Source organism: Amblyomma mixtum, chromosome 8 (genome assembly GCF_055824585.1).
Source record: "Amblyomma mixtum isolate Tamu chromosome 8, ASM5582458v1, whole genome shotgun sequence".
NCBI lineage: Eukaryota > Metazoa > Arthropoda > Arachnida > Ixodida > Ixodidae > Amblyomma > Amblyomma mixtum.
Window position 1 is genome coordinate 110,518,252 of NC_143019.1, and position 72,089 is coordinate 110,590,340.

Below are 72,089 nucleotides of genomic sequence, written 5' to 3' on the forward strand. Positions count from 1 at the left end.
CGCTGGCCAATGCACGAGACCACTATGCGACCGCAGCAGCCAATCACGCCTCGTGTTAAACTGGAACAGGCTATCGCGCTGCGCATTGCACATCGTCTTCTTCATGAAATAATAATCAAACTAATATTCGGCTTTTAGCTATCTGATTTCAGTGAGAGAGAAATATGCGCTGCATGCGTTAACGCGGACAACTTTGTGGCAGAAACATGGCACTAGAGCAATACTCGTTGGTGCTGACAACATTCTTGAAGAGACGCGGCACTGAAGCATTGTGCACCGGCAGATAGTGGGTAAATTGGCATTGACGGTGGAAAAATCGAAGCGCGTAACTGGCTCCATGAGTGAGTGGACAACTCATTTGCGCTTTCAGGTGCGTAGCGGTGGTGTCCAGCTCTAAAAAAGTATGATTTCGCACAATATTTCGTGCTTAGCAATGCTTAACCTCCAGCCAATCTTTTCTCTGCTTTTCTTAACTCCTTCATGTTTTGGAAATCGTTTTCCCGTTTTCTGTCTACTTACTGCGCAGCTAAGAGGGAATCGGTTGTGCGGATCTTAAAGCCAGCCTTTAAACTATAATTCTAGTTTAGTTGCTCAGGTGTTAGTTTCTCGCAGCACCTGCCTCTTTCTGTATTCTGCGCCAACTCCGGACTCATCCTTACATACCATATGTTCTCACCATGCCTTGGTTCAATGAATCAATCGCGAGCGCAGCGTTTTTTCGCGTCTGTAGGTGTTTCTTCCTTATATGATGGTGGTTTTCGAGCAGCAGTTATGTCCAAAAATAACGAAACGCGGTCTTTTGCTGCGATTCCAACATAAAATTTACCCCGCTCTTATCAACGCGCCAGTTTTCCGCTAAAAGCTTGGAATGCAAGCATGATGTGTTGCACCGGCCCTCTTTGAACCAGTTGCTGCAACTTCTTCCAAAATTGGAGGGCGCAGAGTGTAACGCATTGGCCGATATTACTGTCGTAGAAACTTTATTGACAAAAAGGGTTGAGAATTGGGCGAGTTAGTACAAATTCATACTGCTATGGCACCACAAGGACAAAGACGGGGACGGAGTGACAACACAAGCACTTGTGTGGCAACGTTCTTGAAGAGACGCGGCACTGCAGCATCACAAGCAACACAAGCACTTGTGACACTTGTGACGACAACACACTTTAGCGCTTGTGACGACCACACAAGCACTTGTGTTTTCGTCACTCTGTCTTCGTCCTTGTAGTTGTGGTGCCACAGCAGTATGGAAACTTTACTGAAACGTCCCGTCCGGCGCGCTCACCTTACACAACAAGGCCTTAGTATTCCTATAGATGCCCCAGAAGAGGCTTTTATTACTTCCATGCAAAGCTACCAACTAAGTGGTCTGCGTAGTGTAACTTCTGACGAAACGCGATATCTTTTGAAATCATTTTCTAGCGATTTTTCAAGCCTTTTACAAGCGCTGTTTTCTTTCGGTACGTATTATACAGAGAATTATCTAGCTACACCTTCCGCAAGCTATGCTGAACTACGTCAGAAATATTCAATTACTATTTATTTCTACCTACCGCGCCATAGTCTCAGCCAGTGCCACGAATATTTCAGCCTTAATGGACGGTTTTCGCTGCCGACTGAATTTGTAAAATTGTGGTTTCACTAGTCTACACATTGTAGTGACAAGTTAGCCTGATAAATGTTAAATACATTCATCTTAAAGAATAGTTTAGACGTATATAAAGTCACAGCCATCCCGAACGAAATAAATACTGAACGGAAACGTTGCACGAAATCTGTCATTCAAAGCAGACGTTTGTCTTGTACCTTAGAGAGCGAAGAGATTGAGAGACATATATTCAGGACCTATTTTTTTCACCTTACCTAAGTGGCTTAAAATACGGGGTTCCGGGCTGGCCTTGTGCACATCTTCAATTTTCTTTATTATTTTCTCGCCTTTAGAGAAAATCGCTGGAAATCTAGCGTTGGCTGTAAAGAACACCGAGGGGAGCATTAAGTTCGCATTCGAAATGTAATGCAGCTAGTTAAAGAGATGAAACAAAGTGCCGCAGAAAAGAACGAATTTTATGAGACAAGTTATTGATACATACACTTCTCTGAAATCAGTGCGACAAAGTGCATATGCTATCACAGAAAACATAAGCGATTGCGCCAGCAGATGCTTACAAAGACATTCCTTAATCTGTAAGTTTAATGCGCCGCAAGAAAAGCGAATTCTTGAATATCGGAAAGATCAAATGCAATGCGCTGGCTATGCGAGAAGAAGGCTCCTCCAAGTGGGAATGTAGACCGCGAGACATACAGCTGGTTTAAGCCCACCAGCTGAAAAACTTAATTTCCACGCTGTTCCTCAGTTCTGAGGAGCAGAAAAAATGTGTCCAACTTCGGATTACACGCGAACATTTAACATCTCTTCGACAGCGAACAGGAACAGTGCTCAATAAAGTAACTGAAATTTAATGTCTGATTTTTACCTCAGTCAAAAACATACATATTCTCTGAAATAATACAAACAAGCACAACTCACACTAGAAAATAAAAAGTATATGAGATAGAACGCGTTACGCCAATAAAGTACGGTGCTTTCTAATTTGTCCATTGTAATTAAAAAATAATTTTATAACATTTATTATTTTCTATTGATTAGCACATGCCTTTGAGCAATGCAGTCTTAATTTCTGTATGTTGAGAACACGGGCACTTACAACGTTCGATTTACTTGTCGTCACCTGTTCATTCCTTAGACACTCCCCAACTCATAGAAGATCACCCTCAGCTGCGCTCAATGTACAAAAAAACTAACGGTTTGAAGAACTTTCAGCTATATACCATCAGTACTCAATACACGCAATGGCGACAAGACAAGGTGCTGCCACAAACCTTGCTGCTTTTCGCTGCACTTTTGTTGCACAAAGGCCGTAAAGTTACCACGCTGTTGTCGCCCTGTCATTTCACTCCAGGCAAGGTAGCTATTCAATCCTGAGGCTTCCCGGCCGGTAATCTAGCCTGAGAGCAGTGACACTCTGCGTGCAGTATCGCCGCGAACTGCACTCCTTTGAAGAAAAATGCATAGCTGGATATTATCGACAAGGACAATTCTCAACTAGAAGCTAGAAGCAGTCTGAAATACTCGATGTGGGCAATGCACAAATTGCAAGTGGCAGATTTTGCAGCGCATCAGAAAAAAGGGGCCATTAACGTAAATATTTCCATAACAGCACCTTACAATACTGAGCAGTTAATTCAAAATCAAAACTGACGTGGAAAAATCCTGGTCTTCGGTTTGTTTGGAGGATTTACGAGCCCTATATAGTGTGTCCGCAAGAACACTAGCCTAGGCGACCGAGTTCGCAATGAAAACAGCACATGCATTCGATAGGACTGACGTTAAATGTAGCACAATGAGCAGCGAGAAGGCAATTTTCGGTCCTCTTCCCCAGTTACCAAACGCTGCGCGATCATCCTTGCACGATGCACAATCAAACGCTGCACGATCTCCTCACAAGTCTTACTCTGAAGTACGAATCATTGGATGTAGTGCGGGCGATGTTCAAGTTACAAATATACCCGAAATATTCACAGAATTTTGTTTCTGTCCACCCAAATGTGAATAAATGCCTTCTCTGGGGAAGGGTTGCCACTTGCAATAGTTTGGTTGAGTGCTACTTATTCTAGCAATATTATTTTATTATTCACGAGAAATAACGGCGAGCCGCGGTAAGAAAAAATATATTATACGGAATATGGGTGAAACATGTTCTTAACGTTGAAAACGAATCACTGATTAAGGTATCAGTTTAGCGATCCCGCTTTCCACCGACTAATGCAGTGCGAAATGGGTATGGAGCCATAAAATGCTCCGTTCTTAAAGTTGGGGAAGAAAAATCGAAGCGGCCGCTCGAAATGAAATCATCTTCATTCAGAGCGATATTAAAAAAAAGCACAATCTGCGAGAAAAGAAAGCTATAGTATACGGCCAAGTATCTTTCGAAAAATAGAGGCGCTAAACTTCCGACTGTGAATAACGGCTCGTAATCTAACGTACGAGCAGAATGGTACAAATAAAGCTTCTGTGAAAAACTGTGATGAACTGAGAAGTTACCTCTCCTTGTTCCCCTGACGGCCTTCTGTTACTTGACAAATTAAGCGCACCGAAGCGGAAGTATCCGAGTCCACAAACTACTTTTGCACAGTGATATTGACAGAGTAGCGCATTCAAATCTTCCCCGGGAACTATGCATCTTGTCTAAATATCGACCGCATTCAGGTCTTGAATTTGCCCGCAGACATGTAAGAACTACTTGTTTTGCCAATATACCAAAGAATAGCACTCTGTGATAAATAGCTTATCTATACATATGGTCCGCCACCTCATCGCACAAGTTTCTTGTCATTCTAACTGTGCATTATTGAGAGAATTGCTTCAAGCCAATTAAGTTAGGGCTGTGGTGGCCCTCCGCAAAGCTATTTACCAGGGCTGAAAACAATTCAGCAATATTTTTTCATTGCTGAAGGGTTTTCATCGCTGAAGGTCTTTTCAAACAACCTTATCCGCATGACCATTGAAACTATATGACGCTAGGTATTTCTTGCCTCGCGCCATTCTTGTCTTCCTTCGTAGACATCTCATCTGACCAGCTCCTCGCGAATACCGCCGAGTGGACGGATATTGGGACAGAGAGCATTCGTCCCAATGTGCACACCACCAAGCTTTGCCCTTCACAATAGCCTGCCTACACTTTCACCCTGATGTCATGACGAGCGGCCAGCGTGGTGGACTCGTTCCAAGTTGCTGTCGCTTTTGTGGTCTTAGGACGTGGAGCGCCCAATTAGTTGGCGGGCTTCATCCCAAGTACGTCATAGAGATTACGTAACTGTGCTCACTTTATTGGGGGCGATTTGAATGGCTAAAGTATCGGGACTAGAAGTTGCAAACTTGTCAGCAAAAAACCACCTTTCCCCCAACGAAAACGTCGGCAGTGTTCTCTTTGATTATTCTATTCGCCGTTTTTAGTATATTTCTTTTAATGCCCTTTAATGCTTATTTAAACGAGTTTGAACACTGGAAGTTTTAACTGTGGTTTAGAGTGCGGCGTTTGCTTTATATGTATAGACAGGAAACCGATTTTAGATATTATTTAACTGATAATTTATTTCTATGTTCTTTCTTGTTATTAGCGTCATATTTCAGACGGTATGAGGGCGATAAGTTGCTTGTTATATCTTTAGTCATTAATTTTTGTTGTTCTCTTTACGCTTAGGTGCAAGTGTGCTGTTCCATTAAAACTTATGGAGCTTCCTGAAATTGATGTGTCGTTCAATATATTCGCAAGTGTTAGTTTTTTGAGCATACGAGGTCTGTTAGAAAAGTATCCGACTTTATTTTTTTTTACGAACACCCGATGGATTTGAAACAAGCACGCTTGCACCAGCCTACCTTAAACCTTCGTGCGCATGCACACATTTTTTCTCGCCTGTCGATAGCGTCAGTCACTGGCACGCAGCGTTTGAGTGAGGCAGTGTGCAGTGCTCTCGTCGGTTTTTTATTTCAAGAAAAATGGCGGAGCGACAGGAGCAGCGCTACTGCATCAAATTTTGCCAGAAACTAGGCGACAGCCAAGTGGAAACCATTTTGAATATTCAGACGGCTTTCGGTGACAATGTTATGAGCAGCACACAAATTAAGCAGTGGTACAATTGGTTTAAAGACGGCCGCACATCGGTCCAGAGAGAGCCACGCTCCGTTCGGCCATCAAATTGCCGAAATGACCAGGTCATTGCCGAAGTGAACGCTGTGGCGACGCGGGACCATCCTGTGACTATCCTAGCAATTGTGGACGAGGTGGACATCACCAATTTTTCTGCACATTCCATTATCACCGAAAATTATGCCATGGAGAAAGATGCGGCGAAATTCGCGCCGAAGCTGCTCACGGTGGAGCAAAAGCAGCATCGTGTTGAAGACTCACAGGATATGCTGGATTCCATTAGCAGTGACCCCGACTTCATCAACACCATAATCGCTGGTGACCAGTCTTGGGTGTACAGGTACGACCCGGAAACCAAATCCCAGTCGTCACAATGGCAGCATTCCATGTCACCAAGACCAAAGAAGGCCCGCCAAGTGCGCAGCAATGTCAGAGTGATGCTGACTGCTTTCTTTGACTCTCTCTGTGTGGCACACCACGCGTACGCACCCCACAAAGTAAACATTGACCAAAAAATTACTACAGGGATGTCCTCCGTCGCCTGCGTGGTGCTGTGCGGCGCAAGAGGCCGAAGTTGAGGTCAACAGGAAATTGGCGCATCCATCATGACAATGCTCCTGCACATTCCTCGCACTAAATTCACACTTTTTTTGCGAAAAATCAGACTGCTGTAGTTCAACAGACTCCTTACTCTCCTGATATGGCCTCCTGTGACTTCTGGCTGTTTTCCAAAATCAAGAGGCCATTGAAAGGAGCGCGTTTTCAGACAAGAGAGGACATTATGGCTGCAGCGACAGCTGAGCTAAACTCCATTCCGAAAGGGGCCTTTTCTTAATACTTCCAACAATGGCAGCACCACTGGGAGAAGTGTGTGGAGTCCCAAGGAGACTACTTTGAAGGTGATTAGGTTTCCAACGCTCCAGCTATGCCAGTTTTTTTCTTCGGCAAAAGGTCGGATACGTTTCTAACAGACCTCGTATTTAAAGAACCTTCAAGACACCACGAACTTTTCATCGTGTTTCTGTGCCATTTCCAGCCCTTTTTCGCTGCGCTGGATCGCAGATTTCCTCATCCAGTTGTTCGTAAGCCCATTTATGGGTTTCATTTTTGTGAATCTTGGGATGCATTGCTTTGAAATGTAACTAATACTGCAACGCTCTCAAATGCTAGCAGGGAAGCATGGATCGAAAATCTTTCACATTTGCAGTAAAAAACACAGGACTGCAATGCTCACCAATTTTCAGTAATAAAAATTATCTGGAATAATGTTGCTAATATGAGAAAAGCTCTCACCTTCGTCATCTATCTGGAATGCAGCAATGTATGTCTTGTAGTCTGGAAGCTTAAAGACCTTCAACAGGAACGTCTCCGTTCTACAAAATGTATTATCATTGTTATGCATGCCTTTCAAATAATCTTACATGCTGCACAGAGAAAGAAAAAAGCACCCATATCTAGGCTATGTGCTAATAAAATCAAACGAATTTTTTTGCAGTTTAAAATACAGGTGGAGGTGTTATATAAAAAACGCTTCCCAGTAGCAGCTGGACCAGCCAGCAACTTAATGTTCAGCAGGGATGAAGAACAGAAATTAACACATTGACTTATTTATACCACATTAAAACAAAGACAAACACACCAAGTAATTACCAAAGAATATAGAAAACAGCAATCAGTAGAGATAAGTAAACCTGAGCGATATAATTTAAGTACACATGAACTTCTTGCCGCGAACCGGCAAACGAAGATATAAGTAAACTTAAGCCATGTTATTTAAGTACATAATGTGAACCTGGCGCGAACAGGAAAACCAAATCTAAATTAATCAGAGCATGCCTGTTAAAAAAGACGGACGAGTAGAATGGATGCGTAGTTTCCGGTATCTGGATGGAGGGAACGAGCAGGCGCAGACGGCAGCTCAGGATAGACTATTACCAGCAGTGACTGTGGGTTCCAAAGATTGAAGGGGTAATGAAGATATTACAGGCCGTAGAGAAAACGAAATTGAAACTCAGGCGGGATACAACGTCACCTCCCTCATCAAAAAAACCTGAAACGCGTAAAAGCACAGTACCCAAAAGAACCGACGCAGTAGTGTCAGCACTGGAGTCTGACGGGTGAGCAAACCTCTCCTATACTTAGCCGCAGCGCTTTTCCTGGGTCGTTGCTATGGATAGGAGTAGAACTGCTTCCCTCAACCTGTAACAAGCGAAGGCGGGCTAGTTGGTGGTCGACAATGGAGTGCATAATGCAAGCGCGCAAAACGACGAGGGACGAAGAGAGGAAAGCTTTTTAGATATGTAGACGATTATGCCATTTTCTTGAAAGGGGTATCTCCAGAACGGACCATTACAGTAGTAAAGCGAATCCTTAAAATATTGGGTGAGTATGCCCCTGGGTTGAACTTCACCTATGAGTTGCCATCGCAGGGATGCTTGCATTTTTTGTACATATGTATTGTTACTAGTAGCAGTGCAACCCAGGTGTGCTGGAGGTACCAGCCTCGCTCAAAAAAAGTATTTTAAACCTCCCGTCAGCTTATTCAAAGCTTATTAAAAGGTAAATAGTAAAAAAAAATGCCTGCGCGCTGATCTTGATAAGTCTTGCCCGCATGAAATGCAGGCTAGCGTGCGATTTCAGTTACAACGTCTGAGTAGTGCTGGTTTTCCTCGAGAGATGGTCACCTCGGTGATAGAAGCCCTTGCCAAGGAAGCTTGATGCCCACCGAGGCACTGCCCAAGTGGAGAACCGCAACGCCGGAGACCCGTACTTTAGCCATACTTTCGCCAGATTTCCCATCGCCCGAAAAAAGTGGCCATGAAATGTGATGTCCCGGTGGTCTTCACGGCGGCCAAAAAGCTTCCGGGCATGTGCCATATGATGCAGGGACATGGAAAAAAGAAATAGTGCCGCACTAAGCACGTAGACAGGTTCGTTCCCTGCAAAACTGGGGTGGTGTACAAAACCCCTCACATGTGGGAATTGCTACATAGGGCAACCTGGACGTTGCCTGAATGTTAGACTTCAGGAGCATCGCGCAGCCATTGGATCATTGGGGCGGGGCGGGGAACTGGCAAAACATTGTCGCCATTGTCGTAACTGCACGCCCAGGTTCCGCGACACAATTGTCTTCAAAAAATTAATGACCCAGCTTAGCAGGGAAATTTTTTAAGCCTACTGCATCAAAAAAAAGAAAATGACCGTTACATCACCTCAGCTTCAGTATCATTATCTAAAAAAGAAGTCAACTATCTAGATGCTAACTTGTGCAACGCGCGCCCACGTGCCTGCATAATGTGATGGTGTCGGCTGTTTACCAGGTGTGATTACGAATCTTGTATAAATGTGGTTTTTCTTGTAGTAAACATTAGTTCAAGTTCCGCGTCTTGTCCTGTGCTTTCCTCGCTTCGTCTCGCGTCGTTTTGCGCGGTTGCATTATGCACTCCATTCCCTCAACCACTGGAGGTGGAGAATATGGCATTGATGCAGTTGTCGTATCGGCTGGTGCTGGTTCTGTGCGGTGAGCAGGAGCAGTTAGATTTTTGTTTCTTGTCTGTGTCCACGGTGGTGCACAGTCAGACGTGTTTTCTTTTAGGCGAAGTAACTTCATTGCATTCCAGCAGCGGCCGTCAATTAGCAGATAGAAATTTCTGCCTCTCGTTTAATTATTTTTAATGGATCCACGTATGAAAGCGATTCCTTGCTTCCAGCGACTGGAATTTTCCCCCGAACGAAGTCAACCGCTAAAAATGCAGAGGACCTAGCAGCGGATCTCATAATAGTGTGCTGCTTGGAGTATGACTGCCTGGCATGGACCATATGGCGAGCATGTTTCAACGTCACATCCAAAGGGCATGCCAGCAAAACTAAGTAGTGTTCTGGGTTGGTGACACGAAGATTGTCTCATGCGGTGTGGACATACGTGTGCCGAGGCAGTCGACCAAGGAATGCTGAACGGGCTTTTTCCAACCTCGCCATTTGTATCCAACCTTTAGGTATCAGGTTGTATATTTCGAATTCGCCATTTTCCAGTGGGTAGAATACCGACGAGTAACGATGTATAATGCTCCTATCACCTAGAATCCTTCGAACGTTTGGGACTTGAACTAAGGTCCATTGTTCGTTACGATTTTATTCCGAAAACTCTGTAATACCCCTAAGAGTAAATCGACAATCGTGTGCGACGCGACTATTAGTGCAAATACAACTTCAGGCTACTTCGAGGAGTAGTCAGTCAGTGTTATTATGCACCTGCAGTTTGGCCTTCCGGCAAGGTCACGGGATGCCAGCGCGCATAATGGCTTAGAAAGCTTGTTAAGTGTTTCACAAATGTGACAATAACTTGCATCTTCTTCAACTTCTCGGTCCATCCGAGCCCACTAATACAGGTAACGTAGCCATTCCTTTGTACTTTTAAGACCAGGGTTTTTTTTTTTCATTCTCAAAGCTGAGAAACGTAGATTTAAGCGCATTGCGGATTTCAATCGTTTTCCCCTCGGAGCAACAAGCCATCTGCCTGAGAGAGTTCTTTGCTGAAGTTAAAGTGGGGAAGGACTTCTGGTGTCATTGTCTGTTTCGAAGACCACCCTGTTGTGACCTATTCCACATCCTTTTGCAATACTTCGTCTGAGACTGTAACAAGATGTAGCTGCTCTTATGTTACGCATGACGACACGACCTTGGCTAGTTCTTCTTCTAAGGTTTGGTTCAAAGGGCTCACAATAGGCAGGTGTGAAAGTGCTTGTGCAATGACATCATCAGACATTTTCCGATACTCGATGGAGAAATTATAGTAGAGCAGCTAAACAGGCCAACCACGTAATCAAAGGGGTTGACGTCTGGAGTCAGCTTACGAAAGCAAGGTTATCAATGCGAATCCAACTGGGCTCATTTCTCCGCCGTTACGTTCTTGAAACAGAGCACTCAAATCTTTGCCCGAAGCATGCGCAGTGATAGCGATATCCAGTTAAGGTATGAGCACTTGGATGACGGGACGAGCTGATAAGGCGCTTTTGAAGAGCTCTAAGCTGCGTTCAGCTTCTTGACTCCAAGCTAACTTTTTATCTGATCACTGAAGATTTCTCATTGGTTGCACCAAATCAGCAAATCGGGGTATAAAATGGGAGTAACACCCTACAGAAGAAGAGAAGATTGACAGGGTAGGGGCGGAAGCTGACGAGCTCACCGCCATTGTTGATGCGCGTGATGTTCAGAAGAAGGTTTCCAGCGAGATCTAAGTGGGTTTTGAGTAAGATCATGTTCTGGAGTGGCTTGGCCTGAAGGATGCGGTCAGTACAGGTGCGTTCCGAGAGGTTGGCAGCCTAGATGATGCTTTTACGCAGGTGGTAAGGTTGGAAGACAGAAATGAGAGTGCAAAGTGGGAGCTGAACGCCCGCCGAGATCATCTCCAGGTGGCAGCGAGCAGCGTAGGCGGCCTTGCGGGAAGCATCGACGGTTTCCTATCTCTCGACCGAGGAGGGAACGATGTCCACATGAGGGTGGAGGTCGGGTGTGGCCGGCTGAAGATGAGGGTTCACCTAGGAGTTTTTCAAGTCCTTACAGGTAGGTGCCGATTATTGTAGGAAGCGGCGACGTGACAGGCGGCAACATGGGTAGTTTAGGCGAGACCGCCCGAGCAAGCGGCGGCGGAAACGCAGCGGATCCATTTGATACAGACCCAGCTGGCGCAGGCAGGGCTTGTTCAGGCATTCGGATGAACTGAGCTAGCGTCTGTAGGCTTACTGCGGCGTGGTGCCGCTTCGATTTCTCAGACGGTCCTAGTGGACTGGTCGTTGACATGGCGTCGAGCCCGGCCTCTTCACCGCCGGTCTCCATGAAGGATCTCGAGGCGTACACTGGCGACATAATCACCGAGCGCATGCTGGTGTCTATAGAAACCGAACCGATTATCTTGGACGGCACTGTCTTCCAGATAGTGTTCATTTTCGTCGCCCCGCGTTTCGCTACCGCCACTATAAACCACGCGTACCTGCATGTACCCGCTGTCTTGCGATAGGCCATCGCATACATGAATGCTCAAGTACCACCGCTAATTTCCCTAAGTGCACGTTTTTTATCCCCCCACCTTCTGCTGTCCACTAGTGCACGCAGCCCTGGAGCAGGCATTGTCAGACTGACAAATACGCTACCTGCGCCCTTACCATAAGGAAGGAGGGCAGAAAGTTGGGCAAGTTGCCAAACATTCATGATGGGTTTCAAAGCGCGACAAGACGGAGACGAAAGGAGAAGAACACACACGACAAGCGCTTGTCGTGTGAGTTCTTTTCCTTCCGTCTCCGTCTTGTGGCGCTTTGAAACCCATCATGAATGTTTACCATAAGGAGTGTGCAAAGAACGCTTACCAACAACGCGTCACCCTCCGCCACGCCGCTCAGCCGCCTCCTCCACAGCACCCTCTGCTGTGCGTTAATCGTCCTCTTACTGAGGGCACCGTATACTCCCTTCCCGGCTCGTACGAGGCAGTAGCCCGGCTTCAGCACAAAGTTTAATTTTCACCACCTGGTCAGCCTCCCCACCCGTCGGATTCAAACGTGGCGCCACTCTCTCTAATCGCCTCCACGGACTCTCATCTCCTCCTTTTCCCTCCTATGTCCTCTATTGAAGAGCGCTTCCGCAACTCCGATCTCCGTGCAGTTAGTCTGGAGCCGGCCATTCGCCCCATAAAACAAGACCTTAACTCCATCGATCGCTGCCTTCATGCTCACGAGGCTCAATGGATTACCTTCTCAGCACTGTTGATTCTAAATTTTCTTACAGAGACACCGTCGGAGCAGATTCTCTCGCCAACCAATCTGAGGTTAATCGACGCCTCCAAGAGCATGACGTGGCTATCACCCTGCTCGACGCGAAATTCAATATCCTTGACGTTCACGTCAAGGTGATGAAGTGCTGGCCGCCACGGTGGATGGGTATAGGCGGAAGAGTCCCGATCCACGAAGCATCTGGGCCGTAGGGTGCCAGGAGCTGACGACCGAGGTCCTTGGACCCACGAATGGCAGGGGTAGGGGGCGGTGTCCTCATCCGTGGGCAGGGTCTTGGGTCGGTCGGGTCATTATGGTCGCGGCAACGTCATTTAGTTCGTCGTGTCTTCTGGTCCGGGCGGGGGACGGTGCTGGGGTGAGAGGCGAGGTCGGTTCAGGTTGGGCAAGCTGGGGCACGGCCGTGCGGGGCAGACCAGGTACTCACGGCCGACGTCCACGACAGGCGCCGGATGCCGAAGCTCCGTGACCAGGATGGCGATGAAGGGACCCCAGCACTTCACACCAAATGTTACGTGGCGGCCAGCCGGAGAATGAGGCGTGATGAACGATAGATAAGAGATGATTTAATAGCCGCTCGCCTAGCGCGAGCGCTCCGTCCCACGCCACTGCCAACGTCGTCTTCTTCGTAACAATATTATACGAATACCTTCTTACTCTCCTATTTTAATTTAAGTCCATAGCCGTCCTCGTCTGCAGTGAAATTGTTCTCCCCTGCCTTACACATGCAAGCAATATGCGGCGTCCCAGTAGAGTTAGAGCATTTTGCCTTTATTTTTTTTTCCAGCAGTCCTGCTTACGATCGTGCTCCACATGTCATAAGTATGATAATAACATGTCCTTAAAGCTGGTAACTTTCCTTGTCATTGCCGTCACCAGCCCTAGCTTCGCAACTGTTGCGTGGTTGCTGGTTTCTCGCAGTGCTGCCACTTTATTTCCAATTTAGATTCTAATGCCATTTTTAGTCGTGGTAGCATCTCCCTGGCGTCGGTTACCGCGCCTTTCATGAACACGGTGCTAACGCGCGCTTATTCCACATTAGGCCTATAGCGTGCCCAATGGCAAAACGATTCCAGCGCATTGCCTCACTGCACGCACCCACCACGAGCTAGTCTGTTTCAAAAGAGCAGTTAGTCGCCATTAGCTTGCCTTCTGCAATGAGGTCATCACATCGGCTCCCAGGATTCCGGTGTGAGCTTGGGGAAAATACAGGGTTCCCAATCTAACGACCGCGTATTCACTGAGGAGCACCTCTTGTTGCTTTTGTTCCTCAAGTTAAGGAGCGTGGTTCAAGCGTCGTCACCCGGTAATGCGGTTACCGCATAATCCTTTCGCTTGTCACAAGTCTTATTTACTCGCGCAAAGGCCTCGAAATGCTCAAGTGATTGAGCTACTTGATGTTTTGCGGTGCAGATTTTAGGCGCTCGATGAACGACTCGTTGACATGGGTTGGCGGCACGGCGTCACTTAGGTGTTCTCCATGAAGCTTCCTTCAGTCGGAGCTCTTGATTCAGGGCCAGTTTTTTTTTTTGTGGCTTCCTCATAGCCAAAAATAAATGGAGGAATACAGGGGCTAATTGGTGATATTGCCGACTGCTTGTCGAACGAAATTCGACGAAATAATATATCACCATTCCTTGGGTTACTGTTTTCACCAAGAGTTGCGCTCAAGTAGCGAGCAACGTGCCTCCCTTTTAGGAACTGGGAAACTTCCTTCGCACCTTGGAGACAACTCACTTTTAAGATTCATTTTCAACAAGAGAGAAACCAGGGAGCACATGGCTTGCCTTCGAGCGGTGGTCGGCTGGAGCCACTGCCGGCGGGGTACCCTAGGTTTCTTTAAATGGATGCAAGCCTACGCCTCGGCCTTCAGATCGGATTTTGGGTTGGACGCCTTGATAAAAGAGCCGACACATTCAAATACTATGGCTCTTACCATGGACAGGAAGTTATTATGAAAAAAGCCCACAAAAATATGCCTTATGATACAAGGCAGTTTAGGTTTTTAGGAGACAGATTTTTCTTCAAGGGAGGTCTGAGCTTGATAAAAATCTAGTTGCCGAAATTTCATATCGCAAGAGGCGAGGCTAGGCCGAATAATGTATTGTACCCATTACAAAACCGATTGGACTGGGCATTCTATGCAGCAGCTTCCGCAACCAGGCAGATGCTCAGTACGAGGCTATCGTTTTGTGAAAGTTTGTGAAAGTTAACCTTAGTCAAAAGCAGTCAACGATTAAACTGGCTTTTTTATTGCAAACATTAGCCCGTTCAGTGCGTGCTGTAAGGGTGCGTGCGTTCAGTGCTGTAAGGGTGGCCTTGGCATGTGCTGTATCAGAGGTACCTCCATTCAGACTATTATCGATTTTAGCAGATGTCTAATATCTTGTGTTTACCAGCGGAAAATACTATTAGAGGTACCTCCATTCAGACTATTATCGATTTTAGCAGATTTCTATCTGTAATAAGATTTGGATACCGTACCTTCCACCGAATTTCTTGGAAAGCATATCAACTAAAAAAAACATAGATTACATCGATGATATCTGAGAGGAAAAAGCTGGAAGTTTTTAAAAGACCAAGCTTGAATCCATATTCACAGGATAATAAGCTCCACGTTTCTGCGCATGAAAATAGTTCAGCACGCTACATAGTTTTGTTGTGCGTGCCAGTCATCTAGGAAAACGAAATAAATTATGGGGACAACTTCATAACAAATATACGGATATTATAAATTATATTGTAAGCAAAAAATGTTTATCCCTCTAAAAGCTGCAGAAGCCGTATCTATAAAAAGCTACCTAAACCTCTGGTTTCAGAAACAGAGTCTGAGACTGCATTGAAAAAGCAAGCAAAATATGCACATAAGACAGCTTTTTATATTAAGAAATGCAGAATATACTTACACTTTCTTCTGCCTGTGTTGGAGAAAAAACAAAAAATCTTGCTTAGTACAAACTGATTCGATTTTCAAGGTACAGTCTTTGTTCAAAGGCGATTAAGTGCTTCACGCAGCGAAATTATAAACATCAGAATTACCAAGGTGCATGTTTTGAAAGCTAAATTGTGTGATCATCCTTGATGAGGGACGAAAATATTTTTCATGAATTCAATTATTGAGAACACGGACATAGCAATCCTTGGTTTGAATTGGACAGGAAACTTGCGTTTATAGAACATATACAGAGGCATGTATAAATGTAGTATCACTGGTGAATTATTTATCTGTACTAAAATATGCATAATGACACTCTCCAAGGCAGAAAAGACACGAAATAATACAGGAGAGCAAGGGGAATTTCTTCTGTCACTGAAGACAAGTACACCGTGTTCAAGCAAGTTGCTAAGAGTAAAGGTAGAACTTTCTAAGCAACGAAAAACTGCGTTGCAACGCAATCTACAGGCAGCATCCGATATCGAGGCCGTCAATGCGTGGCCTTTATTATCAGCAGGCATGTCACTTGGCTCGTTTCAATGTTTCTTGCTTTAGTTCGCCAAAATGCCGCAGTTTTCTGTTGCTCCGGCTCCCGCCGAGTGGAGCCACTTTTATCCCCGATAGTACATGTGTTCAGCCGCATACCTGTAAATATAATGCGAAGGCAAGGTGACAGCTGGTACTTAAGTGTAACGGAGTGGATTCCAAAAAAAAAAGACAAGCGTAACAGGGGGCGGAAGAAAGTGCAGAGGGCTATTAGATTAAGAAGTTTGTGGCGATAATGGTGCTGCAGCATGCAAAGGACAGGATTAACTGGAGAGACGTCGGAGACCATTTTACCTGCAGTGGGATTAGTCAGGCTGATGATGATCTGTTCAGCTCGTCATGAATCATACTGAGCTACTTGATTTTTTGGACATCGTTTTTATCCGTGTAAATCACCTAAACTTGTAAAGTCGATTTCTGGAGACCGCAGCTCTGCTGACTTTATGGGTCAGGCTTCATGCGCTGATCTCCCTCATCCTGGCTGAAAGGCGTTCAATTTCCTCTCTATTTGCAGCCTCCCAGGATAAAACTTTGCTGTGACAGAGGCCAGGTTTTTTTCTGTCCTGCCTCAATACACCCTCTCTATTTCACTCGGCTACCATCCAGTCATATCCGCAGTGAAGTCCTCCTTCTCACCGATCGAGAAATTTTTTTCTGAAACGCAATCAAAAACCTCGGCTTTTTCAAGGTCCTTGGAAGGCAGAGAAGCGGAAAATGACACAGGCTGAGGGGTAACGATAGACCAAAGACTTAAACTCATATCATCGCCACCTAGCATTTCATCTGATTTGGCGGCCAGGCCACCGCGGTGGCTAATTGGTAATGGCGCTGGGCTGCTTACCCGAAAGACGAGGGATCGACACCGACCGCGGCGGTCGAATTTCGATGAAGGCAATATTCTAAAGGCACGTGTATTGTGCGATGTCAGTGCAGGTGGAACAAACGCAATTGGTCGAAATTTCCGGAGCCCTCCACTACGGCGTCTCTCATAGCCTTAGTCGCTTTGGGACGTTAAACCCCATAAACTAAACCAACCAACCATTATAGAAACAAAAGCTTCTGCGGGCGCGTGAAAATCAGTTTAAAGATGAGGGCAAAAGGGTTTTGCTTGTGCGTGATGAACTTCGGATCGACAACCGTACGTACATCTGGGATCATGTGTCAGAATCTTGTAAGGAACTACGAAGAGACCGTAGTACTTCGCCACCCAGCTAGCAGTCACAGAAACAGCTGCGTCTGCTCTGTATCACAGCACGAAACATCGTAAATAAAACCAAAAATCTGGAAAACCTTTTTTCTTGCATGACCCTCACGTGTGTGCAGTAACAGATTTCGGTTGCACGAAGCAATTCGTGATGATGAAATTGTTCCGCCAGGCTATACCGATGTGTCTGTACTTCTCGAGGTGGTGATGTCACTGTTATTACGAAGCTTGCTACTGACGTGTCTATTGTAGAAGATTTCAAGCCACTACAAGCATTGCTATTGAAACTACAAATGTGTAAGGAAACTTTATATATTTGTTCATTTTGCCGTTTACCTTATACAAGTGATGATTTTCTGAGTAAGTTGTACGACCAGCTTTTCCAGTTGCGTGGTAAAAATGTGATAATAACAGGGAACTTCCTCTTGCAAGCATTTGATTGGAACAGCCCCAATTACGAATGCTGGGCTTCTTGTGGCCTGCTACTTGACATAATGTTCTCCTTCTGTGTGCTGTGCGATGTCAGTGCACGTTAGAGAACCCCAGGTGGTCGACAATTCCGGAGCCCTTCACTACGGCGTCTCTCGTAGCCTCAGTGGCTTTGGGACGTTAAACCCCAATAAACCAAACCAAACGTAATGTTCTCCCTCTCTCTTGATCGAATCGTCAAACAGCCTACTCGTTGAAAATCAGTATTAGTTATTGGTAACCGATAAACTTATCGAGGGTAACGTTTCAGTAGAAGCCGGTACCTCTGACCACTAACTGATATCCTTCATCTGCGAAGTTGAGGCTTTGAAGCGCAAAAAAGAGACACCACAGATTACGATTAGGGAATACAGCATAGCTGATGATGTCGCAAAGGCTGATTATTTGGACGAACTGTTTTCTGGACTTCGCGTGACGTAGCGACTCGTGGGAGCTTTTTGTCGTTCAGTTCCGTTTTGTATTACAAACTTTGTCCCTCTGAAGATGAACAAGCGTCGTCATAACCCCTGGCATAACTGGGATATTATACAAACAAAACGTAAAATAATGGGGCTAGGAAAGCACGAATAATCTGGCACGCATTAATTTTCGGAGCTAAAACAAAAGCACTTCCCAAGCATTAATCAATCTCGGCGCAAGTTTTTTTAATGAAAACCTTACTGACTTCAAAAAATCGGATCTAGGCAAGTTTTGGCGTTATCTCGGTCAGGGTAAAGAAGTTGTGAAAATATAAGTCTGAGATGAAGAATAAGGAATGCAAATGAGATAGCTAACCATTTTAATAGATATTTTCAAAGGAGTTTCTTAAGCCTAATGCGTGTCAGATTCAAGTATTAGCTCGTGGTGCCCCGTGCGAGCTAGTCATTCACGGGAAGGTGTTTTAGCGATATTATTAAAATTGAATCCTAAAAAGGCTTCTCGACCAGACGACATAGCGAATGTGTTCTTAAAACGCTATGCGGAACATATTTCAGGCTTTCTAACGCATATTTTTCATTTGTCTATTCAAAAGGGTGAGATACCGCAAGGTTGGAGGAAGGCACGCGTAGTTACGATCTTTAAGAAAGGTGATCGACCTTAAGTAACTAATTACCACCCAGTGTCAATAACTAGCACCTGCTGCAAGTTCTTATAGTAGGCTGCAGCCAATTCGGTGTATGAATTTTAGATCGAATGAATATCTTGGCGAAACATCTACACTGATTTAGGAGGAATATGTCGACTGTCATGCAGATCGTGTATGCGGTTTTCCAATTGTCGCCAGCTTGCCAGCTTCCAAGCCCTGCAAACTGACCAGCCTATTCTACTTCCAAAGTTGTAATTTGTTCCTGTTTATATTTCTGCTACACTCTCATGACGTGATTATTTGAATTTACTTCTGTCTTTTTTTTTCGTCTTGTTCTACTTTTTTTTTCTATTCTATATTTTATATTTTATATATTTTTCTGTATTTCCATTTTCCTTCTATATTTATATATTCATGTATGACTGTTGAACACCCCTGTACCACCTCCCCCCCTTATGTAATGTCCCTAACGGGACCCTTAAGGGTTAATAAATGATGATGATGATGATGATGATGAGTACTTTATGTATCCAATCAAACTGATTGTTGTTTTTGGACTTCCGAAAGGCCTTGATAACGTTCCACATCGACAATTTCTGTTTAAGTTAGAATAAGTTGGACTACCATACAATATAATTGAATGGATATTGGCATATCTTAGTGGTAGGATACAGCTTGTTTACATTAGGGGCTGTTCGTCTTATGTATAACGTTACTTCTGGTGTCCCACAGGGCAGCGTCTTAGGCCCGCTTTTGTTTTTAATTTATATTAATGATTTGGTTGACGTACTGCATTGTGACGTGCCTGTCAAACTATTCGCGGATGATTGTGCTGTTTTTAAAGAAATTTAGCTACTGACGATCATGCCCTATTACAAAATGCACTTCTTGCGACTGACAATTGGTGCAAGATATGGGGCATGGAACTTTACGTGGAGAAAATTGTGCTATTATGGATAACAAGAAAAAGACGCCCAGCATTTTTCCATATTGCCTTCAGGATAGTTTAAAGAGGCTGAGTCTTATAAGTATCTTGGCGCCACACTAACGAACACACTTTTGTTGTCTAGACCTATACCTGATGTCTGCAGTTCTTCATTAGGGAAATTGCCGTTTATAAAGTAGGAACTTCACACGGCTCCGAGGGAAACAAGGTTGCTAGCCTATAATGCTTTTATTAGATACAAACCAGAGTCCACCATTCAATTGGAGTGCGTGCAAAGGAAAGCTATTCCGTTTACATTCAGCAAATATAGGCGCCTAGATTCCCCCTCACTTCTGATGGAGCAACACGGTATCAGCCCATTAGGGGTTCGTAGAAAACTTAACAGGTTAACATTGGTGCACAAATTAATTACAGGTAAGCTAAACATAGACTCATGTAATTGTATAAAGGAATATACATCTCGAACAACCAGACACACTCACAATAACGTGTAGTTCCAGACTTTTGACGCGAATGGAAGCATTTAAACAGTTTTTTTCCAAGACCTATTGGAGACTGTACTGTTTACCGGCTACAATAACTGATTCGAATGATTTTACAAAGCAGGTTGAAGATTATCTAACGTAAGTTTTTGTTGTGCACTGATGGGAAGTATCTGGCATGGTTTTCTCCAAGTTTTTTATTGATTTGTATTTTTGGTTTTCGGCACAATGTTTGATGTATCAAGCTGGGAGCTTGCTCTTGTGTATCGTCCCAGTGGTCAATACTCGACAATACTCGATGGATACTCGACAATAGACCATATTCACACTATCAATCAGGTGATAGAGAAATGCGCAGACTATGCCAACCCCTATATATAGCCTTCATTGATAACGAGAAAGCATTTCACTCAGTGGAAACCTCAGGTGCAATGCAGGCATTGCGGAATCAGGGTGTGGAAGAGCGTTATCTGATAATATTGGAAGATATTTGTAACGATTGCACAGCTACTATAGTTCTCCATAAAGTCAGCAATAAAATTCCAATACGGAAAGGTGTCAGGCAGAGAGGGACGATCTCGACAATGCTCTCCACTGCCTGCTTACACAAGGTATTCCGGGGCCTGAAATGGGAAGAGTTGGGGATAAGGGTTAATGGAGAATACCTGTGTAATTTGCGATTCGCTCATGACATTGCCTTGCTAAGCCACTCAGGACAAAAATTGCAAAGCATGATCAATAAGTTCGACAGGCAGAGCAGAACGTCGGGGCTAAAAATTAACATGCAGAAAAAGAAAGTAATGTTCAACAGCCTAGAAAGAGAACAGCAGTTCGCAATTGGTAGCGAGGAGCTGGAAGTAGTAAGAGTATATGTATACTTAGGGCAGATAGTGACCGCAGATCCGGATCATGAGATTGAAATAACTAGAAAAATAATAATGGCGTGGAGCGCATATCTATGTTCTCGTATATCATGAACGGTAGTTTACCAATATCCCTCAAGAGAAAAGTACGTGGTCTGTTAGAAAAGTATCCGACCTTTGGCCGTTGAAAAAAAAACTTGCATAACTGGAGCGTTGCAAACCTAGTCATCTTTAATGTAGTCTACTTGGGACTCCACACACTTCTCCCAGCGGTGCTGCCATTGTGGGAAGTATTCCGAAAAGGCCCTTTTCGGAATGGAGTTTAGCTCAGCTGTCGTTGCAGCCATAATGTTCTTCCTTGTCTGAAATGGCGCTCCTTTCAATAGCCTTTTGATTTTGGGAACCAGCAAGAAATCGCAGGGGCCATATCAGGACAGTAAGGAGTCTGTTGAAACACAGGAGTCTGGTTTTTCACCAAAAAATCTGATTCGAGTGCGAGGAATATGCAGGAGCATTGGCGCGATGGGTGCGCCAATTTCCTGTTGACCTCAGCTCAGGGTTCTTGCGCCGCACAGCATCACGTAGGCAACGGAGGACATCCCTGTAGTACTCTTTGGTCATTGTTTGACCCTGTAGAGTGCGTACTCGTGGTCTGCCACACAGAGGGTGTCAAAGAAAGCAGTCAGCATCACTTTCACATTGCTGCGCAATTGGCGGGCCTTCTTAAGTCTTGGTGACGTGGAATGCTTCCACTCTGACGACTGGGATCTGGTTTCCGGGTCGTACATGTACACCCAAGACTCGTCACTAGTGATTATGATGTTGATGAAGTCGGGGTCACTGTTTGCGGAATCCAGCATGTCCTGTGAGACTTCAACACGAAGCTGCTTTTGCTCCACCGTGAGCAGCTTCGGCACGAATTTTGCAGCAACTCTCTCCATGGCCAAATCTTTGGTGATAATGGAATGTTCGGAGAAATTGCTCATGACCACCTCTTCCTCAATTTCTGGGATAGTCACGCGACAGTCCCGCATCACCATGGCGTTCAGTTCGGCAATGACCTGGTCATTTTGGCATGTTGACGGCCGATTATAGCGTGGCTCGTTCTCCACGGATGTGCGCCCATCTTTAAAACAATTGTAACACTGCTTAAACTGTGTGCTGCTCATAACATCTTCACCGAAAGCCGTCTGAATATTTCGAATGGTTTCCACTCAGCTGTCGCCAAGTTTATGGCAAAATTTGTTGCAGTAGCACTGCTTTCACTCCGCCATTTTCCTTGCAATAAAAAACCGACGACAGCACTGCACACTGCCTCACTCAACCGCTGCTTCCCAGCGACTGACGCTATCGGCAGGCGGGAAAAAATTCATGGCTGCGCGTGAGGCTAGCAAAGAGGGTACAGCTTAAGTTAAGAACAACGCAGCGAGCTACGGAAAGGAACACGATAGGTGTAACGTTAAGAGAACGTAACAGGGCGGAGTAGGTTAGAGAACAAACGCGGGTTAATGACATCCTAGTTGAAATTAAGAGGAAGAAATGGGCTTGGGCAGGGCATGTAATGCGAAGGCAAGATAACCGCTGGTCCTTAAGGGTAACGGAGTGGGTTCCAAGAGAAGGCAAACGTTGCAGGGAACGGCATAAAGTTAGGTGGGCGGATGAGGTTAAGAAGTTTGCGAGGATAGAGTGGCCGCAACAGGCAAAGGACAGGGTTAATTGGAGAGAAGTGGAAGAGGCCTTTGACCTGCAGTGGTTGTAGTCAGGCTGATGATGGTGATTATGATCGTCCCAGTCCTGCTTGGACAGAGAATGCTTGCAGTATTTGTAAATAAATAAATAAAAACTGGCTTCAGCAATGCACACAAAGGCGCAACGCTGGGGGTAGCCACTATAATTGCTAGTGCACCACAAATTGGTGGGGACACTTAAGCTCCGCCTTTATGGTATGATGCAAAAGCGTAGTGGGTTAATTCCCATATATGCCGAAGGTAATTCTCTAGATTACATTCGTAGATCGCTGGGTGTCCTCATACTTCTCCTGGCGCAGTGGTGCAGCGGTTAACTGCTGCGCCACTTCCCTGCGATGGCAGGTTCTCCCAGCGGTCGGCCTTGTGCGGCGCAGGTTGTTCTTCCCGAACGACCTCTCATTAATTTAGCTTCCACCTGGAACAATAGGCAGCTTCCTCACTATACTGTGGGAAGGTTGTTGTGACGCTTCAAGGTCATGGGACCTAGGTGATCCACCTGCGTCCTAGGTTGGTACATGGGGACCACCTGCCAGAACCATGCCTATGGTAGTTAGCTCACACCGGCGAAGCCCCCGACACCGCATTTTATGGTGAATGGCGCCTTTAGCGCTCTCTCGTTAAAACAGCCGGCCTTATAACGCCTCTAATATTCTTTTCAATCTTTTATTGAGATGATTTGTCCTTTCGCGAAAGGTAGCGGATTCGACACAACGTCAGTAAAATCGCTCCTAGCACAAATAGTAGTAGCCGTGGAGGACGGCAGAAGTCCGGCTAGATGCAGTCGGTCCAGTTCATCTGCCCGCGGAACACTGTACCTTTACCAAGGAGAAATATCTGGTCACCGAGAACTTCGCAACGTCAAAGACATTGCCATTATCTTCAAATACAATGGATGCTCAAGGGTGGTGTTCAACCCATAGTGTTACGAGGTGGCAAGCCTAGGAAAAGGACGACATAATGACAGATGATAATATGATTTAATGGCTGTGGGCCTAGAGCGAGCGCTCCGTCCCGCGCCACTGCCCTGTTCTTCTTCGTAACATGACCCGGGTCCTCCGAGCGATCGTCCCGATCGATTGCTTGAATTTTCAATGATGAGGTGGCGATGACTATGATCACAAAGGAGAGAAGAAGATGAAAGGCTTGCCACCAAGATGAACGAGATGATCTGGTAAACTGTTGTCCCCGGAGCATGAGGTCCAGCAATCGGTCGCCACAGTCGAAGGTCAGGGATTAAGGACTCGCCAGACAGCTTGGGCGGGGGTGCCGTCTTGATTCGGGTCGTCGTCGGGTCATGCTGCGTCTGGTCCTGGTCGTCGTGTCTTGTGGTCGGGACTGGGGACGGGGCGGGGGAAAGCGGCTGGTCGGTTCTGGTCTGGTCGGGTCGGGCTCGGGTTGAGCCGGCGGCGGAGTCCAGGTCCTCTCGGCCAACGACGAAGGCGAGCAGTAGGTGGCGATGCTCCAGGGACCAGGATGACGATGTACCCCGCACCTCACACCAAATGTTACGTGACGGCAAGCGATGAAGAAAGGACTGCATGACCGATGGCGATGATATGATTTAATGTCTGCGAGCCTAGCACGAGCGCTCCTGCCCATGCCACTGCCCGCTTCGTCGTCTTCTAGTCCGTCACATGACTCGGGGACACGAAGCGATCGTCCCGATCGCGCGAACTAGAAGAATGCCACAGACGATGACAAGCAGGACGTGACGATGGGCGTGGCAGAACGTATGAACAGAGAAGAGATGATCAAGGGCTTGCCGTCACGATGAAAGAGATGATGAGCGGGTGAAGCCAGGTCCACGAACACTGAGGAGCCACCGGTTTCTGGAAGTCAACGTCGAGGCCCGTGGGCACACCCAACGGCAGGGGCTGGGGTACTTGTTTCTCGTGTGAGTGTGGGTGGTAAATGGGTTCTCTGGTCAGTGGTGGCGGTCTCGGTTCAGTGGGGTCGTAGGTCGTTGGGTCTTCTAGGTTCTCATGTGGGTTCTCATGTGGGCGTTGAGTGGGGTCACAGGGCAGTTGCGGCGGTCGTAGTGTCGGCAATAGGATTAGAAGATATAAATTAGTAAGTTGTCGACGGCGAATCCTAAGAAACATTAAGTGGTTGCAATTTCTCAACCTGAAGACAGCATCAACAAACTTTTGACAGCCTAATTGAAGCGTTACCCTGGATCGAAAACTGCTGGTTCCACCTGCTCTGCTGGAATGGCTCAGCACTAGCCTTTTACAGAGAGAAACCTGTTGCACCCAGCTCCCCATTATAAACCTCACCAGCTTCATCGAGTCCTCTCTCCTCTAGCAGGTAACGCGTAACGCTCGTGCGCAGCTCTGGAATCTTTTTCGAACGCCTTTTTACAGGACCAAGTGGAAGCGAACCAGTCCATTGAGTCATTCGAAGTGGTCTCGGTATTATTGTGGCTCTACAACCCCCCCCCCCTCTCCCTTGTTGTTCCCGCCACAGGAGTCTTCACTTAAGCCGCCACTCCCAAAGCCAGTGCAGGGTCCTGCTATGGTGGTGCTTGTCCGAGTACACGCTCCCATGCGGCAACCTGAAAAGAAAAGTGGCGCCCAACAGGACGAACGGACACACTAAGTCTAGTCGACGCCTTTCTTCCACGTGCATCCACTGCGGCGTTACATCCACCACATATGTTTCCGACTTAAGCGATATCGATTAGACAGCACCCAACGCAGCAGTGACGACCGTGCCACCGTCTACCACCGCCACAGAGGCAAGCTCTTTCACTCGCACCTTGGAACGCCGGCTGCTCTCGGAGCGCGCGGACGCATCTCACATGCGGTCAGCGATTTTCCGGTAAGTTCATCGGTTTCCTGCTATTTATAGCGAGCAGTTTTTGACAGGACGGCCTTCCACCCGTCCGGCGTCCCATGTGGTTTTATTGCCAATTTCAGGCGAGTTTCTTCACCTTTACGGCCGATTTGTGACCATGCCCCACAGCAGGAGCTAAACCTAACGGCTAAGCACACCAAGTGCGTGCCCTGCTCCTAGCTGCGGCGGTGACGCCCGCTTCACCTCACCCGCGCTGCCCTAAAATTGAAGCTGCCGTACATAGTCGCCGGCACGGATGTTACCGCCGAGGAGCTGGCCGAAGGCACTTGGAAGGCGCTTGAGATACAACGCCGCTACCGACGCGCACCACCACCGGCAACGCTCCTGGCCACCACCCAAACGCCTTCAGCCACCGCTGTCCTGTTGGATCAATGTCCCCGCGGCCCTCCACCTCTGCCCACCAAAAAGGCGACCACTTCCGCGCCTGCCTATAGAGAACTACAGGAATGTCTTCCGACCGCAAGACACCGTTGACCTCAACGCAGTCAATCAGTCAGTCACGAGACCTACGCTGAGAACTTCACTGAGCTCCGAGCTCGTAACTTCGATCCCCCCGTAGTCACCGCACGCCCCATGGGCCGCACACGTCATTGCGTGGCCACTATCTCTAATACCAAGCTACCCCCGCTCCGGGAGGTATCTTGGCTTCACTTTTAAAGTCTTCCCCTACAAAAGCCGCTTGGAGGCGTGATCCAACTGCCGGAAGCAAGGCCACAGAGAGGATGTGTGCCCCCACCCACGATAACCGAACTGCTGACGCTGTGGCCCAGCACACGACCCTCCCCCAACTGCCCAACCGCCCATGTGCCAAGCCTCGTGTATCGCCTGAAAAGTCGCCCACCCTACTGGCAGTAGAAGCTGCAAATACCGCATCACTTCCTCCACCCGGCCCAAGTCTTCCCCATCGTTCAGTGACACCGATACGAAATCCAACGCGACAAACCCCGGATGCCAGTCCAGATCCCAGGACCGCTACCGCGGCGACCAGAACCTATTGCGAGGCGCCTTCTTCTCCGCGATCGGCAGCGACAGCCTCTCCAGCCGCGCTCGCAGCCGTTCCACATCCGCCTCACGAAGCTCTCGGGCCATCTCTCAAGCCAGGCCGGAGACCAAAGTAACCAAACAAGGTGGTTAGGAGACTCCTACACAAATCATTGCTTCGCCACCGGATTCACAGGTGAGGGAGCTAGCAGACAAGGTCTGGGAAATCAGCTCTAATTGGCCAAAAGAAATGCCAGAACTCATAGCCCAGAATCAGCCATGGCAAACCATAAATTGCAGTCGCAGTAGGCGGCTCGCGCTCCTAAATCTGACCCCGTCAGTGATCCCAGTATGGACACTGATCAGCCTAAATGCATGAACCGTAAACCACCCCCGCCGTTCTCACTGCAGATATCGATGCCAAATTCGAGGCATATGATACGCGAATGCCCAAATTCGAGCACGCCCTCCTCCGTCCTACACCCACCATTGACCGTCTCGTCGTAAAAAGCTGCATCACAATCGCAGCCAGCTCCAAACCCTTACTGCAAGGCTCAGTACTCTCATGATTCACCAGAAATTCGCAATCCCCTGAAGTCGACAACCCCTCCTAAGCCCCCTAACTACCTAACACCCGTTACTGTCGCCACGCCGGAGGGTGTAACACCGCGCTCACGTGCGGGCGGCATTCTAAAATAACCCGTCTTGCTATCACAGCGCGCCGAAACCCTACGGGAAAAGCGATGGCTAGCTCCTCCATCACAGTTTGGCAATGGAACTGCAGGGGGCTTCAAGGCGAAGTGGCGAGCCTTGGAGAACACTCTGCAGGCCCAGCCGCACACCCTCCATCATCGGACGTGAGGAAACAAACTTGGAAGCAAAACCTACGAGCTACGCGGCACATAATGAACAAACCACACCGAACCAGCAGCCAAACACTGCCATCCGGATCCACCTAAACTTCGCAGCCAATAAATGGTCCTCAGTTACCCGACGTTCCGCACATTATCGTGCAGGTCCTACCAAACAGCCGCTGACAAGCCCCACTCCACATCCTCACCGTCAACAGCCTCCCGCCCCCCTCCCCCAACGACAAAAAACATACGAATGGCAACCCTCGTTCATAAGGCTTGCGAGACTGAACAAAACAGGATGCTACTCATTCTAGGTGACTCCAGCGCGCCGCATAACGAGTGAGGCTACGCCCGCAAAGCGTGCGGTCGTAAAGAAGCCAAAGTTTGGGAGCCAGTCTGACACAGATGCCACCTGCTCGACTACCCAGGACGAGGATGCCCCCACTCCCTACACGAAACTCATATACATCTGGGAGGCCCAGAGCAGTCTTCATGCTCCCACCCTAGATCCCACCCTAGTGATCACGCCCTAGGCGATAAACAGCGAAAAGAATTGAGAGCGCTTTTTCAGGAGTTCGGACACGGTTTCGTAGATCGAGCCTGGAGAAGAAGCTTGATGGAACATGACATATATTTAACTTCTAACGAGCCTATTTGGTGCAGACCTTAGAGTGTCTCGTCTAGGCAGAAATAAATACTGGCAACAGAGATACAGCGGAAGCTAGACTGAGGACTGATAGTGCGGTTGGAGAGTGAGTACACGTCCCCGATCGTATTAGTGGGAGCGCGAGGTAATGATCTCTGGCCCTGTATTCACTTTCATCGTCTGAATGAAATCACTCGAGATCAGAGCTACTCAATTCTAAATCTTGAGGACAGGGTTGAGATTATAAGAAGCGCTCAGCATGTTTCTACCCTAGATCTCTCTAGAGGGTACTGTCAGGTGCCTCTGATTAAGCAAGCGAGCCGATTGGCACCTTCATTTGTGTCCTAGGAACGTTTTGCCCTCTCGTTTTTGCCTCTTGCCTCAAAAAACGCTCCGTTTTGTTTTTCCCTGCTTGTGGACCGGGTACAGCAGGGCATGCACGACTAGGCACTTCCTTATTTGGATGACATAGCTGTCTACTTTAAAGAGCTGGGAGGAACACTCATATCATCCAAAAGAAGTGTTGACACTGTTGCGAGGGGCCGGCTGGACAGTCAGGGCCGCGAAATGCCATTTAGAAGAGCGGAGGTTCCCTTTTTGGGACACGTCGTCGGACGGGGTTGCCGGGGTCCGCTGGAACTAAACGTTGCGGTGATATCCGAGTATTCCAGGCGAGTCACAAAAACAGATATTCGTTTTTCCTTCAGCTAACCGGAAACTACCAACATTTAATCCAGTATTTTTCCGAGATTGCAAGCCCCCTCACGGAGAGTTTGCAAAAAAAGCGATCCTGTGAATGTCGAGTGGAATTTCTCGATGGAATGATCATTTTTGTCCTCAAGGCGGCCTTGACCAGTCAGCCTGCTTTACGAGCCGTTGACTACGAACGGTAGTTTTTTCTGCAGTGCGATGCCAGCTACCACGGTATGCGCGCCGTCCTCAGCCAACAGGCCGAAAATGGAGATGAACATCCCGTAGTGTTCGTTAGCAGAAAGCTAACTTGCGTGAGCAGGCGCACAGTGTGCCAGAAAAGGAATGCGCCTATCTTGTAAGGACAATTCGGAAGGTAGAGTGTTACCTGGCAGGGCCTCGGTTTGTTGTAGAAACTGACCACGGTCCTTGAACCTGGCTTCCGAACATGTTAGCCAAAAAGGGTACAGTCCTTCGTCGAAGCCTGGCGTTGCAGGAACACTCACCTAAGGTGCGTTACAGAAAAGGACGGGATATTGCAACGGTGATGGCCACATCCGAAGCTTTCCCGTGTAATACCCTTTCCTGACTTCCCGGACGTTAATCCGCTATGCTAATTTGCTTTATGTGTGCTTAGCGTGAATCATTTATTTTATGTGTGTTCAGCAGTTCCACCTCACCATTATGCTCTCACAGGAAGTGTCTTTATAAATAATGCTGCGGCACCTATCAAAATCTGATGATGTTTTTGGCTTTCAAACTGAGCATGCTCTCTGCATTCTGGTTTGGTCAAACTTGGAAATATTTACAAGAGAACGTGAATTTCACGAGGTAGCTTCTTTTCTCGAAAGAAGATTTGTTGACGGAAGTAAGCTTGGCAGTTGTTAAAGTCGGTTTGCCGATTTCTGTGCGTTGGGCTTTGAACTTTGCTCGCTGAGACCGTTACAGCTGTCAGTGAAGAACCAAGAACAATTGACCTCAGCTGTGACCAGAAGCAGAACAGACGCAGCTCTAGGTGTGTGCGTTGAGCAGCGGTGGCTGCAACCACTGCGAGACCTATTCGGGCGGCGGATGATCTCTTGTGATCCACCTCCACCGTGTATTCCCGCCACAGCTGTGTTTACTTAAGCCATTCACAAATGTAGTGTGGGGTTCTGCTGCAGTGGTGCTTCTCTGAGTACGCGCTCCCATGCAACCACCTGAAAAGTGGCGCCCGAAATGAAGACCGAAGACACTGAGTCTAGCAGACTGCTTTCTTCCACGTGCCTGGAATGCGGCGTAACTGCCACCACATGTTTTCCCGGTTTAAGTAGTGTGTACTAGGCAGCCCCCAACGCAGCATTAATGACGCTGCGACCATGTACCACCGCCAGGGAGGCATCGTTGAACACCTGCCACCACATACGGAGGGAAGAGCCCGTTGCAGGTGGTCACCTTCGTGTGGTCTTTGAAACAGGGCATAGTACCCCCCTGGCCGGCTTCCTGAAGAACGAACCGCTGCTGATTAACTAAAAGCTAGCTGCATTGGGTCAACTCCGCGCCTACTTGTCGGTGTGGAGTTGGCCAGAAGAAAGGACACTTTCGGGAGAATTATCCCAGTGACTCAGCCAAGAAAGATGATGGAGAGGGGAGTGCAGTTAATAAATGCCTGACTTCGGCAAAGTGGTAAAACCAGCCAATGAGCGACGTTGGATTCACTGAAAGGCGGCGCCGAAGGCAAAGTTACTGGGATTGGCCGGAAAGGCGGGAAGACGACGGGATAAGCTATTTAAAAGCGCTCGACACGTTCATTGAACAGGCATTCCCTGAGTCTCTTCTGAGCTTTTAATCTGTGTTTTTAACTTGTGTTGAAAATATGCGAATGTAGTTTTCCCTTGCTTCTCCTGCTCCCCGTCTCCGCCCCGCGTTCCCTGCTTAATCGGCACAGCGGCAGTGTCTCTGGACCCGATGCCTAGCGAAACCCGCTATTAGCACGGCGAGTCCTAATAGTAATTACTAGTGTTACTTTGCTCATCGCGTTTGCCGCAGCAAAAGAAGTCCTCAACGCCAGGACAAGCCTGAGCTCCAACCCCTGCCGGCTCTTGCAGTGTTGCCTGAATAATACGTCTTTAACCTTCAGAAAAAAATTCTACAGAGGAACCAGTGGCACTGCCATGGGTGCTGCCATCTCTGCGACAGCTGCCGACTTGACGATGGAGGCCACTGAAAAAAAGCACACCAGACCTTTGAACAAAAACCGAAGGTTTTATTCAGTTACGTTGACAACAGCTTCTGCGTGATAAATATATGAGAGGCGGAAACTTCCTTGCCCAACTGAACACGGTACAAGTCTATAGCCAATTCACAAAGGAACGTGAAACGCACAACACCTTGCCATTCCTTGATTTCTTCAAATGAAGAGAAGACGTATACCTAAAATTCGAATTATATAGGGAGCCGCCTAATACCGGTCGCCACCTAAATTTTAATTGCTGTCATCCCAGAAACCACAAGCAATCCATCACCTCCAATCTTCTGATGAAACCCATCAGGCCCTCCGAAGAGGGGAGGAAGGGTAAAAATGAAGAATCCAGCGTGTTCGCCAATGTGCAGGATAAATATAAGTTCAATGGAGCGGTGCACTTTTGCTTTAGCAACCTACCAGGCTTAACCAAAGCTAAGCCCCCGCTAATTTTTTTTTTAAACGTCGCACGGAGAACGAAAACGGGTGGTCTAGCCGCCGCGGTGGCCCAGTAGTTAGGGTGCTCGCCTGCTGACCCAAAACATGCGTGTTCGATCTCGGACGCCGCGGTCGAATTTCGATGGAGGTGAAATTCTAGAGGCCCGTGTGCTCTGCGATGTGAGTGCACGTTAAGAAACCCCGGGTGGTCGAAATTTCCGGAGCCCTTCACTACGGCGTCCCTCATTTTAAGGAAAGAAGTGCGCATAACTGGCTCTCTGGGCCTGAAGACGCGTCAATCGTGCTTTGAAGTACGTGAGGTGGAGAGAGAGAGATGTGAGCTGCATGCGTTAGCGCTGACACTGTTGTGACAGACACGTGGCACTGCAGTAATAGACCGCGACGTTCATTGGGTGCTCTCGAGGCCAACCATTAACTGCCACCTGCCAGGGTGGCAGGGTGGCCGCGCTGCCTATCCAGTGTCCGGAATGCAGTCAACATTACAGACGCCAAGCCGAGTATAGTTGCCCGATACGCCATAGCGTTCGCTCTCTAACAAGGTGTTCTAATCCGCAACAGACAGGGATTTGATAGGAAAGGAAGTGTGCATAGCTGGTTCCATGGGTCAGTGGATGCCTCAGTCGTGCTTTGAGGTACGTGGTGGTGGTGAGAGGTCGACGCATCGGCGCTGACAACGTTGCGGCAGTCATCCGGAACTGCAGCAATAGGCCTTAACATGACTTCACGCTGGTTATGCGAGCGTCACTTTCGCTTGCATAGCTAGGGTTAGCTGAGCTAAGCCGCAGCCATTTTCAGCGCGTAAGCACTGTACGTATGTATGTTTGCGGGTTCGTATCGTCACAAATTTTCCGCACGATTACGCCCGAACGAGTGGGTTTATGCGAAGAATGGTACCATCGGATACAGCATCCAAAAGTCTCGTGTGAGAAATCGGCGTGGTGAGGTGGGATAATTAGTAAATTAATGAGAGCCGAAATGTCCAAAAAGTGCGCCGAGCTTGTCCACACAGTTGCGTCCGAACGAATGTGTTTGTGCGAAAAAGAATGGCAACGTCGGATAGAGCATCAAAAATTCTCGTACCTGAAATCGAGGGACTGAGATGGGTTAATTAGTTTATTAATTACAGCCGAAAAATGTCAAAAAGTAGGCGGGTCTGGAGCAAAAGCGGCGCCAAATTTGAAAACGAAGCATGACGCTAATTTTAGAAACTCAGATGGGCAATTGATGGAACTTGATTAAGTAAGGCAAATAATTGTGGTATCGATGAATGTTAGATAACTGATCGATAAGTGATGAACTTCCGGTTTGAGGGTCTCTATTTCCGGTCACGACTTTCAGTTGACGTGTAAAGTGCACAAGTCTTACGTCGACGCCTTCGTGTGACGTCTTAATGCATGACATCGTAAAGTGTTACGAAATGCTTACGCATTTCTCTAATGCAGGTGCAGCAGTAATCTCTAACGTTTTTTTTTTTCGTCTGCTACCTCGAATGTGGCTATGAGGCTGGCCAGATGACAGGCGCTACCATCTGATCGCTAATTTAACAGTTTGAGTTGTTGTTTGTAATACATCGTGTTACGAATCGGATCAGCTCAAGAAAAGCGGTTGTGTACGCCTCTGACTTTATATAATTGGGCAGTTGTTTTTGCGGTTGTAACGGCAGTTACAAAAAGTGTTTAAATTTGCTTATGAGTTACCTATTTAGGTCGGCTGATTGCTCCGGAGCCATTGTAAATGCGGTTTCTTAATTTACTTCCATGTACACAAGTGTCACATTGTCTATATAAAACTTAAATATTCAAAGCCGCGGTGTACGAATTGTGGAAATGGTTGCGCAGCTCTAACGCTCCACGTTAAGGTATTATGAACGCCGAAAGGAACTACGACCTTGCATTCAGACATATGCTGCTCAGCATATTGGCCATCGTGTGCCTACTAATAAAATATTTATATCAGTGTTTGATTAATTCAGGAGTAATGGATCAGTGTCTTCACGTAATGGAGTGCGAAAGGTCAGTGCAACCAATGATTTTGACATCGTTGGCCTCACTTACGTCCCTACTAGAAGGAACCGCCAGGGAAATTGAGAACGCATAAGAAGATAGCCTGGCTTTTGTTTGTAGAACAATTACAAGATGCGGCTGCCACCCACAGTAAGTTGTCTTTAGCAAGTTCTAATTTTCAATACTTTTGCTTCGCCTAGAGGTGCAACAAATTAGACCTCTGTGTTCCATTTAGTGAACAGCATTTTTTTTTCATCTAATAGAACCAGTGAACTACAGAGTTATTTAAAGATATAGTGGCCCTTGCATTCAGCCATCCAGAAACAACAAATATACGAGGAACAGATAGTTTGAACTTACTCAGAAAGGTCATAATATTCAGTTGTTCTCCTCACCACTTTTCTTTCTTTACTTTTAATGTTTACAAAGACGGACTTCACACATTTTGTGTAGCTTGGACTCCAGCCTTTGGTCGGCGCTCGGATGAGGAACAAGGTTTCATGCGATTCAAGGACCTGAAATCATCATATATGTTTATTTCTGTAATGTACATATGATGTCATTAAATTGGGGACAATGATTTGAACACCTCACTACAAGTAGACAAAATTTTTTTAACGACCAGTCTCAAACATTACAAAGACTTTCTTCATGGTTTAGAGGTAATTGTAACTTCCGTATTGCGGAATTTCACGTCCCGAAGCGATGCGTGGGCTATCAGGAACGCCGCATTGGAGGAGCCTGGAACCTGGAGCAAATAAGACCACCCGGGACTCTTTCCCCGCGGTGACCTCGCCGTGCACAACAGCGCCTTTTTTGTTCCCCCTCCCGTAGCCGTCGCTTTCTGGATAGCAATAGTCTCTCCGGATTGAGAGCCCAGCGCCGTAAGTACGTATATAACGCGGTGGGGCACATAACTGCGAAGGGTTGCCTCAAAACCCTGAAGGTTGTACCTCTAGCAAAAATTGTATGTTAATAGTATAAGGTCGCCCTGTTGTTCTAACCGTGTGTGTATGTATATAGGGATATCAAATGCTTCATTCTTCAAGGCAACTGATTGAATATATAGTAAGTTTGGGGGAAGTCACATTGGAAAACTTGACCGATTTATTCATTGTTTCGACTAGGGACTGACCTTTGTCAAGAATGATGATACAGTGCATGGACGCATTTTCTTATAGCAATGAACATGACACACAGAGAGCTTGAAAAATAAAAATTAAAGGAAACAAAAAGAAAAAAAGAAAGAAAACTAACGGGAGAAAGAGGAACACAGCGGAGACACCAAACAACGACGCCTAGATGGGGGAGAAAATCGCGGAATGAAAGCGGTGAGAGAGGGTGGCGGGCCTGGGCGGACACGCGACTAGTTCGAACGAAAAAAAAAGCGTGAGGGGGGATTAACAAAACAAGGGAAGTCGCCACCAATTGCTAGCGTCTGTAGCGCCTCTGGAAGCGTCTGTAGCACCTGTAGCGTCTGTAGCGTCTCTGGCCCCCGGCGACACCAGAAGGTAGCCCAACAAGGACGCACAGGCTCCGGCTGCCCTAAGTGTCTCCACATGGTGACATGTGAGCCGCTAAAACCAGATGAGGTTCCCATACGAGGACCACATGGAAATGCTTGTTTACAGGAGTGCAAAAAAAGAAATAATAAAGACAGAAAATGGCACTGCGACAGCCGAAAAAACTCAGGCAGACACACACAGGCGACACAAATGCACAGGGCAGACACAAAAATGCGCAACAGCTGCAGCATCTTTTAGTAGGAGATATGCAGAGATATGCGTAGAAGCCCACAAATGAAGTTAGCGCCAGAGTGTTAGACATTTTCACAAAAAAAAACGAATTTCATCCCAGGGTACAGCGCTTAGCAACAACACAACAAGAATATTCGAATAAAAACAATGGGCACGCGAAACAACAGAGGCGCACAAATAAATCTAAATACAGCACAAGTGTTAAAAATGTCCTAAAAACAGAGATTCACCCAAACGCGGCGTTAAGCAACAACAAAGCGATAATAATAGGATGAATACACATGCGAGACGAGTGTCACTAAATTGGTGTTTAACCACACCAATAATAATTTCAATACCTGGACTAGATATGAAAGTGTTAAATGTGGAAGAAGTCGTTATACAACTGTCATCATAGTAGATTTAAGAATTAATCGTTTGGGTGCAAAAGAGTTCACGACGAAACGAAAGAAAAAACGTTGAAGGAAGATCAAGCCCGCAAGGAAGCACAGTTTGCCAGCGCTCTCATTAATGCCAGCACAAAAAGTGTTGAATATGAATATTAGACATGATTCACAAGCTTTCCTGTCGTAATGTGTCGTAATAAGCCAGCTTGCAGTGTGGTGCCCTTGAAGGTTGCAAATGAACGGCATTTTGTGTACGTGTCTCGAAAGAGGCAGTCCTGGCAGTGATTGTATGTTTGCTCGGTGGTTATTTATTTTCAATCGGGAAGGAGTTCAAGTTTGACAATATGCTTTGCATGCCAGGCACCGCACTCGAGAAGGTAGACTACGTTGCTGGTGGCACAGTTGAAGCCTCCTCGAATTTCGAATGAGAAAGACGACGCTGTGCTCTGAGCTTCTGTGTCCTTATTCGCCATCGGACAGAGTTTACAGCATGGTTTTACAGGGTGTGCACCCTGAGACATCCGCGTCGACTAGTTTCCGGTAGGTTACGCCATCTTCGATATTTCTTGTCTTCCAATACACAAAATGGGGTGGTTGCGAAAGCAAACGCTTAATTTGGTCACACTGAAGGAGAATGTTGTGATACTTTCTGCGAACAGCATTAACATTCGGTGCTGATGGAGAGAACGTTACTATAAAATTTGCTAGTAAGTTTGTCTGCGTAGTCTTGGTGCTATATAGGATTGGCCTTTTGCCACTTCGGATCTTTAGCGAAGTAGCGGCGAGGTGTATGGGCTGCGCAAGCGTGCGATGACGAAGTCAGGAGGCGAATATGACCTAAAAATATCCCATTAAACTTCTGTAACGTACACTAAGTAGCAATTATCAGTATACATGAGAAAAAGAAGGTAACAGTACCTTTCCCCTGGTAAAGTATATTTAAGGAGAATGGACAGCATGCATAGACCACGAACTTTTCATAGAAGCGATTGTATGTCGCTTTCACATTTCGGGTACGCACATTACTTGCGGCTTTATGCTCACGAAAAAAGAGAAAGCGAGTTGCGAACTATAAAGAGCAGCGGTAATCATAAAGCACAGTGCATTTTGACGCAAAGAACAAGAGCGACAACAGAAAACACTTGCTGCGATTTTATGAAAAAGCTTCCTGCTGCGCTCTAACTCACCACTGGAAATGAAATAATTTGTGATGTGTCCTATGTTTTTTATGGTCTTTAGAAAATCAACGCATGTAAACAGAATATAGTCTCTCGGGTCAATAGCCATAACCACTGACCCACCATGGCGTTTTTGATAACATGAAGTGGGGTTATGCTCTTGAACGTGTTGAAACGGCACTGGAGACTGAATACGAGGTCATAACATGTTGCACAATGTTTTGGCTGCGTACCGTTTACTCTTAAAACTAGGTCCCCGAGAAAAGTGTCGTGCACAGGTGGTTGGGTTTGTCGCGATGAGTTTTAGATCTCCGAAAAGGAGGATCACGGAAGCACGGTCAAATTTACCTGAAATGAATAGGGTGACTTCGAGGATGCATATCTACGAAACGTTGGCGTTACATGTGAATTGCGACTAAAACACCATTGAATTCGAGCCTCGCATGTCACAGATGTTTTCTTCATCAACAGTGCTTGTTGTGCTGGCAACGAATATTAGAGCTGTACCTGATGACGACTTGCTACGGCTTTCCTGGTGTCTTTCATTCGCATTAAAAAACCTAAATTGCCATTTTGAAAAACCAGTGCCATATTCATCAAGATTTAGAAGATTCGGTAAGATATCTATCTCTAGCGTTTAGACAATGAGCGTGCGCAAATTCGTATTTTGTGTGATTTCATCTGCAAGTGTGTGTATTTAGCTACTAGTGATCCTCATGTTAGCTGAACAATGATAAGAAATTATAGAATATACTTCAGGGGCCGTATTCTACAAGCGGTCACTCAGATATACCCGCTCAGTGGTCACTCAGATATACCCGCGGCATTCAAGCGTATGTGGCAAGCGACCCAGCCTTTTAGTGGATGACTACAGACCTTGCTATAGGCTGCATATTTTACTCATTGCCAGCCTGTGGTCAGGTCCGATCGCCTGCCGTTTACAGAGCGCTGAGATGCACCCCACCATTAGTTGCAAAGTGCTTCCAATTTCAGGCATCAGTAAGGTCCGGTCGCCCACCGTCAAATGGCTGGGTCGCTTGCCACAGTCGCTTGAAAGCCGTGTACTATATCTGAGTGACCACTCACAGAGGACCGAATGGATGCGAAATGAACAACGGAATATCGACAAATTATACAATACGGCCCCAGGGCTTGTGTTCTGAAATGCTTCACTTCTTAAGTCGTCCCCCTGCTTAGTATAGCAGTCAGCTGCTGCACTGAACGGGAATCAACTGCTTCAACCGAATTCGACGGCTTCGTTACCAGAGGCAAGGGCAACAGATAAATCAGGCAGAAATTTCTGAGTTGCAATTTCAGTTTACAAAGTTTTTTGCCAAATAAAACGATTTTCATAGCCTGTAGCAAGTACGATGCAGGGGCAAATAGGGCAAACCGCTGCTTCTGTTTTTTATCGCGTACTTTTCTGTTTGGGTCTGTTTCCTTCAAACTATGACTTCCATTCCGAATTCTTTCTAAATAACAAAATTACAGTCTGAACAACACAAAATATTCCTCAGATGCCAAGGCGAATTCAACGCGTTCATTCCAGCACAGCTCACATACGGTTGCATTTAGAGGGTTAGAAATTAGTTCCTTTTCAAGAACACTTTTTTGATCAATTATAAAGCACTGACTGCTGTCAGTTTTTTGGGCATGGCAGGTTATTTTCGCAAAAATTAGCAGCGTGGGCCTGCTTACAACTGTTGAGGGCTCCTTAAATGTAGTCATACTGGCATAGCTTCGGTTTTTTGCGCATTAAATTTTATTGAAAAATAGGCACTAAGAATGCGAAAAAAAAGCATTTTTTCCCTCCACACCTTGCTTCAAATTACAGCCTAAAATTGGTAACTTTTAAGAAACTTGCGTAGGATCAAGCGGACGGCAACAGCGATCTCTTCTAGCAAGTCCTGCTAGAGCGAAAGAACACCCAGCAGAAGACTGCGCTGATGGAAAGAGTAGTCTGACGCTTCTGGAAACGGAGATGATGTTCTACATCGGTCTTTATTAGTAAATTGTTTTTGGTACCGGGATGGAAACTATTTGCGTCAATATCATTTTATCGTACTTTTTTTCAGTTTCAGCTGCAGCTCCGGCATCCGCATTCAGCTAGTTCAGGGCGACCACTTAGTTTTTGAGAATTTTAGTTAAAAGCTCTTCATATTCATTAAAATAAGTGACTACCAGGCATCAGTAGGTACGTACCGTTTCCGGGTTTTGGTACTGCTCTATTTCATCCAATCTTGTCGCATGTGAAGGATCTGGCTGAGAGTCTGCAGAAGCCGCAAGCACACAAAATAGAAACTGCAGCTCGAGAAACGCCATTGCCAAAAATGCAAAATCTTTGATATTTCTCCCGCCTTTTTGTAGGCTCAGTGCGATTACCCTTAGCATTATCTCTTAGAGTGAAGAACATGCATAGTCAATGCGGTTTGTGATATTTGATTGTAAAAGCAACAAAATTTACTTTGCTTCTGTTCGCGGCCTATAAAAAAATCTCAACTGGTATTTGACCTGTGCCAGAACACATATATTAATGAAAAAGAGTCAATGAATAATATAAGCCTAGGTTAAAATGCTCGCACGTTATGGAAAATAATACAAAGTGCCAGGAATGAAGGCCAGTGTTTTTGCTCCACAGTTCTACCACGCTTATGATAAGGAAGGCTAACAAGTATATAAAGATATTCGCTCTCTTAAATTGTCACAACCATTAGCCACAACGAAATTACTTCACATATCTCAGTAACAGGAAATTGAAGTTCTGTATGCATTGAAGAATATTCTGCGCAGAGCAAAGTATTTGTAAACGTAAAACCAACACCCTTTGTGTGCAGCATTCATTAGAAGCATTAAAGTAGAGCGTGAGGTGCCTGTAACCACAATTTGGAGTTTAAATTTAGACTTTCTTAAGCGTTTTTAAGTTTCAGCATGATATGGAACACTATCATGCCTATGCTTTTTGCAGTCACGTTCTCAGGATTTCCCCTCAATTCTGAAAGCGCAGCAACCATTCCAGAACGCCTATCCCAATGAATTTCACGTTCCTGCACACCTTCTCACAATAACTCAGATTCACTTTCAACTCAGGAATTGCTTCTGAGTGCTAACTTCGCAGCCTGAGTGTTGAGTTCATTGCATTTTTCACGACACCCCGACTCGCCTGCTGTGCGACACTAGTAATCCTGCGGTCAAGGATTGTTATTGTCACATTTATGCTGGCGTGGTTTCTCCACAAGTGCAATCCGTTGCTTCCTCCTGTTTTTGCGTCATTATCAACATACATTGTTTGAATTCGACTTGTTGAAGGGTTGCTTGAAGCTGTGAGCTTCAATACGATTCCGGGTTTTCTTTCCAACTAAGCTCAGACCATAAAAAGGTTCTTTAAGCCGACTGGGGCTCGCAAGTTATGTCAAAAACATAATGATTTTCGACTAGTTAAACAGGTGCGTCAGTGTTGTGCCACAATCATTAGATATATTTAGTGACCTGGAGCGTTCCATAATTTGTGAAAATAACTATGCCACTAGCCACATATAATGGTTCTTCAACCTCACAGCCGTCTCGATCACCTGTGGAGAGAATTTCATTTTTGCCAGGGGAGAGTTTTATTTTTCAGAGCTGTGTGGCCGCTTTTCCTAAATAACTGCAGCCCGCTAGCTTCCTCATAACATGTAACAGTACGCCCAAAATCTGTTTGAGAACGTAAGCTTGGCGCCCGCATTAAATTCCGGGAATGAAAGAATCATTTGCAAAAAAACGCGTCGTAAGGACCACGTCTCCGCACAGTCAGAACTCAATGCTCGTCATGAAAGTTTCCGTCTTTGTTTTAATTTCTCTGAGCATTGTTTATCCGCGGCTGCAATAAGCAGTACATGTTAAGACCTGGTGCAATGCACAGAATGCCGAAGAGGAAAAACTGCTACCGAATCAAAGTGCCGCGCTTAACCCACGGATTTAGTGTTGTCAGCCTAACTATACCTTGGCGATACACTAAAGGTCTTTTGTGTCGCGTAAGAACAAATGATAAACAATAATATGATAGTTTCTCTTCGACATGCATCTTGTTCTATATTTGAGAGCTTTTGAACAATCTACACGAAGTTTGTCTTCCATGTGCCTAACAGAAAAAAGGGAAATTGGAGTTCATGCAAGCGCTGTTTGGGGTATCATGGAAAATGCCTCCTAGAATGCACTTTTCTAACCTTATCTAAGAGACTCGAGAATTACTGCTCGGGTGTGCGTAGATTAATTCGAGTCATATTTCTTGTCAGCAACAAACAATCCGAGATGCACCTAGGGAGCTGTTCACGTTTATTTTGAGCAGTGCAGGTATTTTAAGCCTAGCTGATTACCTGGTTGTTTTACATATCTCAGAACCATCACAAGAACGAAAACAAGCCAATTCCTTCTGGAAACCAGGGTAAAATGTACACTGCATGGCAGAAAAGCAGTCAGTCTTTTGAAAACACAGGCCAAATTAAGTCTAACTACCAGAGACGCTGTTCTGACAACAGCGCCTGGTCTGGTCGTTTCATAAAAACGAAGAATGACAAATTGCGCCAATATATCATCATTCTCAGCACCCCGACTTCGGCCACTGCGGGGCAAAGGCCTCTGCCATGTATCTCCAATTAAACCTGTCCTTCGCCAGTTGTAGCCACCCTATTTCCTCAAACTTCTTAATCTCACCCGGGCACCTAACGTTCTGCCGCCCTCTGCTCCGTTCCCTTGGATGCAATCTGTTACCCTTAAGGGACATCAGTTATTTTGCCTTCGCGTTACAATGCCTGCTCAAGCCCATTTCTTCCTCTTGATTTCGACGAGAATGTCACTATCCCGTGTTTGATCCCTGGCCCACCCTGCGCTCTTCCTGTCTCTTAACGTTACACATATTTCTATTTGTACAAGTCGCTGTGCTCTCCCTAACTTAAGCTGAACATTTTTCATTAGCCTCTATGTTTTTCCCTTAAGCGTAGTACCGGCAAGAAAGAGCGGTTGTATGCTTTTTCCCACCAGGCGTATTGTGAAGTTGTTATTCATGATCTGAGAGAAGCTGCCAGATGCACTCGACCCCACTCTTATTCCTCTAGATATTTCATACAGGAGGGTGTGGCGTAGTAGAACACCAATACGCTATCAATAAAATGTCACCTTCCCCTTTAATCAAATCTTGATTCACACTTCTTCCCTAGTAATCCTTGCCCGTTTTTTCTTCGATCTGGATGCAGCTCACAGCCTCCAAGTGAAAAGGAGATATGATGAATAATTTTCAGCCAAACGGTTCCAGGTTCCGCTATAATCTAGCAAACCGATCCGAAGTCTCGGAAAAAAACGCTAGTCACGGTTTCAACATATTTGAAAAATGCACTCATATAAGAAGATAAAACATTTAAGTGGGGGTTATTTGCACGCCTGTATAATCATTAGTATTAGAAGCCTTTGAGTATTATGTAGCGATATGCCGAGCTGGAAAGTTCCTGCGTGGACTACACCGATCTGTCGGAATGCTACCGCTTCTTTCGGTCATACAGCTGCCTATTAAGTCATTTATGTGATTCGCAGACGTGTACGAATGGGCAGGCAGAAGGCTCAGCTCTGGTTCTATCTCCAAAACATCGCCTCAGCGCTATTCTGCTTCCCGTGTTTTGTAGTTTAATTATAATCGATTGTAGAAAGGCCAGGATCCAGCGGAGCTCCTTGCAGGTTAGTCTGCTCCACAGCATGGAACATAATCTAGTTTTTTCTCTCTGTTAAACGCTCGAGAAACTTTTCTTCATTCGTTTTCTTAGTCATCCCTCCGTTGTTATCACTTAATTTTTTCAGAGAATCCTACGCGCACTGATTTCTGCTCAGTAATTCTTAGTCATTATTAATAAATATCAATTTTACAAATTCATTTTTTTTAATTTTGTCGCGTTCTTCTCTGGTAGCCACCTTCATGCCTCACCCTCTTGTTACTGACAAGTGGACAGAGGGATTCTTCTATTTCAACTTTCTCACCTGCGAACTGCGGGAAGTTCTTTCCTGTACAAACTCTGACACACGCCAACAACGGGAGGGTCTAACGAGAGGGTTCCTGATAAAAACGCATTAAAATTCGCTCATTACAACAGTTGAAGATGGCAACGACAGAGCAGTACCTGGGCGCCACCTCCTACACCAGGTGCTTCAGAGAGGACTGTAATTCTCAAAAATAGTTTGTTTTTTTTCAGGGAAATACATGACTTATTAGGCAAAGTATTACAACTATTGGTGGACACGAGAGAACCGCTGAATTCTTTTAAGTAATAACCTGGTTAACTAATTTTATTAATTGAGTGTTTGACTGCTAGAGTTAGGCGCCTAGTTGCAATGAGAGATTTCTATGCGGTCGTTAGTAAGAGCCATAACAATTTTTTCTCACTATTGATATGCACCGGAAAGGTTTTTTTGCCTGTTTGTTTTAGAAGGTAGATCTGTTTCAGCACAGTGTAGGCAAATTTTGTCGAGCCACAGCGCCGAGGATAATCGCGTTTTCAAAATTGTAAAAACTCATATGGCTATTACTAACGACCAGCTACAAATCTCTAATTGGAAAGAGTAGCCTCACGTAATAGTTAAAAGTTAATTATTGACCGCAGTCGTGGCCTAGTGGTTTGAGCGCCCGTCTCGGCTGCGGGAGGTGGGTGGTTCGAAACCAACCCACCGCCGGGCACCCACCGGTCAAAAGGGTACAAGCGTCCCCCGGCCTGGCGCTCGGCTTCCTTTAGGGGTGTACGTTTGGGAGAAGTGAAAAAAAGGGCCACAAATTGGGCTTATGCCGCACGAGGCGGACTTATGGTTGCTTGGCAGGGGAACTTATCACTCATCCGCCAAGGCAACTGTTTGGTCTAAGACCCTTTTCCCAAGCATTTCACCCTAGAAGAGCCGAGCACCAGGCCAGGGGAAATCTTGTACCCATTAAAGAAACCGGTGGGTACCCGGCGGCACTGGGGATCGAACCCAGCACCTCCCGAATGCGAGGCGGATGCTCTACCACAAGGCCACGCTTCGGTCTAAAAAAAAAAAAAAACGAGCTTAACGAGCTTACTACTTAAAACGATTCACCTGTTTTCTTGCGTCCACCAACACTGGTTATACGATGCCGCATAAGCCAGATTTTTCCCGTAAAAACCTATGTTTGAAAATTAATCAGTTTTCCCTGAGGCACTTGGTTCCAGTGCACGAATTATTTCCCTAGCCTCACTTTCTCGGTGAGGTGGCGCGCGGGCTAGTAACACAACGAACAGTTCTAGGAGTCCTTAAATCATGGTAGGACGCTATTACAATCGTTCGTCTTTATAACGGCGCTATACAAGAAAAAGGAGGCACATACAAACAATGATTCGTTGTGCCCTCCTTTTTTTTGGTTTTTCGCGTAATTTTGAAGAAGAACGATCGACAAATCCGCCAGAAAGCACGCAATTGCAACCGTGGGGTAAAAAAAAAAACTCAAGCGCGTTGTCAACCATGGCTAGCCTACAAAGTTAATGCGAGGAACAATCGGGCAATAAATAAGATGCCAGAGGGCTTCCAGAGAGAGTGGCAGTATACCACGCTGTAGGGTTGTCTATGATCACCGTTCTGCACCCTCTAGCTTTGTGAAACCAAAATGAAAATGTTATACAGTGACTGGCGTCGTGTTATTTTCCCAACACCTTCGTACTTGGCCATGTACCGCAAAGCCCAGACAGGAATGTGCTGAAGCTAGTGAAGAAAATGAGAGAGCTACACAAGAAAGGGCAGGAAGCAAGAATTTGGCATACGCGTCGTGTAGGAGTACGATAGAGCTAAAACCACTGTGCGCTCATGCGCAAGCTGAACGCAAGTAGTGCTACCATCTGGCTAGGGATGCAGCGCAGCAACTAACCGAAATGAGGCGTACCTACGGCTTTCATTGCGAAGCGGTCGATGAGGCTGGCATTATAAAAGTAGAGGAGGTGCTGGTGAGTGCATGAAATGGGACAAACGGCTGAATTTTGTGCGCATTACCAGTGGCGGGAGACCGAGGGATATTTTCAGTGGTTTTATGCTTTGATCCCAAGAATATAGCGAAAGAATGAATCGAGCCATTTTGTTTTGAATACAGTAGAACATATTCAATTAATAAGATCGGCGTGATGAGCATTCCAAATAACTGATGCGTATTTAATGGCAGGCCAATTTAGCGTGTGCCGGTTGGTCTAATATGCCATAGCCGATACGCTCTTTTCTTCACATCTTCAAAGCGGAAGTTAAATGGGGTTTCGGAAACATGTTTGAACCAAACACCCGAATAACTGGCACTTCAAACGATTGTAATTAAGACAGTGGAATGATGGCAGGAAGAAACTTCAAAGTGTTTTTGGTACATTTTTTGGTACAGTTTTATTTTTGTTTACCAATTTTAGGTTGTCACAGTATAAACCCACGCATGTCACTCGAGGCGTCAATTTGTAACGTAGCTGTGGCTTAATCTCAATGAATATGATAGGATAATAAGAGGGGGTAGGTATATAAAAGGAGGTGCGCTAGAATCGATCCTCGAGGAACTCCACTGTCTATATATATATATATATATATATATATATATATATATATATAAGGAATAGGAAAATCTTCAGGGCAACTGACTAAATATATAATAAGTTGGGGAAGTCAGATTGAAAAACTTAACAGGTTTATTCAACGTTTCGACCAGGGACTGGTCTTTTTCAAGAATGATCATACAGTGCACGGACGCATCTTCTTATAACAGTGAACATGGCACACAGAGGGCTTGAAAAAGAAAAAATATCAGCAAATAAAGAAAGATAAAAAGTTACAAAAACCAACAGGTGGACTAAATTATAGCATACTCTAAAATTCTAGTCTGTAATTATACTTTGAGATGAGGTATAAAACTTCACAACCTGCAAATAACATTTTAATTTTAAGTTGTCACTCAAGAGAAAAATGGGCCTGGACCTAGGATATTGAGGGCGGAATCCTCGGACACCATCTGCTGTAGAGAGTGAAGCTGTGATCCTACGCCAAGTATGCAAGCTTGAAAAAGCACTTACTCTCTCTCACACAGAATATATTAAATCAAGGAGCACACATATGCAAACGCTTTTGCTCAAATGTTTGAGTTGTGCGAAGCGCTCCGAGCAAATTTGAAGAGTGGCCGTGGTGCAGGATGAGCAGCCAGCTCATAAGCATTATAAACAAAAATCAAGAATTTATTGCAACTACCTTTGAAAAGTGGTACGCGAAGTCCGTGTGCATCAGGGGAGCAGCCACTAAAGAAACCTGTGTCTCTTGACAAACCTAGATGCTCATTGGCTCACGTCCTTCAACTCAACTGCAGAAGTTTCTCAGTTTCACATAATAACTGTCGAACCACTTCGCTCACATGACTACACGTAGCACAGTGCATAAAATACAAGCGCATAAAGTGCAGACGCAGAAAAACGAAACGCACATTGAGAAGTCTTTTAAGCACTCTAGATAGATACGAAACATCAGGCTTCATAGCGCAAATAACAGAGAAACCACAGAACACCACCGCTAACTTGCACTGAATGCTTTATTGGCGCTTAGACGGTTTAAGAAGGTATAATCATGATTCGGAGGGACCACATGGAGGTTTATCAGACTGAACAAGTGAAATCAGACAACCCTAAAGCAAAAAGAAAGCTATAGAGTTGCAACAAGAAGAAAACCTAAAAACAAGTAAGCACGTTTCACAAGTTCTCACAGTGTGCTGCATCGAAAAGGACAATGCTTTCTTGTCGATAGTGTTAAGGATGAACTCATTGCACGATTTTCAATACCAACTTTTTTCGTCGAAAACCCTTTAGTTATCTCACGTGTTATTTTATCCCCATTTTTCAGTATCGCAAGGCATTCCTGGAAGCTAGGTTCGCACTTATGAAAACACCAATGACGTGCACAATGTCCGGAAACCCCTGTCTAACATTCTTGTTGCGCTCGCCTAAGCGCTCATTTAGGCAACGACCCGTTTGGCCAATGTACTACTTAGATGTTTTAGGTTTTCTTCCGGCTGCAACTGGTCTCTTTTCACTTCATCAGCCTGATAACGCTTCATGTGGTCCCCTCTGCTGTTGACTGTTCCTTCATAAACCCTCTAAGCGCCAACAAACCGCTCAGTGGAAGTTAGCACTTATGTTCAGTCATGTCTCGGTTTTTTTCGCTACGAAACCTCATGTGAATTCCCCGTTAACCGGAAAAATCACTCTTCTAAGCTTGAAAACCTCCGGAATAAAGTTTACTTCCCTCTCATTACTGATAATTAGTTTGTGAACACTAAAATCCTTTGCAAAATGTGCGATTTCAAACAATGTGCTATTAATTTGCTCTATCGACTGCAATAAAGCGCGTTATAGGTTGTAACGTACTCGACACTGAAACTACCTCAGAGCTTCGCCATGGTCAAACAAGGTACCAATGCGCCGCGCATATACGCACTCTTTTAGAGCCTTCTTGCCCACATCCAATAGAGAGATGTGGTACAGTTGTAGACTGTGTGCTGTCACACGATGTACCCGGATTCCACTCCTGGCTGGTTAACATTTCTCCTGTTATTCTGTTGTTTGATTCTGATTCCTCAGTTGATGTGCGACTGTAGAGATGTTGCACCTCATAGCCATGGCGTAGCAAGCGGTGCGTATGAGAACAGGACAGTTTTGCATTCAGTATTTCACTATACGTTATATGATTCTAGACTCGCATAAAGGCGAGCCACTTCTCCAGTGAGCCACTTACATGACTGGCCAGTGTTTCAGGACGAACCGTTTGCTGTGCTATTCTCATGAGCACCCGGCCCCTTACATTGCAAGTCAAATTCTAGGTGAGCCACTGACTCGGTTGTCGACTAATCACCTTCTAAACTGCATATAGTGTGAGGCGTATACAACTTGGGCCAGTTGGGTGGGAGGCCGCCATCGTTTTGAGCCGCCATAATGACCGGCCACCGACCTGATGAGCCGCCTAAACGGACAGCTTCTAAGGGGAGAAGTTCTGATCTGAGTTTCCCGGCATATTTGTAAGCCATACACAGAGCAGGCCGCTTCCTTAGTGGACCGGCTAGAAGGGTCGGGCACAAGCGGTGAAAATTTGATCTTTCAGTTCGGGTATAGAAGCCTTGTTTAATGCGGGACTTGACCAAGAGTGCAGAGTTACTTAACGTTATAGCTACTACCTATCTTCTTTGAGCACTTGTGAGTATCTGCGTACAAAACGTTCAGTGGTGACATTGTTATACGTACAGTCTGCATCACTCTTGTGTAGAGCGCTTGAGAAGTCTGCTCCATGCAATAAAATCTAAAACTGGAAAGTATCATCTCTTCGTCATCTTGCTTGCTGTCTATGGAGCTCTATTTGCGCCCAATCGCTGCTTCTAAATCGCAGAAGCTGCTAAAATGCGTCGGTTTTTCTGCAGGATTGTGCGCACTCGAGTGCTCTACACACGGGTGAGGTCGAGTGTACATTATTGCTATGGTAGGCGGACAAACATTTCCGAGGCTGCCATTCATCTTTTTTGCATTAAAGTCATTCTTTCCTCAACCAACCGAGCCAACCGAGTGAGTGGCTCACCTAGAATGTGGCAGTCGCTTTTGGACGTTAAACCCATAAACCAAAACAAACAATTGTATTTTCATTTACAGTGATTATGCTCTGCCATAAAATTTGTTTGCCCTGGCCAGTCATGTGCATTTTCTATGTTGTGTACTATGTATGCTTCGCACATACTGTGTTTGGTCGGGCTGTATTTCATCAATGCGAGTGGCTGCTTTTAAATTTTTGAAAGGGTGTAGGCGGCGCCGCGACGAGTCATCAACTTTTCATTTAATGTCAGTGTAAGTAAGAAAACCCTCAGGAACCCAGGATGCAACTGTCAAATCATTTCAGTTTACCTTTTTATCAACGCGCACCGTTGACGCTAGTGGAAGGTCGGCGGCCTTGATTCAAAATATTCTGCGCTTTTTCTTGTATACCAGAAATGTTGCCCTGATCAGTGTGGCGCTCCTAAGGGCACTTATATATTTAGTTATATATGTGCATTCAACGGCTTCAAAATGTCGCAAAGCTTAAGGACGAGTATCCACAAAGCGCTGTTTACGATGATTTTCTGAGTGTCGGTTTGCCAAGCGGTGTTGAAGCGACCAGTCCTCTAACACTGCAGCTGGACATGATGCTATTTCAGGCATAAAATGCCTCCGGACACATTAAGAGAGCATATCTGTTGAGGATAGGAGGTTTAAAGCAAGTTCGTAGATGTCCACATTCAAGAGGAGACTGCATTTAATTCGAAATCTCCGCAATTTTTAGAGAGTAGTTGAAAACCATTTAATCGCCATTTTTCACTGTAGATCTAAGAAAAAAGTGTTCTGCAATAACAAAAAAGGAACTCAAGCTAGAAGAACTCTGAAAAGACGCCATGGGTTCATTCGCCTTTGAGGGCGAGGCCTCTACTAAACTCTTTCTTCCTTTAAGGCATCTTCTAATTATTGTGGCGATAAACGAGCTCTAATAGGAACATAGTAGTATGTACCGTTCCCAGCCATGTGAATGTGAAGGCACGCCACATGTTGTACGGTGAAACAGCATTCCATCCTTATATATTGCAACGTGGCGGCCAGCCGAAGAATGTGGCGTGATGAACCATGAACAAGAGATGATTTAATGGCCGCTGGACTAGCGCGAGCGCTCCGTCCCGCGCCACTGCCAGCTTCGTCTTCGTCACACTACCCGGGGCCGCCGAGCGATCGTCCCGATCGGTGACGAACAGACGCGCGAAATGGCGATGGTCTTGAGTTGAGGGTTCAACAGTATGTAGAAGGTGGTGCAGTGCTGGCCGCCACGATGAGAAAGATGAGAGAATGAGTCCCGGTCCACGAAGCATCCGGGCCGTAGGGTGCCAGGAGCTGACGGCCGAGGCCCTTGGGCGCACCGAACGGCAGGGGCAGCGGGTGGTGTTTTGACGTGTGGGTCTTGGGTCGGTCGGGTCTCGGGTCGGTCGGGTCTTGGGTCATCGTGTCTTGCGGTCCGGGCGGGGGACGGGGCTTGGGTGACCAGCGAGGTCGGTTCAGGTAGGGCGGGCTGGGGCATGGCCGGGCGGCGCGGACCACACACTCACGGCCGACGTCCACGGCAGGCACAGGACACCGGAGCTCCGGGACCAGGACGGCGATGAAGGGACTCCAGCACCTCGCACCAAATGTAACGTGGCGGCCAGGCGAAGAATGAGGCGTGATGAACCATGAACAAGAGATGGTTTAATGGCCGCTGGCCTAGCGCGAGCGCTCCATCTCGCGCCACTGCTAGCTTCGTCTTCGTCACAATATTATCCTGCTGATAGCTCACAGTGCTCTAGCAGCCGCCAATTGGCAGCTGCGTTGTTCATTCTTTTTCCAGACTGGTCATGCTTCGTCTATGAGAGTACTGGCGACATTCGGAATCTCTCAGATAATTATGGTGCGGCAGGTCTACCTGCTAAGCCAGTGCAACCCGCATGGCTACCAAGTGAAGGCAGACCACACTGAAGCTGGTACCATTGCAAATGCCTCAGAATTTATTTAAGGTCAATAATTAGCAAGGAAGTAAACACAGATCCTGTGTCGAAGTGAAATTAGAAAAAGTCATGCAGAAGATTTTGATTCCGGGCGTTCCTGCTCAGTTGTCAACGTCCAGCACATAAACGGAAATTGCGTAACAAGGCACATCCTGCGATAAAAATTCACCATGCCTGCCGCTACACTTCAACATGTAGTAAGAGGTCACTACGAAATCGCACCTCACAGCAATTTCAATTTCTTATTACTGGACTCAGTATAAAGTTCTATGCACGTGATTCAATGAAATTACAATAAAATGGAGATTAACAACACCTAGGCTAAAAATAGCAGAATGCCAAAAACTTCCATTGCAGTTTTTAACTCACACTCAGGCTATGCGTGGCAACTGGTATAGCAACGTGGGGCAGACTAGGCGCAATGGATGGCTTTCGAGCAGCCTGTGGTGCGAATTTAAACTACAAATTTGCAGTTACTGCGCCATGCAATCAGTGGCTCCTTATAATATAGAGGAGGTCCTGTATCAGTCATCGATTATTGGACTTCCTTCTGCATATCAATGTGTATTCAATGAATGATTGACTAACAAAAATTCTGATTCTGATAATGCCCGCAAAAAGGTCTTCTGCTGCTCTCACGTTTCCAGTGCCAACAAACTCGCTCATCAGTTGCTCTTTTATCATTCGGATCAGTTTGGTGAGCACCTTCCGCAGGCAACAAGGTGCAGGGGACCGTTTCCTCAATTTTTACCAGCCGATTCAAATGAAATATTCTTGAAGCTGTCAAACGTTTACCCTAAAATTAACTGCTCTGTATCTTATAAAATACTTATGATGTGGTTTGTAAATTCGAAGCACCGCCAAGTATTTAAGCGGAAGTTAACATGGACAATTTGACCTAAGACGAAGCACATTATAATTTGGTGAACTTCTCAATGTTGAAAAGGTGAAAATCTTAATAAAGTGTACGTTTTCGGGTAAAAATGAGAAACAATTTTGATATTCCATCTTTCACTTCGAGACCTAGACATAACCCTCCCCTATGCCAAAACATTACTTTCCTACGTCATTGATATCGTTAAGGGAAGGAGCCAGGGCTATATATTTCAAATTACAAAGTTACAATTTCGCCCTCATAGTGCAAATTCATATTACCATAAAGCCCGAGGTGTTCCTGTTCTTTCTCGCAAAATAAAACAGTCGGAAGGCTACAGGTATTGAGCAATCGTTTGCTCTCAAATTAGAGACAGACAGAAGGTGCACTGCTTTGAAGGAAGTCTCGCGAGCATTGTTTTATGCATATTCGTCATGACCGTCAAAGTTTACAAGTAAAGTTTCGGAGCGATAGTGCAAAAAACGATGTCGTGGTGTAGAAGATCAAATATTTAAACTTTAACTCAGGATTATTCCCAGTGAAAATACTTTATGCACATCACATGTATTAGAGATTTTTTAACGTATTCAAGAAATCTGCATTAGAAAATTTTTGTTCGTTCTCATTCAAAGCTGCCGAGGCATAGTTTAAGATTAAGAAATTGTTTTTCTCCTCCTGAGGTGCACTCAACGTTCCGCGTCTACAGAGACTGAAAAAGTATGACTTGCTATTAAAATCTTCCACTAAGCAAAATTCATGAGCAGGTCAATGTGCTCTGTAGAATAATGCACCTGAATAATGCGCATTCACAATGTCTGGTCTTCAAATATATTCGCGATTGTCAACGTCAGCAACAATTTTCCGTCTCTGCTTCTAATCTCCTTTCTTTTGAGTTTATTTGGGTTTAACGTCCCAAAGCGACTCAGGCTATGAGGGACGCTGTAGTGACGGACTCACGAACTTTCGACCCCCTGGGGTTCTGTAATGTGCACTGACATCGTACAGTACACCGGCCTCTGGTATTTCGCCTCCATCTCCTTCACTGGCAGCTGAACGCCATAACCACTGAGCCACCGCAGCGGCTTTGCTTGTATCAGGGCAAAAGCGAAGAAAATGTCTAGCCTGCGACAATCCCTGCAGTATATCAAAACACTTTCTTAGAAGAAGGAAAAAATCAAACAAAATTCTTTTGCCAGCTGCGGCCAACGTATCCCCGCAAACTCCTTAGTATCATCCGCCCACCTAACTTTCTGCAGCCCCCTGGTATGTTTCCCTTCTCTTTGAATCCACTCCGTTACCCTCAAGGACCAGGGGTTGTCTTGCCTTCGCATTGAATGCCCTGCCCATGCCCATTTCCTCCTCGTAATTCCGACTAGGGTGTCATTAACCCGCGTTTGTTGCCTCACACACTCCGCCCGCTTCCGATCTCTTAACGTTACACCTATCATTTTTTCTTTCCATAGCTCGCTGCGTTGTCCTTGACTTAAGCTGAACCCCCTGTGTTAGCCTCCACGTTTCTGCCCCATAGGAGAGCACCGGCAAGAGTCAGCTGTTGTATACTTTTCTCTTGAGGGATACTGGTAAACTTCCATTTATGATCTTAGGGACCCTATCTTATGGGCGCCACCCAATTCTCACTCTTCTAGTTATTCCCCTCTGATAATCCACCTCAGCGGTCACTACCTGCCCTAAGCACACGTATCCCCTTACCACTTCGAGCACCTCACTATGAATTGTGGACTGCTGTTCTCTTGCCAGACTGTTGAATAATACTTTGGCCTTCTGCATGTTAATTTTAAAACCTACCGTTCAGCTCTACCTACCTACTAATTTATCATGTTTGGCAGCTCATCTCCTGAGTGATGTAGGAAGGCAATGTCGTCAGGGAACCGCAAATTACTTAGATATTCTCCATTGACTTTTACCTCAAGTTTTTGTACATTAGTGGAGTTAGATCGTGAAGAGTGATGCAAGAAATAACATGAAGCGTGCAAGAAAGTCAGTGTACATATTCTGCGCAGAAACACGTTTCGTTTTGGCAAAAGAAAAAAATATCTAAAGTATAAACTTGTTTACGGCTTCCAATTCCTTAATTTGCGAACACTAGGCTTGTAAACTCAGAAGAGTATTTATTTTTGAACAAACGCAATCAACCTTTCGGCACCTTTAACGACGCAGTATTCTTTCTTTTTACTCTTCGTGTATTTAAAAACTCAAGCCAGAATCCTGCTGTGACCCCGGAAAGAAGCCGAACTGCCTCCTAAAGTTCGGAATTTGTAAATGAAAAAAGTTTTCATTGTAGATGTCTCAAAGTTTTCCATAAAAATGTATAAAAGTACTTAAAAAGTCACTGCTGTGCAATGTTCTCATTCCGAATATATCACTGCTCAGCAGCAGTGAAACTTTACTCAGCAAACAGTCTGCAAAAGTCATCGTTGGAAACAATCCAGCTCTCAGACCAAAGTACAAGATTTAGTTGCTCATAGGCTTTTGCTCATTAGAAAACTGCTATGTTGAAAATATATTTTCTTTCGTTTTTTAGCGGACGGTGTTCACTTTAAACAACTGATGAAATTCAGTTTCTGATCAGAGTTTTTTTAATTTCATTTTTCGCTACACAGAGTGGAAAAGGTTGCCTAGAAAATACCAGCAAGATCGAAATAAACCCGAGTTGCTGGTCGCAGTGCTTTATTTTCAAGCAGAAGATGATTTAGCCTGTGAGTTCATGACATTCACGCTGCTAAATATTTTCCCATCGTTACTCTGGGCTAATTTCCGCGGTTTCCGCTTTCGGAATTTGCTGCATTGAAGGAAAAAATCTGTTCAGACACTGGCATTTCATTACAGAGAAGAGTAAGCTTTTGAGAAATACTTATATAAATGACGTTTGCCGTCTCAGAACCACTGGCGTCAAAAACGAAGGACCATAACCTGGAAATAACACAGAATCCTACAGCTAAGACTGCAGAATAGCAGAAAGCAAATACTGAGATAACCCTAGGGTGCACCAAAAACCGATCAAATATGGTGGAGAATGAAACGTGACGAATTTTCTGTGCCTGATACATCCGTGTTTTACTCTCTTCTTTTCCTGCGACATGAAATACGTTTTCCCATGCTTAAACGTACTATTAACAAACCAAGGAGTAGGACAGTGATTAAACAAATGCTGAAATATATCTATAATGGCTACATAACCAACATATTCTTCCATAAAAGAGTTAATCAAATTTTAGGAAGGAAAGGCGCCAAGCAGAGACACAATCTCTGCAGTAATATTCACCCGTTTTTACCACAAGTACTCAGCGTAGAATTGGGAACACTTGAGCATAACAGTTTATGGAAAACAGCTTGGTAATCTGTGATTACTTGATGCATCGAGGAGGAGGAGGAGGAGTATGGAGAAGAGGAAAGGCAGGGAGGTTAACCGAAAGAATAATCGGTTTACTTCCCTACACGGGGGGAAAGGAGTGAGGGTATAAAAAAAAAGAAAGAGAAAGGAGAGTAAAAGAAAATTGAAGTCACTCTAAAACCTCACTGTTCGTTAAAGTCACAGCCTATCGTGAAGGCCACAAGTTCTCAACAAGCGGAGCAGTGCCTTGGAGGCCTTCTCGGTCGGCGACCGCCGCGGCCAGGGGCCGAGAATTTTCATTTCTGTGAGTGGGCGTGGGTCTAGGCGCTCCAGCGCATGGCTGAGAGACTGCCTTTCGGTGGTGTAGGCAGGGCAGTCTCAAAGAATGTGGGTTATAGTCTCGTGAAGCCCGCAGATGGCACGTACAGGGCGATCAGCCATACCGATTAATAATGAGTAATGGTTGGTGAAAGCTACACCAAGCCAGAGGCGACACAGCAAAATTTCTTCTCGTCGTGGTAGGCCTGATGGTAGCCGGAGCTCCAGATCTGGGTCCAAGGATTTTAAACGGGAATTGCAAAATTGGCCGGAATTCCACGCGGCAAGCGTGATGTCCCGCGCTAGTGCGCGAAGCCTGCTCGCTGCGTCTTATCTCGAAATGGGGATCGACACAAAATCGGCGTCGTCGTGAGCAGTTCACGCGACGTCATCCGCGCGGTGATTGCCTGCTACGCCACTGTTCTCCGGTAGCCATTGGTAGATAATGTCATGTCCTTTGATGATGACCGAGTGATGTAGTTGTCGAATTTCTGCGACCAGTTGTTCATGGGCTCCACGGCGAAGAGCAGCTTGTAGCCTTGGAGCGCAGCTTTAGAATCGGTGAAAATAGACCACCGCTGAGGGCGCTGCTGACTGATGTATTCAATGGCGACACGAAGAGCGGTGAGTTCTGCACCCGTCGAAGAAGTGGGGTGACCTGTCCTAACTCTAATCTCTGTAGTGCTTGCGGGTATGACCACGGCGCCAGAAGAAGTGATAGGGTTCACTGAGCCATCGGTGTAAACGTGCACCCGGTTTACATGGTGGTCATGAAAATATTCAAGAATGACTTGTTGTAGTTCTGTCGGCGATAAGTCTTTCTTCCTGATGCCAGGTATCGAAAGAAGCACACGGGGATTGTGCAGGCTCCAAAGTGGCGAGGACGGCCTAGAGGCGGGTTTAAACTGGGACGGCAGAATGGCGCGATGTGTGTCAAGATGTCTCTAAACGATGTGCGCGGCCTGGTAATAGGAAGATTGGAAAGATGGTGAGAGGAAACCAGGGAGATGTGCCGAAAATGTGCCTTCAGTGTGTCAACGGTTAAGTAGGTAGGGATTGGATGCTCCTGGGCGAAGAGTACAGATTCGGCCGTAGAGGCACATTTCCGCAATCCTAGGCAAGTCCAGAAAGCTTAAGCTTGAGCGCTTTGCAGACTTTGTATGTTGATTTTTCGAATTTTTCAAAGTGCATCGAGGCTGTAGCGAAGAAATCCCATGAATAAGGCGTTGTAGAGCTGCATCATCGACCGCACCGACGCTCCCCACGACTTTCCCCCAAGAAGGGCGAGAACATGAGAAATCGCTGTCAGTCTCTTTTTCTCATATGAGATATGAGGGGTCCATGATAGATTTCGGTCGATGATTACTCCCAGAAACCGATGGCTCTTTACGTAGGTTATTGCTGTGCCGTTTATGCATATGGTATAAGTAGACATGTTTTTTCGTGTATATGCAACCAGCGAGCACTTTTCGATTGAAATCTGTAGGCCTTGCTGGTGAAGGTAGGACCCAAGAATACTTGACGCCTTTTGAAGTCTCGCTCGAACTTGTTGGCGCGTAACTCCGGATGCCCAGATCCAGATGTCATCCGCATATATTGAGAGTTTCGCGACTGTGGTAGTATATCGACAAGCCCGACAAGTGTAAGGTTGAACAGCGTTGGGCTGATCACTCCACCCTGCGGGACTCCACGGGAAGTGAAATGAGAAGATGTTGGGCCTTCCTCTTTCTGCACAAAGAAAGCTCCGTTGGATAAATAACTACGTATCTCGCAGAATACGCGACCACCAAGCTCGGCAGCTTCCAGAGCGTCCAAAATAGCCTGGTGAGTTACATTGTCCTATGCGCTCTTTACATCCAAGAACAATGCCACGGTCAAGCGCTTCAAATGTTTTTGGCGCTGGACGGATGACACTAGGTCGACCACGTTGTCAATTGAAGAGCGTCCACGTCGAATACCCGGACATTATATCGGGATATATGCGATAGCACTCCAGGTACCACTCAATACTTGTAAGTACCATCCTTTCCAGTACTTTGCCAACACAACTAGTCAGCGCAATTGGATGGTATGATGTCAGGTCAAGAGGCGATTTCCCTGGTGTCAGGAGCGAAACTAGACGACTGGACTTCCATCGTCTGGAACTGTGCCCTCATTCTATGATTTGTTGTAATGCTCCAAAAGGACACGCCTAGCTTCTTGTCCAAGGTTTACAAGGGCAGTGTATGGCACCCCGTCGGGTCCCGGCGATGATGATCGTCTGCAACAAGCCAGCGCGGCGTCAAGTTGCTCCCCGGAGAAGCAAGGTCCATCCGAGAATCCCGAGAAGCAGGAACATCACGGCAATGCAGCGTCGCAGATGGTCCTGCTACCCTAGCGCAAAAATCCTCAGCTACCTCGACCTCGTCACGTCGTTGGAACAGTGCAAGAGACTTGAAAGGGTGCAGCTGGTGTGGGGATGTTCCAAGGCCACGAACTACATTCCAGATGCGTGGCAACGGTTTCCGTGGATCAAGCGCTTCACAGAATGACCTCCAACGTTGTGCCTGGACTGCTTGAATTCTGCGCTGAATTTTCTTTTGCATGCGTCTTGCATCTCTGAGGTCAAGGCTCGACTTTATGCGTCGGCACCTACGCTCTGCCCTCGGTCGCAGTGATCGCAGGTGCTGCAATTCCATACCGAATTCCGTGTACTTTTTAATTGGGGTGAATAACCGTGTTGCGTTCTCCATGGCCTCCTTAACTTTTCCTTGAAAACTAGCGGATGAACCTTCTTTGGAAGCATCTTCCATAAGTGCTTGAAACACTGAGCAATCGACGCGTCGCATGCGTATGGCAGAGGTGCATGTGGAAAGGTGAGTAATGGTCAGATATGTAGGGACAGGGTCATTTCAGCGGTTTTCAATAACCGAAAACCACCGGACTTTGCTGATAAGGAATCAAGAAACGAAAGCCAGGTCAAGGAAGCTGCTGTAAGTTTTCCGCCGGTTATAAGTTGGCGAGCCGTCATTTAAACACTGAAGATCAAGGTCAGAAGCGAAGGACACAAGTTTCCGTCCCCTAATGTTCATTCTAACGCCTACCCACATGGTGTGGTGAGCGTTAAAGTCGCCCATGACGATCCAAGGGCCTGGTGTAACCGCGATCAGGTCACTCAGTCTTGCGGCGTCAAATCGACTTGATGGCGACATACACGCCCCCGCAAGCGTAAACGTGAGATTACGCCTCTTCACTGTTCGACAAACGTACTGGTTGTCGTTATTAGGTGGAACTGGATGAAGCACATCTTGCCATGTTGCATCGTCTTGCCAAGTAATTATTGGGACTATTAAACAAGCAAAGTGTAAGGTAGTTCTTAATGGAATGCGCAGAAAACTATGTGATGAACAGTTCCCGAACAGTACAGCTCTTTTCTATACGTAGCTAATCGCTGAAAGTGCTGAATGAATAGAGCGACTTAGCGCACGTAGTTACCGCAGATACCAAGAAGGAAACACAATCAAGAAATCAAATATTCGATGGCGTACTATTTCATCTTTTTCTCGCCGCGAAAAAGAAGACTTGATTTAGGAAATTATCTCGAGGCGTCTATACTCCAGGAGAGCTAGCGTAACAAGTGGTTATCCAGATAACACTGCTATGTTGCTCCGTAATTGTAGGTAGGATTTATTTGATCTGCAATATTAGCTTGAGGCATTCTTCCTCTTTCACAAATAGTTTGGTTCGGTCATAAATCTATTCAGAAAACGTAAGCGATACCCCGCTCGGCGCCTTCTAACCACTCCAGTAGTATCACATCAGCTTGAATATTTCGGGCAGAAGTGTGGACGTCAGTTGAAGCTGGAGGCAAATGTTATTGGTCGCTACCCCAAATGGAGGGTCGTGTCTTCTGAAGCTGGCAGTTCCAGTTAACGCAGGGAAAATGGCTCTTGTGGGCACGACATGGGTACTGTAGGCTTCTGGCTGGCAGCAAAAAACCTGCATCAGTCTGTCGTGCCCATATTGTTTAAAAAGAACGCTTTGCCCCCACGTCTATGCCTGCATTGACCACCCATGAAAAGTTCAAGGACTTAAAAGCGGGGCACTCGCAATCGACAGGGTTTAATTTGATTACCCTTTTGGCGATGTTTGGAATACACGCCCCGGACAGTGCGTATCCGCACAGCATGGTTCCCGCGCAGTGTTCTCCGCTGACTTGTAATGACTCTGTGTGGGTAAATAGCCAGTGTTGGTTGCGTGTAGCATACCTGATCCCCGCGCAGAACAGACAGGCTGACCTATGGGCTCCGCAATGGAACAAAGGACTGCACCCACTGGGGAGCGTCCTCTGTAGTTCTTGGCGTGGTTTAAGGTCGTTCCGTGTGGAAAAAAGTGCTATTCAGGGGCCTGTAGCCTCCAATCGTCCAACTCAGGATATAGAAAGGTTCAATGCTGGCCACACAGTCGCGAAGCCCAAGCTCACGATACAGGCGGCTCCGTTCATTCTCTTCATTAGCAGCTTGTTGCTTGGGTACAGACAGAGAGTTAGCGCTTGTATAAGCAGCCGCCCTGTCTTGTGTTACGCCGTTAACCGAATTTTCGCATGAGCTGTTCTCTTTCTAGAACAAGAGCCCACAAACAGATTGCATATTATTATATTTCAAAAAAGCATTCTATGCCCTTTCCCACACTCTTCCTTGTCCTATCCTGGCCTGCCAAACCACATAATTTGGTGCATTGCAAATTGTTTAGGAGGTCGCTTAAAAAAAGGTGTTGATTAATGGCTCCCAATACGCAGACGCTTCCACGGTATCAGGTGGGTCCCAGGGGTCATTGCTGGGTCCTCTTTTGTTTATGATCTATATAAAGAATATTTACTGTTGCATAAGTTCCAAAATTTGGTTGTATACTGAAGACTGCGTCTTGCACCGAGAAATAAATTGTGAGTCCGACATATTAGCACTTCAAAATGACCTCAACAGAATTTCATGGTTTCCAGCTGGAAACATGGCTTACGAAATTAAAAGTATCCAAATGCAAACATATTCGCTTCATTTGAAAAGATAAGGCGATAAATACTCAGTGCCATATAAACAGCGAAAATATTTATTTACTAAGTGAGGAAAAATAATTAGGTTTGTTATTTTGCCTTGACTTAAAATGAACAGACAGGAAGACAGCTTGAGACTGAAGGCGGGCCACTCTCTGAATTTTATCAACTGAAACCTGAAACACGCTCCAATAGAGGCTAGAGAACTGCTGTATATAACCAAAGTATTCTCTGCAATACAATGCGCTTGGGTAGTATGGGACCCATACACGGAAGTTCTTGTGAACAAGTTAGACTCCTTTCAAACCGACCAGCGAGTTTTGTCTCCAACAAGTGTTCGTTTTATTGCTGTATTAATGACAACGTAACTAGGTTGAGGTGGCCTATTCTTTTCTTACGAAGGGAATTTTCTAGGTATTGGGAAGTATGTTTCCCCGCCTAATTACTTATCACGGCGGAGCGCTTGATCACTTCATTAAGAATAGATTAATATCAGCCCGCATCTCAATTTCTTTACATTCATTTTTAACACGCGCAGTCAGTTCACAGAACGACCTCCACAGGTACTTAGCTAAAGCTATATAAAATTTAGAAACATAAAACTGAACTCCCCGCTGAATGCGTTCAACAAGGGGAATTTCAGCCCTAGGTTTTGTGGTTTCCTATCTAAACCGAAAATTGGGCATAGCAATTTAATGGCCTAGGACGACGTCCTCCTGCACATTGAGGGGTTCTATTTCAAGGCAGTAAAGTATGCAACAATTTCAACAGTTTATCATGCAACTGCTTTCTCAAGTTTTTATTCCTGCAATGAGTCAGTGGGTTAGAAGGTGCAACTTATATTCGCTTATATATAAAGGGTGTTTCACCTAAGACTTCACACAATTTAAAAAAATAGGCTTTCTTACTTACAATAGCGTTTGTGTGGGCATATCACTGTCAGCCGTGTAGTAAACCAGAATATAGCTAAGACGTGCTAACTAGGCGACGGCTAATTGTATTGAACCATTAAATTTCTAACCATTGCTCTTTCATTCAATAATAAATGTTGGCTACACCGGGTCAAAATATATGCGCTTTCAAGGAGCTTGCAGGCAAAGTAACATTACCAGTGCACGTAATTCGTCGAAATAGCCAAAATTTGTTGAGCCACAGGGCCGAAGGTAATGCGTTTTCAAAATTCTAAAAACTCACATGGATAATACTTGCGGTGGGCTACACGCCTCTTAGTAAATAAGGGGCCTAAATCTAATACTTCAATACTTAACTGTTAAATATTAGTTAAAACGCCTGCTATAGATTGCACGTCATAGCTGTATTATGATATATTACACAGCTGACAATGCTAAGCCGAAAAGGTGGTCGTCGAACCCAACAGGCTCTTTTTGAACACTGTGTAAAAGCTTAAGTGAAACAGCCTGTATTTCCGACTTAGCTAATTTTTTTTGTTAATGGAATGAGCGATTTGATTGCTTGTTTCTGGGTGAGCATCCTATGGATGAGTCATTTTGTGGCGACGATGTTCGTCTTTACGTTTGCCGAGAGTGGGAGCTAAAAGCATATTTCCAGTCTTTCCAGGCTGCGAATAAGCGCACTCGAACACTCCACGCAGCAATTTTTAAGGGGCGGTCTTTAACGGCGGCATGAGCTGCCGACGGCACCTACAAAGTTTGCAATGAAGGGTGGCTAGCTCCAGGTTGTAACATCGTGTCCATATTATTGGTATAAGTTTAAGGTGCGGACGAGACAGTGTGGTGACCGCTGTTTCTTTTGATATCCATTTTTATTTCTTCCTTGATATTCCAGACGATAGAGTTCAAATATCCTCTGCGTGAAGTGGACCGCGTTTTTAGTACCCGAAATATGTTTAAAATTTAAATTTTAGTTATCAGTGTTGGCGTTTAGAAATATTAAATGAATTGAAAGGAAAGCGCATAGCGCTAGGGCGGCTGATGAGCCGTGTTTACGTGAATGCGACGGCAGCGCGTTCTATCAAATTTCTGGCGTATACCGCACATGTAAATAGGAAAAATACCCCAGAAAAACCATCTAATCCACCAGGCACGACGTCAGATCGAGAAGTGCCAGTCCGCTCCTGGGCTCAACGGAAAGAGGCTGCGGGGCCCCCTCCTCTGGCAGCGGGAAAACAAAGCATACTACACTCAAGATGGTAGCGTCTGGCCCAATCAGCCGCGTGCCCAAGGCAAGAGGCCACCGTTCCTCTTGGCTTCATGTACTGGGCATGTAAACAGTGGTGTGTCGCCTCCGCTAGATACGCTAGGTAATTCGGTGCGCCACTGTCGTATTCATGTAATCGCATCTGTTGAAAGTGATTGTTCGTGTTAGCATCCCTTCGTTTGCACCCACCTTATTTGCTTCTTCAAGCTGCACCAGTGCTGAAGCTAAAGCCCGCAATCGTCATTTTGCAGAAAAAGCTTCTCACCTTAGCTTTGCGGTACGAAAAAAGCGATTAAGGATTTTTCTTTTCTTAATTAAGCCATCTTTTTTTTTTCGCTCTTACACTCCTCGCAGTGTCGTAGTCCGCATCACTCGCCCTTGCACGTGGGACAGTTACTGCGTAATTTCCTTTCATCGAATACAATTTTCATTTCCTTCATTACTGCCCCACTTTCTCTTTCTCATTCACTCCGACTTCCTCCCTTCCTGTACGGTGCGGTTCAGGTGTCCACCGAGATGAAAGAAAATTACTGCGGCATTTCCTTTCCTCAAAAAGAGTTGCGTTCAATAGTTGGTTTATTGGTTTATTGGGGTTCGACGTCCCGGAGCAACTCAGGCTATGATGGACGCCGTAGTGAAGAGCTCCGGAGATTCCACCTGGGGTTCTTCAACGTGCACTGACATCGCACAGCACACGGGCCTCTAGAATTTCACCTTCATCGAAATTGGGCCGCCGGGGCCGTGATCGAACCCGCGTCTTTCGGGTCAGCAGCCGAGCGCCGTAACCAGTTCAATAGGCAAGGCATCGCGCCGAATGGGTGGTGGCATTCCGTGGACTCCCTGGAAGCGCTACAACACGCTGTCTCGTTCCACTCCTAAAGGCGAAGCCTAAGGGTCATTAATTAGCAAATAATTAGTACGTAGTAATTAATCAGTAGTTATTAATTTGTAACAACTTAGTAATAATTCATTGTCATGTGTGACATCATCCAGTGGTGACGTCACCAGTGCCACAGAGGCAGTCAAAGTGGTGCAGAAAACGCTTTCGCCTCTACGCACTTTAGGCAGTCAAAGTGCTCCTTGAATTCTTTGTGGTAAGTCTGCATACCCGCTTCAATCAGATTGCATCGTTTACACAAACAGCGACCACATGAACTCTGCGTGCGATTTAAGCGATAGCTGTGTGGTATCAGGAGTGAGGCCAAGATGTTCATCTGAGATGTTCTGTTGCCAGTTGAAAGTGAAAGAGGTAGCCTACGCTTGGGCAAAAATATTTATTACAGCATAATCAGTTCTACATCTACATGCCTAAAGGCCGTTGAAAGAACCTGCCACAGGAATTCTTCGTCTCTAGGCTTCCTTGACGTTACATCAGCTCGTCAGCTCGTACGGCGTTAACACAGCGAAGCGCCCCCTGTCAGCAGGAGGCGCCACGGCAATCAGAAGTGCATCACTGAATACATACAGTGTACAGACACGTGCATTTTTTGGAGGCAAATTTGGGTATCCATTGCAGAAGCAGCTGCCGTCTTAGCTGAACCGGACGCCCCTGCCGAGGCTCCCATGTTTTCTTTCCTCTTTTATTATTTACATATTGTTCCCCTCTCTTCTGTCTTTATGCGGCTGTGACAGGGGTCCAGATTACGGCAAGTTGGAGGCAATCGACACACGCGTGAACTTATCTCTTCTTTTTGCACTCGGGCACAGGTGCATTGACAGCGTTTGGTCTCTTTCCCCGCTTACTGCAGGAAAGCAAGAGTGTCAGCCCCGGCGCAGGCCCATGTCGTTCTGCCGGACCCATACTAGCCACCTTTTTTTTTGCAGAGTACGAATTACAAGGAGGCGGAAGTGTGGGTTGACCAGTTATAAGAGGCAGTGACCTAAACTGATCCGGCTTTGGATGGTTGGCGCTCAGCGGTGGAACAGAACAAAAAATAATAAAGCGCGAAAATGTTTGTGGGGGTTTAACGTCCCCAGGCGACTCAGGGTATCAGGACGCCGTAGTGAAGGGCTCAGGAAATTTCGACCCCCTGAGTTTCTTTAACATGCACTGACACTGCACAGTAGATTTCGCCTACATCGAAACTGGACCGCCGCGGCTGGGATCGAACGCGCGTCTTTCGGGTTAGCAGCCCTTAGCCACAACCACTGACCCATGGCGGCGGGGTGGTTGTGCGGATTATTCTCACAGGGCCATCCAATACAAGATACATAGATAGATAGAACTTTTGTTCATGTCAATTATCATACAACATAAATAAGGCCTACTAAAGCCTCAAAGGGCTTGAGTGGCAGCGCCTGGCAGACAGCGAACATTGGCAAAACAAAGGAAAATAGAGACGTCGCAATGAACTTTGCAAAAAAAGAAAAAGATCAACGCAGTGGAACGAATATGTAACTATTACAACATCACGAGCGATGACAGTAATTTGAAATTAAGACAGTAACATAGAAGAAATAATTACGGGGCAGGAAGCAACGCATAGACACACCGCAAAGTTTTTTTCAGGGTGTATTTAGTTTTCATGCGGAGTACACTAGGTGGCAAGCTATTGAAACAGGCAGGTACATAGTAATGAGGTGTGCGCTTTCCGTACCGGGTTGAGGAGCGAGGAAGGCAGTAGCGGTATTTTGGTCTTAAATCACGAGCAGGAACATATGGAATGGTGAACTGACTGTACCAGAAATGTTTTAGCACAATAGTTTCTGTTAACAAAGCGCTAAAACTCGGAAGCTTTAGTCTTCCAAAAATATCAATGTCATTACCAATGGGCAGGTCGTAAGCAGTATTCTTTAGAAGCAAACATAGAAGCGAATTCACCCTGTGTTGCCAGCGAACCGTGCAGTGACCATAAACAGTAATTCCGTATCTAAGCACACTATAGGCTAGGGCATGTGCAACGCGTTTACGCACAGAAAAAGGCATAAAATATCTAATGTTATACAGGACACACGATACAGCACGAAGTCTTTGGCAAACAAAAAAAAAGGTGTGAGTTCCAAGAGAGATCACTGTCGAAGATCAGGCCAAGATATTTGACCGAATGCACATATTTTACTGGTACACAGTTACAATTAAAACAAGAGGAAGTATGCAAATAAACAGGGTGACTCAATGCAACTTGTTTTAATGGGTTATAAAAACATATAAGTTTTGTTTTTGAAGTATTTACATTAATAATGTTACACTTAAACCAGTCCATGGCTTTATTTTCTGCCATCTATAGTGCTGTAACAGCATCAGTATATTTCTCTTCACATACAACATTAACGGTGTCGTCAGCATACTGAAACAACAAAGCTGGGACATTGTTAGCAAGGTCGTTAACGTATAGATTGAATAGCGAAGGACTCGGTATAGAACCCCTCGGGATTCGAGAGGCAATTGCCGGGAAATCGCTGAGAAATCTTGAAATCGAGGCATATTGGCGTCTTTCTTGTAAAAAAGTTAGTAAGCAGTTGTAAAATCGAACCTCGAAATCCTAGCGCAGAAAGTTTATCAAGGAAAATAACATGGAAGATGCTATCAAAAGCCTTGCTTACGTCCAGAAAAAGAGAGCATACGACTTGATTCTTATCAAAAGCTGAATTTAGGACGTCAGAGATTTCTTCAAGAGAACTGTTGTTCCTTTTCCTGCTATGAATCCGTACTGACAGGGCGATAGAACACTGTGCGTAGTCAAAAAATTCGTCATGGTAAGTAATAGATGCTTCTCAAAAATTTGGCCAATGCATGGTGGAATAGAGATAGGCCGGTAATTGCTCATAATGTTTCTGGAGCCACCCTTGCAGAAAGGTATAACTTTAGCAGTTTTAATTGAAGCAGGCATTATACCACTGGAAATGATACTCTCAAGGATAACTAGTAGAACACTTTTAATCGCTTCAAAATTTCTGCACAATTCAGAAACCGTGAGGCCGTCATGACAAGTAGGTTTGCTACTTTTAAGACTGAAAAATATACACCTTAATTCACTTTCGGTAATATCAGGAAGGAAAGCAGATTCCATCACACTGAGAGGCATAAGGCAGTCGGTAGGAGGGGTTCGAGACGCACCAGAGACCAGAGAAAAAAATTGTTGAAGTCATTCGCAATCATCTGTCCAGCTTTATGAAAATGTGAGATGAAATATGCATCAATGTAGATGGCAGCGCTCCCTCCTTTAAGATTACTTACCAATGACCATGTTTTCTTGCTGGTAAAACGTGCGTCATTAAACTGAGACCTAAAGTGGTTGCGCTTGGCCAAACGGATCATGGCATTAACACGGTTTCGTTCACGTTTAAACTGCAGTCGTAGCTCGGAACAGTTTGGGGCACGTGGGGCACAAAAGAAACGTTTAGACACTGGTCGCTGTCGTCCCAGGCGTTCAACGCTGCCACACGGTCGGACACGTCCGGACAGTTTTCTACACCTTTGTTTGGATCTCCACGGAAAGTCGGTGGATCACGGGGCTGGCGAAGCACGACGGGCGTTGTCTGTGCACCATGTTCTATCGTGGAAGTCATAGCAGGATAGCGGTTCAGCACTTCCCGGAAATCTTTGTGTTGTTTGTTCACTCTTCAAAGCCTCCGACACGCCGCTTTATAGCTTCACTAGTGATGCAAGACGTGCCCAGATTTATCTCGATTGATCACGTCCAGGCGGAGCTGGTTCTACGTTGCTCTAGAAGGCTGTAGTAACTATCCATGCTTTTTCTCGATGTTTCGCTATAAGCTTTAAAAGCAGCACAGCCGAGGGCAGCGGGCATTCTGTTCGACGCCCGCCGAGCACGCTTCTTGCTACGCCGCCACCGAGTGATTCAGCTCTTTGAGGGCGCAAATCAGCCGAAGTAGAGTGCTGTTTAAAAGCCATTTTCACTGTCTTCCTGCCCTCCGGACTGCAGTCACCACTACTTGACAATATTGGCCCCCGTGAGCAAAAATGATCCTGAATGGTTATCACGCCCTCCGGAAACATGGTCACACAGCTGTAGAACATCGGCTGCCCTGAGGACAGTGCAGACATGTCTAATCTGAAGCTCATCGTGCCGATTTTGGCGAGGCGGCCCGTGGAGCAGGTTCAGAAATTGAATGAAAACCACGAGAGTATCAGTATATTAACCACTGTCGGTCCAATGCAACCTCTGGTGCCTAACCCCATGCTGCCCAATAATTGATAGAGCCTGAAATTTATGGGCTCGCAGATGTTATATAATAGAGCGCTGGCTTGGCTCATCATCAGCCCTACTACGCCCACTGCAGGGCAAAGGCCTTTGTCATGTCTCTCCAATTAAACATGTCCTTTGCCAGATGCGGCAGTTTATTCCCACGAACTTAGTATCATCCGCCCACCTACGTAACTTTCTGCCTTCCCCTGCAACGCTTGTCTTCTCTTCGAACCCTTGAGTATCTGCAGTTATTCTGCCTTCGCATTACATGCCCCGCCCAGGCTCATTTATTTATCGTAATGTCGACTACGATGTCACAAACCTGCGTTTGTTTCCTCGCTCACTCTTCCCACTTCTGGTCTCTTAACGTTACACCTATCAATTTACTTTCCGGAGCTCGCTGCGTTGTCCTTAACTTAAGCTGAACCATTTTCGTTAACCTCTTCTTTTCTGGCCGACAGATGAGTACCGGTATGGTGTAGCTATTCTGTTTTCTCTTGATGGATGTTGGTAAACTGCCATTCATGATCTGAGAGAACCTGCCATACGCGCTCCACCGCATTCTTATGCTTCTAGGCATCTACCTCTCATGATCCGGATGAGCGCTCAGCACCTGCCCCAAGTAGACGCATTCCCTTACCACTTCCAGCACCTCGCTACCAAATCTGCACAGCTGGTCTCTTCCGAAACTGTTAAACATTACTGTGGTTTTATGCATGTTAATTTTAAGACCTATTGCCATGCCCTGCCTGTCTAACTCATTGATCATTTCTCCAGCTCATTTCCTGAGGGAGTTAGCAAGGCAATTTCATCAGTGAAACGCAAATTGCTTTGGTATTCACCATTAAACCTTATCCCGACCTCGTAAGACCTCCTGTAAACTCCTTTCCTTATTGGAATTTTATGCTGACCTTATGGAGGACTATGGTGCCTGTGCAGTTGTTATAGATACCTTCTACTATGTTCCCATAGGGCTCTTCTACAGCCTGAAAACCCTCGTCTCTATCTTATTGGCGATGGGAAAACTCCGGTATGTGTGTGTTGCGAAAGCAAGACTCTGACAGCCAAAGCGAGACTTAGGGTGGCCACTGTCACGCCATAGCTACGCTGACCTTGTTTCAATTGGTCGAAGCGGTCGTAACGACACAGTGCGCGAATTTCAAACGGGGCCAATTGTACTTGGCTAGTAACCTTGTAACCAATTAGAGGGATCGTATAGTGATGCTCCAAGTAGGTGGGACTGTTTAGTTAATTGCTTAATTAACCAATTTTCCTAATTAACCTTTCTAGTCAGACAAGATAAATAAATAAAACCCAGCAGGAAATTGGTCGAGATGGGGAATCGAACCAGGGTCTCCGGATTCCGAGAGGAGCACGCTTACCCTTCCGCTATCCCAACTTGATGGTTTGGAATGAACAAAGGCGCGTCTAGTGAATACGGTGTCTTCACTCACTCTCATCTTCCTCCCTTCCCGTTACGACGAGGTTCAGGTGTCCACCGAGATATGCGAGACAGATACATTTCCTTTCCTCAAAAACCAATTTACCGACGAGCAAGCCGTAGAGCCGAACGGGCCACGGGGTTCTGTGGACACCCTGGCAGCGTTGCAAGACGCTCACGCGTTCCACTCTTGGAGGCAAATCTTAACATCTTAACCACACATCAGTGACACAAGCAGCAACACCGTGGTTGCGACTTTCGCCTCACCACACTTCAGATCAACAAAGTGTCCCCTGAATTTTTTTTTTGCAGTCTGCGCCACGACACAGCTGCGGATTTGGTCAAATGCTTCTGCGCCGATGGGCGGCGCTAGTGCTTCATTTTGTAATAGTGCAGCATTCTTGCTAGTGGCCGAGCAGAAAACGGGGAGCAGATCACGGCTCGGTTTGTGCATGCGTGAGCTATTACGCCTGCCCTCTCCTAGCGCCTCCTAGCGTCTAAAATGGTCGATGTGCATGTCGCGGTGGAAGACTGCGTAGAATGTTCACACGGTATGTGGGACTGCGCCGTTAGTGCACGCTCGGCGGGCTATTTGGGATTCGGTTACAGAGGTGTGCGGTCGGCCTCACTGGTTGCCGATGTCGACTGCCTCCTGAGCATCGGTGACATTGGCGCACTTTTTCAAAGCACTAGGGTCTTCGCAACCTGCATGGTAAATAACTGTAATAACTGCGTATTAGTCGCCGTTTTACAACGAGGCGTCCATACTGGCTACACCGGTGCTTTCCCGAGAATGCTGGTCAATGTCCGGGGACCTACTTTGTGTCTTCCCAGCTCATGCTTTGGTGCTTATTTTTGTGCATGGCCTGAACTCTTCGTTGGGCTCGGTAGCTGTCGAGTGTGTTCAGCGTCCAGGCTGACCATAGGCAATCTCGGCAGCTGAAGGCGGCTGAGTAGGCATTGTTGGGTCTGGGGCATCCCACCGCTGCCACCACTGTTGGAACTGGGAGTCCGAGCCAGGAAACGGTCGAGGCGACGGTGAGTGAAACGACTTTTATGTACTGTATGTACAAGGGCTTTTACATGACACAAGGGCCAAGAGCACCACGGGCTAACACAAAGAAGAGCGGCCCCGGCGGCGAGCGTAGCTCCGGCGTGATGGCTCTTCTGCTGCCCGTCTGCTGCTCGGGTTCAGCGCGGCTCCGTTTTTATAGCCGCTGGCAACGGTTACGGCAGCCAGCCGTTCAAATCCTCCAATCACTGGCCACCGTTCAAATTAGACCAATGGTCGAGAGCCGGCGAGCGTCGGAGGAGTTCGCACCGACGGAGAGGAGGAGAGGAGGAAGGGTCCGTGTCGGCGCCGGCGTGGCTGGATGAGTCACGCTGCACGTCGCGACATGTCCGAGAGAGTCTGGGCCTGCTTTGAGCGACGGCGGGCGCGCAGCGCTTGCTTCCAGAGAGGCCAACCAGCGAAATGTGGGCTCCGGCACTACAGCACCACCGCCGCCAGACAATGCGCCACGAAGACTAAGACGAGCTACTTCCGCGTGGCTCGGATGCGGGGCGCGCTCGTACGCCAGGCTCCTCCAAGTTCTCGTCCGGTGTTCAGCCGCAGGTAGCTCCAGGCTCCTTTCCATGAACAGGTCCCGCTCGTCAGGACAGGATCACTGCTCCGCAGCTTTGTCGCCCAGGTGACTGGATCAGCTTCGCTCGGTCCTTCAGAAAAGCTTGCTTCACAGCATCGGTCGTTGATCGTTCTGCAGGTTGCCAAGAACCGACCGACAACAGGCAACACCCAACACGAGCAAGTGCCCTCCGTCACCCGGCAAAACGCCAGACTTAAAGGTCATAAAATCTCCGCTAGCAATAGTTCTGTCCCCTTTTCGGTCCCCTTCAACAAGAGACACATGTGGATTACAAGAACTTGAAAGTAATTAACTCAGACAAAGTGTCAAACACATGAAACACTCGGAATGAAAGGAATGCAAAATAAATTGGCTCTCTTGAGATCACTCGGCCAGAAGAACACTCAGCTGAGGCCACAAATGAGGATATCAATTTTTTCTCCGATCTGCGAGCGAACTTGACCGCGGTTCGCGAAGAGACAAAATGTAGGTCACGAGGAGGCGAAGCCAGCCTTGCTTAGAACACACGGCTTAGTGCGTCTACGTTCGCGTTTTCCTCGCTTCTAACGGACGGTAAACGACACCCGCTACAGCAGAAACTAGTGACTCTGCCTCTTTCGCTGTGCTGCGCTTTTCTCTCTCTCTCTACTACCGTGGTAGCTAACGTCTCTGCCTCTTTCGCGGTATACACGCTTTTCTCTCTCTCTGTACTTGTCTTTCCAGTTTCTAGGGGAGGTATAGTACGAGAGTGATTCGCTTTCACTCACTTGCGACTTGTCCCTTTCTTTGCGCTTCGCGCGCCAGTCGCGACGTCCCATAGCAAGTGCGCAACGCTTTCGGTGGGACCGTCCTTTCTTTTTCTTTGTCTCAGGCGGTAAGTGAGACATTACACGAGTCTTTAATTTCTCGCGCACCCGTTTGCCTTTCCGCTCGATGTGCGGTTCGCCTCTACCCAGCCTTTTGATTTTGCGCCTACTAAGTGGCGTCATCTCGAACCGCGGCTTTCCATCGCGATACCTATGCTTGGCCGATCGCTTAGGCGGTTTCTTCTTACCAATTTTCCTGCCCCTGTCACTGCGGCCCCGTACAGCCTTTCACTTTTTTAGCCGTACACGCGTTTTCCTTGCGCGCGCGTGCCGCTTTCTGTGGGAGCGCAGTTTCTCCCGTGACTGCAGCGGAAAGCGAGAGCCGTCATGAGCGCACGTGCCTTTGCGCGTCTGGCTCTCTCTGTGCTGGCGGCAAAATTCACACTTGCGCCGCTCCTTAATTTTTCGCCTCACGGGCAGCGCTCTCTTGTATCTCGGTTCCCTCCCAAGATACTCTATCTCGCGTGAATGCTTGTATGCTTTCTTTTTGCAGTTTATTCTACTGCCCAGATCCATGAGCCTCGGCACACTTATGCGCTTCGCTTTGCGCGATAGTGATGCCTCGCACATTTCTTTAGTACTGGTTCTGACACTAGCTTCAAGGCTAACAACGGTACTGACGTTGCTGCTGTCAATGCGCCTGTGAAACTGATGCTTCCGATGGTGGCAACCCGTTTTCGCGCGTTTGCCCTTTCTCTCTTTTCGGCGGCGCCCGTCTTTCTTATGCCTGCCTTTCATCTCTCGGCGGCACCGCTCTTTCTTTTGCCTGCCTTTCATCGTCTTTCGGTGACAGCTCTCTCTCTCGAGCTTGCCTTTACTGTTCTTTCGGCGGCAGCACTGTTTGTCGGTCACTTTCTGGTGATAGCTAACTTTTCGGAAATGGCTG